Genomic DNA, 72,089 nt, shown 5'->3' on the forward strand with positions numbered 1-72,089 from the left:
TGCAGAGAGTACCACTCTGTATGTTTGAATAAACGTCATTCAGAGTTTGAGAGTCGGCTGCTCGCATGATATACACAAGATCGGAGAAAAGACGAGGTGTCTCAGGGCGAATATCCTCCTTTGTTTGGATGCAAATATTGACCAGTTGTCTTTCAATGTCTTTGCGAGTTTTCATGCTACTGGCAGCATCTGAGTAGTGCTCAAAGTTCATGTCAGTCTTCCTGCTCACAGATCCTGTCAAAATTGAAAAGAATTCAGTTAGGTTGAACATATTCACATTCATCACTGCTTTTCAAGCAACGTAGTGTACCAATATTGAACTTACTTGCTGATGATACTCCACTTTTCTCGGTCGTGTATTTCAGTGTCTGTCTGCTCTCTGTGATAGCGCCACTTGATTCTCGTGAAAACGGTCTAAACAGATGCTGTTCTGTACAGGAAGATCCTTTCAGGATTCCAGATTTGCTAATTTCCTGCTGGCAAGAGTGACTACTCTTCATGACAGGCAAGGACTGGATTTCCTAAAGAGAAGGAACCGAGTGTATGATAATTGCATCAGTGGAAGGAAATGACACTAAACAACAACTAAACCATAAACAGAACCCGATATCCTACCGATGGAACTCTGTATGGTGTTCCTTGCAAAGCTGTTTGGAATCCTTGGCGTTCTGTGCAGCCTAAAAGATTCTTGTGCTTCTTAATGGTCACGGTGTACCACCCATTCTCGGACACTGTGTAGTCAGCATCACATGTTCCTGTCACGTCAGCCTGGAATTAATGTACAGATATTCATATCGATTTTTCATGCTTATATCCGTGTCGCTTTCTCTTCATCACTTAGTTAAGATGAAAAAAAAAAACAATAGACTGTCTTTGATGCTTACCTCCTTGACTTTCTGGTCAACCTGTAGATCTTCCATTGTGTTTTGAATGAGGGAAAGGATACCTCGTTTGATGTTGAGAACCCAGGTCTTCTCACTCTCAGTTGGACACAGAGACTCAATGCGACCATCTTGGAAAGAGAATCTCAGTGAATTCTCCTCCAACTGTTTGCTGAATTCTCCGGACATGGCTGACAGGACAAAATTTTCTGGTGACTCGGGGTTTCGCTCGTGAAGCTGTACATTCTTGACCTTCAGAACAAGGTCACACTTTGACAGAACTTCCACTTGAACTTTGGTGGTCATTTTCATTCCCGATTTCCCTTCAGACGCCCCCTGAATGAGAGTGGTTGTGTCCACATCGTAGTCGTATTCATAAGTAGTTCCAGGTTGATATCCGAATTTTGTAGAGTCTGAAAAAGGAATGATTTATGCTCTAACTGTCATGTCCCGAATATTTTTCAGAAAATTCTACACAGCAATCGTAGGCATAATGACAACACAAAGTTCAATACGTACCTGTGCATGTTGTTGAGCATGTATCACCTGATGCTATATCATTTATAGGTCCTGTAGATTAGAAAGAAAAAGCATAGGTATGTATGAAAAAGTAAAATAGAAAAAGTAAAATTGAAGTAGTTATTGTTGAATTTTATAGATCGTCATTATCAAGTTCCAGGTTTAAAATGTTAGAATAAAATTACATGTATGTTATAAGAATCTTTACGTTGCTAGATATATAGTCAAGTTTATTTTAGATAACTACGAGATATATCGTGTTTAAATATTTTAACAGAGAGTACTATGTTGGAGTAGGTAGATGTTTAGTGTAATTATTAAAAAGTCTTTGTTCACGCACTAACCTCATCACAAGTTATCAAAATGTTATTGCCTTAGTGTGCATTACAGGGCAAGGTTCAAAGTCAACAAACATGTTCACTACTTTCCATATGAACAACTTAATCATTACACGACACAATGGTGATAAACATTCCTACACACGACTGGGAGTCAGTTGATGTACTTTACATATTGTTAACTAATTAATGAAATTCAAATAATTCAATATAAGATCATAATAATTCAACAGTAGTCAAAAGTACATGTGTTTATGATTGATTGACTGATTGATTGATTGATGTTTTCCGCCACACTCAACAATATGAGATATATATCTAAATACACGTGCCCACACACGATTAGGAGTAGCTATTGTTAAGTAATTAGTGTACCCTAAATAATACAATATTAAATATTTAAAAAATTCAACACTAGCCAAAAGTACATGTAATTATGTAATGTATTTCATCTTAATTAAAGAAAGACAGAAAACAATTATAGACCCAATAGTTATGTTTTAATTTTAAAATAATGATAGTACATTCTATTTGATTTCAATCGAATTATGTCTCTTAATGATATCATAATTTATATACTGAAAATAAAATTTAAGAACTTACCCGCCCAGATTCCTGCCGTTAAGGCTAGAAGTAAAAGTAACGTTCGCTCCATCGTGGGAGCTTGGCGGTTGCTTTTCTGTGATTTAGTATCTGGATTGTACAGTCGTGAATTTATACTAATCCAGTGAGAGTAAAGTACGATGATAAGAGTGATGACGAGGGGACACCAGTCCTGATACTAATTACGCACTTCACCGTACTAACCCGCCTATAACAGCAGAAATCGGAGTATCGGTACAAAGTGCAGAGTAGTCATATGATGTGGTCTCTAGATTTAACTCTGAGCGGTCATCGACTAATTATATCACATTTTATTTCTCGTAATATTGTGTGTTAAATAGTATCCATTGTTATAGGCAGACACAAAACATTATGCTAGGAAATTAAGAAATTGTTGGTTTTATTTTAACATTTTCACTTGAATTCGTATCTGTGATTTCTGTATTGGCATGGACATGTTTAAAATAAACGGCATCATTGATGGTTGTACTGGAAGATAACTCCCGGTATCTTATTTTTATCCATGCATTTTGAATTCTAATTATTTATCAATTTTATTCTGGTGCCCAAACAAATAAAATAATATACTGATAACTGTATCTCATGAATGTTACATGATTGATTTAAGATTAATCAAACAGTATAATCTCACATGGTGAAATTCGCATTTGATTTGATTTTTGTATGTATTGTCGGGAGATTTAATGGGCATCCATGGTTTTATACCCAATTAAAATTTTCCATAAAAATCAAAGATGAATTTAGAATTATTTTTCTTAGGTACATAGGCCTATGTCATATTTCAACGGCATGCAAAATGTGAAAAATTAAAGTGGACGTGTTAAGAATTAATATAACATCAAATGATCAATTAGACAAGTACAATAAAAAATATAAAGATATCGCTTTCCAATTGCTAAATACGTAATGGAAGCGCTTTCTTCCTTTATATAATCCTGTTTTAAAACATTGGCAGCACGAGGTTCAAGCATTTAATTATTTATTTCTCTGCACATTACAAAAAAATATTTTCTTTCTACCCATAAAATTCTTCTTTTTATGTGCACCTTGGGGTAGTTTATTGATAGTGGTTAAATGTGCAATATGTATATAACTATGCTATAGTGTTGTCCAATAGTCCGGTCCTCTTCCCACAATTCTGTACAATTCATAGTAGTGAGGAAGGGGTGGGGTGGGGGTGCGAACGGGATCGTTGTTAATGAAGAGGCGTCGTTCGAGTGTGATTACATTATCTAAGTGTAACTTTTAAAAGTACAAACTTAATGTCTCGTAACAGACATTTCTAAAGTAGAGAATTCAGAGTTAGTGTCGTACAATACTAGTGCTTGCAATACTATCATTGCATGTCGGAAGTAACAACTGAATTTCAATTCACCGATGACATTCACTGAATAGTGGTCGCTATACAAAGATATAAAAATCGGGGCCATACTTTGTAGCATCCTTTATTCGTCCATAAATTATAGTTCGTAATATGAAATATATATTCAACATTTGGCCAGATTCTCTCTCTCTCTCTCTCTCTCTCTCTCTCTCTCTCACACACACACACACACACAGTATGAAAATAGTTAACCTACTAAATGTCCATATAGATAAGATAAAACTTTAAATAAAATCCCCACTAATAATTGCAGATTATATGGAGCGAGGTTATCTCTTTCGTGTGTGCCGATTTTGTGTATTACAAGTATTCAATAATATATTTTATTACACTTTCAACAGTGAAATGCTATGATTTATCCATTAGATAAAGATGAAATTTTCAGTGTAAAATTGTGACTTCATGTTGTTTATTACTATTTTGAAATAAACTTGTTCTAAAACTAAAGATTTCAATATGTAATACACAGAAAATTCAATGCTTTGTAGTTGGATATGGAATTTATTTCACGAGTGAAAATATTGATGAGTTCCTGTCCCACTTGTGAAATAAATTCCATATCCAACTCTATATACCAGTCTTGCCCTTGAATTCATAGGCTAGAAGCCTTGATATTCTTATATTTTCGGGTAAAAGTTTATGCAAGTAGAAGGGAAGATTCTGGGACTTCCTCAGGTGTACTTGTGATGTAAATCTACAAATACATTAAAATGGTAGTCAAACTCATTCTACAAGGTCTTTAAGCCGCTAATGAAGAAAGAATACCAAATCATTTTTCAAAATCGTTATAGACTGCTGATGTTCATATGATAACTAAAATACAATGAAAAATAAATGGGTCTTGTTTATCTTAATTTAGATTAATAAATTCCGTTAGAAAGAAAACTCTTTTTAACGTTTTTGTAGAACGAACACCTAGAAGGAACGATACCTAGTTCAAAGCTACCACTAAAATGTCACAGTTTGTAACTAAGAGTATTTCAACTTTACTGGATTTTCTTTTTATATACATGTATTCTAGAGCGAAACAAAACTATTGACCCCCCCCCCCCCCCCCTTATGCGTAAAACATTGACACGATTTAAAAATTTCCTATCCCTTAATGAATGAGTATACACATGCCTATAGCTTATATGAACTTTTCAGATATTTTTGTCCGGAGGAGTTTCTTTGCTATAAAGAGGTTTCCTCCAGTCTTTATTTCGTGCGAGTTATAATTGAATACGTTCGTGAGGAAACTTTGCACTGTAAATGGTGGTGTTTATTTGGCATTGTATATTGTAAACAAGATACGGGGCTCGGGTCGGTGCAATAGATTTAGTCACAAGTACAAAGTGTCGTTAAAATAGGGCAATAAGCTGCGCAATGTCGCATAAAGACATGGTGTTTTATCAGGGTCCTTTATCCGTCCTGGATTTTTGTCTTTTCTTTTATATGATTGTTTAAATATTGTACATATATTTTCAAACTTTCCATTATTATCACAATTTCCTAGCTTCGGTAAGAAATCACACTACATGTATTTATGGCTGTGTACAGATGGAAGGTTCATTCTCTTTATTTCAGAGAAAAACATTCATCAACCTCTATTGAAAGCCAAGAGTAGCATGGTCTACTTCTGCCGTATACAAGTTATTTTTGTTTATAGATTCTGTGATATGAAACTTAATTCTGCTGACATGTAAGAAATTTTTTATCAGATATGTTTTAGTAAATTTTTCAGAATTATCTAGTATCGCTAATATGTAACACCCAACATGAGTCATGCAGCTTAATTAGGTCAACATGCAGCTTAATTAGGTCGACACGTAACTTAATTAGGTCGACATGCAACTTAATTATGTCGACATGCAATCAAATATGTTTAACATAATACATTGCATTTCAACATAGATAAATTGCATTTCATCATAAGTACATTGCACATCGGATGTCACACGTTGGCGATATTCAATTGTATTTTTCCCTGATATCCGATCACATTGTTCTCGTATGTCAACATCAGTTTTAAAAGTTACATGTTGTCATTTATTTATGTTGCGTATCAACATAACAATCTTGTTTGTTGATATAATCTACAGAAAAATAACTCGTTTTATGGCGGAAGGAGAATGCCACCATTCAAGAGGATCCGAGCTTTATTATTTAAAAACCTGTACATTGTTTTACGTTTCGTTTATCTATTCTACATTGTCAAAGGGAATAAACGTTAACGACTCTGGGGATTAAATTTCATAATAGAAACTTCAACATACACAAATAAACAGTTTCAACAACATTTTACATATCCTACAGTACTTTAAAACAAGTTGTTGTCTTTTGTTTGTTGAGATCCGCTATTTACGAAATTTAAGTTTTAGGGTATGCAGTTATAAAATTATCAAAATTGAAAAAAGTAAGAATGGTTGTGTATAATAAGCATGATAAACAACTAAAAAAAAATCAGTATCAGCTTAACTTATTACAAGTATACGTATGTATTTCAGATATTTGAAATCATATCCATCCTGTTGAAATATCTTATGAAGTTTCTGAAATCCTCATTTTGCTCGTCATCAACTCTTTATCAGCAGTGACCTTGATTATCGTGAATTTATCAGAGTTCACACACACATTTACACACGTGTTCTCGTTTGGGGTCAGTATAAGATAATGGAATATGCACCAACAGATAACAAGGTGCAACGGCACGTGCCTGCGTGAGGAGTGTTTCATACCTATAAATGTCATTATACAGATCGCCTATCACTGGTCGTTATCTTCACCTTTTCACATAGCATATTGCCAATCAGCATCAGTATCATTCTCCTGATATTTCACTAGCAATACCTATTTTACCTGTAGGTCATTTACCTTTGCAGGTACATTGATGTAAAATTGTATTAGCAGATTCCCCCCCAGAATCTTCTATTGAAGATTTTTTTTTTGGTCGTTTACTAAGTAATACTCAATCTCAAGTAATTACAATGTAAGTAATTTTCAATCTCAGTCATGTTCAGAAATCAGATGGCAGCAAAAAAAAAAAAACAAAACAAAAAAAAACCAAAAAAAAAAAACCAACAACAACAAAAAATAGTCGTGACACGAGACCTCCACCTTTAAGGTCATATCCGCCTACCGTGACACGAGATGTCCATTTTTAAGGTCATATCCGCCTACCGTGACACAATATCTCCATTATTGAGGCCATGTCCCACAAAACCCGTGTCTGTGACTTCTAATACCGGGCGCCAGACGAAAGAACAGTCACAACCTATTTTAAAAGTCTAAGGTGTGACGTGGCGCCACTAGGCGACCGGTCAGTTCAGAATCACACAAGAGTATGTTGTAGGAGACTATTGTAAGAAATGAATGGTAGTGGTGGTGATACTGCCCATCTGTGACGTGGCTTTGTTAGCTATAAATCCCGATTTTGATTTCAAAGAATGCATGACCCTGGACAATACTTGAGAATTGTTTAGATCTATAAACATAACCAATATCAGCTAATATGTTAGTTTTGTACAGCTTAAACTGTACAAGCTTGGGACTCAAACTTTCTCACACACTTTTGTTATAATTTCTATAGATATTTTACAGTGCACTACTTTTATTTATAATTTCTATATATCTTTTACTATGCATTACTTTTGATAGATTTCTACGCACTATGGTATTGGCGGTAATTTGGCCTTCACTTCTGATTGAAAAAGTGTAGATAACGATCAGTGATGAATCCCATAAAATCCTAGAAAGAAATTAAAATTGAAAGTAAGTTGAGTACGGAACCTGCATACTCCAGGGTGAGATCAGGTGCCCTGGAGGAAGGCAATTCATAAAACAATAACATCAAATCATGTTCATTTCTAATATTTACTTGAACATGTCCAATGTTTTTGCTTTTGATATCTTTATAAGATAGGCAATGAACGCGCTGCAGTTGTAAACAATGTGCGTATGAATAGGAATTACTTGATTGATAAGATATCGGTAGTACTATTTTAAAGGCTGGGAATTAGAACAGAAACAGAAATGATAGTATAATGTAGACATAACATTGATATCATTTTTGAAAATTCGGGTATGAACTGCAACGCTTCATGAAGTATGCTGGCGTGAAGGACGTAATTCAAGCAATCACATATTTTCAAAAATGAAACATGTTTCTTTTTTTTTTTTTTTATAAAGAAAGTACCTGGAGGGTCCAACTCATCTTGACCACACATTTATTGATAAAAAAAATAATTATTCCCGTAGCAGCCCAACCAATCTGTCATAAGTTATATTTTAATCAGAAGACTATCGTGAGCATAAGTAATACACTCGCAGTTTTTAAATATATTTTTTTATTCAGTTATTTCATTTTTTCAACAGAGTCCTTCAGAATAAAACAAAGATTATAGTGATCTGTCATTTCTTTGATGAGATATACCACGGATATCTCCATGCTTCGTTTCGTTGATGAGATTTACCGCGGATATCTCCATGCTTCGTTTCGTTGATGAGATATATCGCGGATATCTACATGTTTCGTTTCGTTGATGAGATATACCGCGGATATCTCCATGTTTCGTTTCGTTGATGAGATATACCGCGGATATCTCCATGCTTCGTTTCGTTGATGAGATATACCGCGGATATCTCCATGCTTCGTTTCGTTGATGAGATATATCGCGGATATCTACATGAGTCGTTTCTTTGATGAGATATATCACGGATATCTCCATGTTTCGTTTCATTGATGAGATATATCACGGATATCTCCATGCTTCGTTTCGTTGATGAGATATACCGCGGATATCTCCATGTTTCGTTTCGTTGATGAGATATACCGCGGATATCTCCATGCTTCGTTTCGTTGATGAGATATACCGCGGATATCTCCATGCTTCGTTTCGTTGATGAGATATACCGCGGATATCTACATGAGTCGTTTCTTTGATGAGATATATCACAGATATCTCCATGTTTCGTTTCGTTGATGAGATATATCACGGATATCTCCATGCTTCGTTTCGTTGATGAGATATACCGCGGATATCTCCATGTTTCGTTTCGTTGATGAGATATACCGCGGATATCTCCATGCTTCGTTTCGTTGATGAGATATACCGCGGATATCTCCATGCTTCGTTTCGTTGATGAGATATATCGCGGATATCTACATGAGTCGTTTCGTTGATGAGATATATCACGGATATCTCCATGTTTCGTTTCGTTGATGAGATATATCACGGATATCTCCATGCTTCGTTTCGTTGATGAGATATACCGCGGATATCTCCATGTTTGGTATTTATATCCACATCTAGTCGTAAATAGCTCTTTGGGGCAAATGTAATGTTATACCATGTCCGACCTTAAATAAAAAATATTTGATTTGATCTGATGTGATAATAATACACTAAATTGTAAATATTGACCTTCAATCTAATTCAGGCCTATGACATATTTTATCATGTCACCAATGTCATCACTAAATGTTTTATCTATTGAACATTGGTTTTTGATAATGTGTTATAGTTTAGTTATTTAGGACGGTGAGTAATGAGGCGAACGAGTCCTCTAAATATCGCTGTACTAGATAAACCACTGAGTCATGCGATCAAAGGTTGAGATGGAAAAGCTGAATGTTGTTACAGTTCTTCATACAAACTGTGATCGTTTTATTATATAGTATAATGAAACCCAGATTAATTAACTCAGCCAAAGTAACACAACTTTAATGTGTGCCCCTAATAACAGTACACGTAAGATAACAACAAAAATGATTTTACATAATCTTAGATATTCCATGAAGACGAAATGTGCTGCTCGCAGATCAAGTATTTATCAAGCAGATCCTTTGAATGTTCCCAGTGTTAAACACTGCAGAAAACATCCTCCATTAGAAGAATGTTCGCTGTAAGCTGTCAAGAGAGTTTAATCAAAGGCCTCAGAGTCGATTCGTCCACGATTTCCAACAAGGGGTGGGGGTATACAGTACCGCCTTATAAACTTTAATTCATTTATCGGTACTTGTATGTCAGATATCAAGAGCCTAGCGCAAAAGACAAAACAGTAACAGCCCCGACATAATTTGTAGCAGATATCGATAAAAATCATTCTCTTGAAGTCTTCGAATATCTTGATCGCCTCTTCCATGCAGTATTCCCGCAAAAATGTACATGTATCACGTGCGTATGTATATGATGTTAACTCGTTCGTTGTTTATTTATTAATCAATAATTAAACAAAGAAATATATAATTCGTTTATTCATTTCATATATATTTTCGTCAGAATTCTGTTAAAATAATGGATTTACATGTGGAATAACACTGCTAATGTGAGTGTATGGAACGATAACTCTGGGTAGAGATTGATCAATGTGCATAACGTATTCATGCATGACACCGGTACAATCTAATTAAAATTAGATCCTATGATCCGCTCATCTACTATCGCTACCCTAGTGTAGCGATAGTAGATGAGCGGATCATGGGCTCTAATTTTAATTAGATTGCACACCGGTATGAATTGAACATAGTCAATTGTAGTTACATATATTTAAAAGATTTTTTTTTCATGCGCGATTTTTCTCATTTCCTCTTCTTCTTTTCTTTTAATTTTTGTACCCCTGATTAGGAATTTTTGTGTAGTTTGTAGAAATAACCAAGTTTATACGAAGGAACTATTTCATGTTGGTAGCTGAGGCTACTTCATGAGGTGCACTCCAGCTGTTTATAAACATATGATAGGTTGTCTTGTATGCGGGTATTTTTATTTTTTTTTCAAATTGCCGCGTAGGGTGTTGTTTTAACATAGAATATTTCCGACTGCGTTATTCGGCATCAATTCTGCAAACTGACTTTTAATGATTTTTTTTTACCTCTATAGTAATATATACTGAAAATAATTACCGGTGTAATACCGTCATGCGCGTTCACGGTATCTCCAAAACCAAATGATGAAGAAAATATTGCATATAGGTAAGACTGTTTTTAAATGCAAGAAAACAATAACCAATACTTTGTTTAAACCTACCACTTTGATATGCACAATATTCCCCATATTTGTCCGAAATGTCAATGACCAGAGATTAAGAACTATTTGCATTATCTCGTGTATGCATCAAGAAAGGTTTGTACTCAAAATCCGAACTGTAGTGTCGGTGATAACAAAATTCTTCTCGCTATCGTGGGCCGACTCATAAATCCTGCATCTGGTGTCAGATTTCATGTCAGTTCTCAGTGTTGTTCGTCCCTGTTTTCCATGCTGTCTCCCGATCGGCTCAGACTGTGAAGTCCTTCCTCCCGACTCCCCCTACTGATCTACGAAATATCGATGTATTGTTTTCAATCATCGATCTGACATCCCACTCAGTGACTCATAACTTGTAAAGAGCTCCGATAAACGAGATATTCCCTCGTGTGTTAACTTTAAGATACCTTGTCCTATCATATCTAACACTGAAGACCATCTAGATGTGTAAGATAGCGTCCTTGTATTGAAGACCAATATGCCTACAGCTAAAGATCTATATTCGGATAACTCCGTTTACCTGATCAGGATACAGGGCTCACCGCGGGTGTGACCGGTCGACAGGGGGTGCTTACTGTTCCTAGGCACCTGATTCACCTTTGGTGTGTCCAGGGGTCCGTGTTTGTCCATCTATTTATTTTGTATTGTTTATAGGAGTTATGAGATTGATCACTGTTCGTTATTTTCACCTTTCATAAGAAAGACTACATTTCTGAAACTTGTTTTTAAATTTAGAATTTGTTTTAAGATTTCTCAGTGACAGTGACTTTTTTAAAGATATAACTTTCCTTAACAATTAACAGAAAATAAGATTTATATGCAAATTATGAGAAACTCTGACAAAATTTGGATAAGAAATTTAATGTTGTTCATAACAAATTTTAGAGACCCATCTCCACTGACTTAAAAGGTCTTGATACAGTGTACCACTCTGCAAGTCTAACATAATCTGGATGAAAATCTTAAATATACTCTTTACCACTTTTATATCTTATACATGTATATACGATTTACCCGTCTGTAAATCTAACAGAATTTTATATACTAGTACAAGAAATTTTGGGGTCCCTTCCGGTGACCTTGATCTTTTACAGTAACCTTGAAAAGCAACAGTAATCAAGGTCATTAACCGGTACATGGTTTCACTTTTGGTATGAGTCCTTGCACACGAACAAATGGTTGTGTCACTATGCCTCTCCTGAACCCTGTTGCGAAAGGATGATAATTTACACAAGATCCTTATCACGATTCATTTCCCATGCAATTTGATTCCTCCGCATCTTCCTCTGCCGGAGGCTTCCGCTTCCGGGCCTCTTCTTTACTCTCCATAAAAAGTATAACAAATGTCAGCTCCATCAGGACAAAGGAGAAGATAGTGAATATGAAGCCCGTGGACAAGTGGCGCTGGAAGGTCGTTCCAAGCAAGGTAACCCATGCCAAGAAGCTGCTCATCAGGCAAATACCTGCAACAAAAAAGTCAATTCGCACGCTGCATAAGTTTGGTGTGTACATTGCATACATAAATTGTCCATTCGTTCATACACATAATTCCAATCTAATAAGCATATTCAGTAATCAAACCTTCTGATTGGTTACATGTAATAAGCTAGCTGAGATTACACTTCGATATACTTTGTTTACCTCTGGTTCCCATGGGATATACCACTAAAAATACACTAAATATATATATATATATATATATATATATATATATTCCCAGACGATGTATTCCTGCGTGTTTGTGTGTATGTGTGTGTGGGTGTGTGCAGTTAATACCAAGGATACACCAATGGAAGTTCCAAAGCTTACTTCCAATAGGGTCCTTTGATGCACGGATGTTTGCGCTAGGGGGTTCATTTATGTGGGAAGAAACCGGAATACCCGGAGGAAACCCAAGTGTCGAAGCGGGGGCGACCGCCATACCCTCTCACATACAACCACTGCCGATCACGGGGATCGAACTCGAAACGCAACGATGAGAAGCGACGGCTACCACTGTGCTACCCGGACATCACAATTCAAAGAATTAACTAGATATAATGTGAGAACATAACATGAATTTACTGTTTGTTATCCAAGAACATATATTTTTAGTATATCAATTGTTTAGCTTAAATTATGAATTAGAATATGTTCATGTTAATGTTTACTTATTAAAACAAACGTCTCCACAACCACAGACGTTTTTCAGACGATGTATTCCTGTGTGTTTGTTCTAACGTTTGAAGTTTAAAAATGAAGAGCCCCCCCCCCCCCCCCCCCCCCCATCATAAGAAAAAATAATATTTACAACGAATTAGAATGAGAAAGATTTTTTTAAATTAAAGAAATTCATCGATGTGTAAACTCTTGACTTTTACTGAATAACTGAATGATAGTTAGTAAGTGATACATCTAGAGTTTACACATCGATAATTTTTTTAAAAAGAATGTTTAAACCTGTAATATTACACATGTGGTTGGGTTCGCTTCGTAACCTGTCATGGTCACGTGATTGTTCCTTCTCCAAAGCTTTGGTGTACAGGTATTTAACTGAGACGCATGGGTCTTTCGGATATGATCTTAAAAGCGGAGGTCCCGTGACGTGGTACTCACTGCTACGGCATAGTTGCTTTTTGTATATGATTTTAGATGCTGTATTACATCAATATCGGGGTTCTGTTACGATTATATATACATGTACCACGTGTTTCTGTTACGATTATATATGTACATGTACCACGTGGTTCTGTTACGATTATATATACATGTACCACGTGGTTCTGTTAAGATCATATATACATGTACTGCGTGGTTCTGTTACGATTATATGTACATGTACCACGTGGTTCTGTTAAGATCATTTAGAATATAACCTAGTTTGTCGACCAATCAGATTTCAAGAAGTTGTTCATTAAGTGGCTCACTTATTCATTAAGAATTCCCAACAGAGAGATATCACGTGACTGACTGTGATTGGCTATTTGAAAATAAATTTTATGACATTGTAAATGTTCCCAGCCAATGAAAAACTAGGTTACATTCTAAGCCAGTTAGAGTATATTAAGTGAAATCTTATTGGATAAGAAGGGGCTCGCTCACTAACGTTCGCTCCGCCCCTTCTTATCCATTAAGATTTCACTTAATATACTCTAACTTATACATATACATGTACCACGTGGTTCTGTTAAGATCATATATACCACGTGGTAACCGCCACGGTGGTCTAGACGTAGAGCATTCGCCCCGCAAGCGGAAGGTCGTGGTTCGAATCCAGACCCAGGTCGTTAAAACAGGTAGTGGCAGTTCCATCACCAAACGCTCGACATCAAATGTGAGTGTCACGGGTCCACGGATATGACCTTAAAACGGACATCCAGTGTCACAATAACTGTGGCACGCTAAAGAACCCTCACTGCTCAATGGCCGTAAGCGCCGAGCATAGGCTTAAATTTGAAGCCCTTCACCGGTCTTGGTTACGTCTCCATATGAGTGAAAAATTCCCTAGAGGTACCTTAAACAATATACAATCAATCAATATACCACGTGGATATAGATTATATATACCACGGGCACTGGAATACAAATTCCAAAATTCCCTGTGTTCTTATTTTGACATCACCTGCAGGAATGCTCTCTCTGCAGGGGGTTACTTAAAGGACACATATCGTGTTTTCAAAGTATACAAAATTATATGCATTTTGTCTTCCTTATGCTTATAGAAATTAATTGTAATAGTTCGTTCGCTGAAGTATTGCGATAATTAGCGTATGGACTTAAATCTAAGCCCCGATTTCAAAAAGCCTAGTTAATTAGATAGGTAGTCACGTGGTACAGTGACGTCATATGCGACCTTCGTCGATCAACTTGTTGTAAAAGTAGTGTTAGATATTTTTAAAACCTCGGGTTTTAGGGGCCTAATTTATTTACCATGGATAGCAGGCCGTAAATTACATGGAGGCGGAGGAGGCAGCTGCCTCCTCCAACTTTTGAGCCAACAAAAATTAAAATTTAAAGTTCATTAGAATTTATGTTGTTTCCAATAACTAAGAACATGATACCTCCCTTAAAAAGCATTCCAAATCTTTCTTTTAGAATGAGTTAGTCAAGTAACATCTTAGAAGGCCCTAGAATCAAGGATTTTGCACGAAACGTGTTCAGTGTGCACAAAATGTGCTCAGCGTCTGGGGGCCTGGGCGGCCCCCAGACCCCCGCCTAATTTCCTGCCTCCTCCAAATTGAAGGTTAATTTACGGCCCTGGGATAGCATTTATTTCGATGTTGACAAATTTACCGAGTCTTATATCTTTTAGCCACCAGTGCATACAAATAGCGACCCAAATGTAGCGAGGAAAGCGAGTATATGAAATCTGCGAGTAAATAATGTTTACATGGGAGCACTGTCTAAACACTATATGGTAATGTCATTTCTGTAAACAACTGTAATTAGCGTTGTTGCTCTTTGAAAATAAACAGTGCAATTACTATTAAATTTATTTTTGGAGAAGTTAGATAGACCTAAATTATGATACGGTTATGTATCATTGACAACTAGGCCTACTGTCACGGGTGCATTTCGAAAAAAAAAAAAAAAAATGATCAAACTTATGATGAAAATCCCAATACTTTTCAATTATTTTATTCAATCAATTTTATTAATCATTATTTTTTTGTTATCTACACGTTGTTACTTAGGAAGTGGGAGCGCGGCGTGCTGTTGTTGTAAAGACGTACACGCGTTCCTTAAAAAAAAATGAAAGCATTATAATTCAATTCAAAGTTGGGAAATATCATATTTTATTATTTATAATTGAAAGTTCAATTATCTTTTATCTTCAAATTTCTTTTTTAAAACTACCAGTTGGGAGACACTGCTAGCGAACGCGAAGTTCTGCCTATATGTTGTTACAAGGTGAAGGTCAGTTGGTGCGAGTGTGTATTGAATTTGAGAGCAGAACGGAAAGCATAAGCCGTAGGCCTATATGTAACAGTGGGTAGCTTCGATAGAACTATTTTCTCGCAGTTTATCTACGTCTTTGTTTAAAAAAGTACAGGGACAAATTCTACTGGGGTTTTTTATGGCAAAGTCGTTGTGCCGACAAAAAATATTCACCTCTTGTCCCTCATACCTTCCTTCGAAAATTGAAAAAAAAACCAGTCCAAAGCCTCTCTACTGACAGCAAATAACCCTTAAACGGCACAAAACACCCTAATGCACTGTTATTTACAAGCCGTTAATGGGATAATTGTTTGTTTGTCAATTAAATCTAATCTGTTTATGAAATGGCTAACAACTGTTTTCAAATCTTCTCGCTCGAGGTCGCATATGACGTCACAGATAATGGCGTGTAAAATATCGAAGAAAATATGCATATCGCAAGATTTGAATTTCATCACTTTCAAACTCGAAAACTACGCAAACTGTTTCATTTAAAACACATGTAAAGTAGTTTTAGGCATGAAATGAATTAATTTTGCTGAAAAAATTAAAAAGTTTAAAAACATGCGATGTGTCCTTTAAAACCAATTTTCAACGTGACCCCAGCTTTGTTCAGTATCATTGCTCATGGTATATATATTATATAAGAACGGGTGTGACAGACGGGCAAACAGACGACCGACAAATTATCAAGTTTTACAGGCGACAAAAATTAACCAAGAGATCAAATTTTCTCAACCACTTTAAGATCTGAATCTCATCAACATTAACACACCCGACTTTTTTTCTGTGTTTTAAGCGAGCTTTTGCCTATCAGATTTCATACTATACATTTCCGTTGAGAAAGTGACACACTTTTAAACCAGTTTTTACATAATTAGGAAAAGTACTGACATTTATACATACCAATAGCAAAGGCACAGACTGCGGATTCCAGAAGGCGGATTGGAATTTTATTTTGTCGCCACCATCGGACCACGCAGACCCAGTACGCAACAAACAGAATGAACGCGAGGCAGTGTGAGACCTGTGGTGCCACTATCCCGGGTATACCTAGATGTGGATGCAAATCGTTTGAAAGATAATTTTCCGAATATTCAATAAGACGTACAAAAATTAGATTATCTGAGTCTTCTAACCATTTCATATAAGATATTCATATCATGCCATGCATCAAATCACAGCGAAATTTAGACTCACAAATTTTGCAAACAAAATTCCTTTTTATTGTTCCGGGGGTATACATGGGAAACACCATGCAAACTTTGAGAGGTTGTATCTGTGGAAAAATCATCCTCTTATTTAACGAGCCATTAACTCTTTCTCTACCGTACTGGTCAATGTGTACGGAAAGGCAGTACTACGCAAAAGGAGTGCCTCTAAAATAATCTTTGAAACTACAGACAGAAGATATTTGATCTCTATATCATATTTTTATATTTTTGAAAATCATATATTCCCTGCTTTCAGTATGTATAAAAATTATATTTTATGCCTGGTAGTGTTATAAGAAAATAAAATTACAAGAAGCTTCAATAACACTTTGTAATATGAAACCAAATTAATTACCGAGTTCCAGTGGGTATTATGCAAAAATTTTAAATGTTTTCTGCAAAATTCATAAGATTTATTAACTATTCTCACGAAAATAATTTTTTATCTATTACACAGATACGTTTTTATAACTCTATTACCAAAGGGCGGTAAGTCAAGTTAACTTATGAAAATTTGATCCCCAATAAAGTTGAAGTTTACTAAACTGCATCAGGGACTAAATATTGCCAACAGACTGAAAATATATCAAGTAGCCTTACATGTATCAATAGTGATGAGACTGGTTCCATACCCGATAGACACAATGGTGAAAACAACACCTGTTTTGTTTAATTAAATGCAATACTCAGAAGATAACAAACCTGGTCCTCCTCTTTTATTTGACTTCGATAAACAATTTGATACTATCTGATGGAACTTCGTAGTAAAAATATTTCAAAACCATTTACTTATATAGACAATACCATATAACTTATTTTTCTTCCATGTGCAGAGATTTTAGCAATTTTGATCAGGAAAAAACGCCCAGCAGTATAAATGGAAATACAGTAAAAAAAAAAATGTGGGAAGATGTGTTATCACAAGTAGCAAATGGTACTTCAACTAGAGCCAAGCTCGTTGCAAAGCAACGAGAGGTCTTCCGTCGGAGCTGTGTGACATAAAAACCTTAAACTTGACCATATGTTCTTGGGTCAGGTCCTAATGCAGCCAATACAGGAACCGTACATGAGTATGTGTGTGTGGGATCTCACTTTCGCCTTCTTTCCCTCTTGATATGATATACGTAACATCACCCCGGGAAAAATTATTTGAAATAATTATCCAGTGATTTTACAAAAGACGAATACAAGTTAAGTTTTTAGAAAGAAAATAATCAACTGTACTGTGACAGGAAGATAAGTACTGTAACGATATAAGTAGTTTGGCTACGCTGGCGATTCTGACTTCTCGTATGTAATTATGAAATAGTTTGAGAATTTAATATACAAATGTATATCATTGAAATGAAGCTATAAAGGTGAACTATAATTTTTTATCGTTAGGTGTTTAATAAATTTATACAACTCAAGTACATGCGTGTATGATCTCATTCCACGAATCAGTCTTTTGAGGCACGCGTGTATGTGGGATTAAATTCTTTCAGCATTTAACTTTTTAGTCCCAATAATGAACAAAAAAATACTATTCAAATTTATGAAATTTATGGCTAAGGACATACAATAAAGGTATATAGCTGTTACCAATATTTTATCATATAACAAAATTATGATAGCATAATATTCAGACTGAAGAGAATAATTCATCGAGTTTGAATTATTTATACATACAAATCAAACAAATTGCTCTCAAATCTTGAATATTTTATTAAACTTTAATATCTATCTGCGTAAATACATGTAGGTATATTATGTACACAGTGCGCACAGAAGTCGCGTAGGAATTTCACGCCAGGGGCACGTGCCGAAGTAAGTTATACATGTACACATATTTTTCCCCCTTCACCTACCTAATGATACGGTTACCTGTTTGCGGGTCAAGCATTTTACTCATATATAACACAATACTCGAGCAAAATATTATGTTTATGAGACCAATAAGATGTTAAAGAACAACTTTTATAGCGAAAGCCATATCGAAATATTTACCGTTTTTGAGTTATAAAGCGAAAACTTTAAAGATACCCAGATCCCTAATTTAAGGGGCCAGCCCCTTTTAGGTACAATGTATATCAAAAGAAAGCTCTTAACATTTTGCACAACGTTTGTTCTACACGTCTTAACAAAATATTTTTAGTTTAAAAGATACAAAGGATTTAATATGTGTAATTTTTTGCTCCTTTAGGCGTCCTAATTTTTGAACCCTGTAAACCACCATTTCGAACGCTGTAATCAAAAAACAAAAAACGATGTGCACAACTACAATGCTCCTACTTTTCATTTTCAATGCATTATCTGCTCAAGCTTATACAGTCTCGGTGCCTTTGTCTGGAAACCAAAGCCCCTAAAATTTCATTCAAAGGGGAATAACTCGTGAACAGAAGGGAATTTCTGAAATGTAGTACATTATTTTAAAATCGTTCTGTAAAGTTTATAAACCCAGAAAATTTGAGCAAAATCCATGCAGAAATGAGCGAGATATGAAGCTTCAAAGTTAGCGTCTAGGAAAAAGAAGGAAAAAAAGAATAATAAGAATAATCTTAACCAGCACAATCAGTAGAAGGTCTTCCGTTGTACTTATCGTCACAGAGAAAAGGAAATTCTTTGGGAGTGAGACAAAGTTCCGCGTTCTTAACACGATCTGAATTAAAGAGACACTACAGCTCATTTTCCACATTTTAATAAAGTGTTTTTTAAAACATGTATTGATAAAATGATAAAATTCATATCGATACTGAAAATTTTGAACAATTGGGATGCATCAATTTACTCTCAACTGCGCTTTGAAGATCGTTCGGAATTCAAAGGTTTCTTCGTTCTGACTCGGACTTTTGAATGCTTATTTACATCACGTGGTTTTGAATGACAGCAAAGGTGTTGTGTAGGAAATTATTTTAATTCCCCTTCAAGGGGTGCACACTCACCTTTTAAGTATAAGAGTATTCCCTGCTCCTTAAAATAAGCAATTATATAAATCATTATTTCAACAGAAACCCTTCCATGTTCCCATTGACCGATATTTTTACAACTAACACGTGTCGTGCTCAGATAAAAATAGCACTTACTTTTAAAAGTAGTGTCTTCGCAGCTAGTCTCAATGGCAGATTTAGGGGGGGGGGGGGCAGGATCCCCCCTCCCTTTTTACGCCACAGATTGTGAATGAAAATCCAAATTTTGCACCAGAATGGCCGATTACTGTGGCTAATCTTTGACTTTCACACCCCCTTCGGAAATCCTAGATCCGCCACTGAGTTACATGGGTTTCTCCGAGCTCTTTGTTTTCCAACGGTCAAACTGATACCAAGGTAAATTATTTTTCACGTATGAGTTTTATCTCATTCTATTTTTACCTCTTTTCTCACAGAATCTGTCAAAACTCTAGATCTGTCAACTACACTTTCTCTCACTGGACGACATGCTGCACTGTTTACTGTCTATGCGCATGCGTCTGAAGACTGAAAGGAGGAGACTCGATATTTTTTGTATAGGCCATCAAAAAGTATTAATTTTTACGTTAAAACGATAATTTTTAACTTTAGATAAGTGTTATTTTCGCAAAGTTCATACTTTCAACAATGCAACAAAAATTGAGAAAGCACTAGGAAAATTGTCATTTCATGATTTTTGCGCAAAATGAGCTGTAGTGTCTCTTTAAGGAAGTATGCTACACCAGAAAAATTTGATGTAGATGAAAAGTGGAGGATATGTACAACAATATTTTGAAGTTGAACATTTTCAAATTTACTTTATTTTGTCAAAAAATACAGTTTTAGTGGTAGGTAATCTGAAAAAAAAAATTAAAACCCCTGCTGGATTCGAACCTGCGACCTACTGTTCAGCAGTCGGTATTCTTTTTTTTTCTCTTTTAGCAGTCGGTATTCTAAACTACTGAGCTACTCGGCTAGGTATTTAAATGAAAAAGGAAAAGTCAAATATTGCTGATATCGATTTTTTCATTCATGTTTTTAAAGGAAGTCAGTCATTATGACGATGCAGAGTAATACTTTAATTAAATCAAAAGACAAATTTACAAATAGCTTTACTGAAAATGATTTTATTGTGAAATGTATAATAATATGTAGCGACATAATAATTTACCGGAAAGGATCAAAGTTTTGATTTTAATCAGATTGACAAATTTTCTAATGTTATTTATGAAATATTATATTCATATTATATTTATACTGTAAGTTGTACATTATATATTGAAGTTGCAATAGTTGCAATAGTACATTAAAAACTCTTAAGAAACACAAAAGTAAATTTCGTATACGGATAGAAAAAAAGAACTTATGAAACCAGTGAACCCCCACCTATCTCTCTCTCTCTCTCTCTCTCTCTCTCTCTCTCTCTCTCGGTCGGAAGTACTTAGAATATATATCATAATTCTAGACTATGTTAGATGAGCAATTCTTTCATTAAGGTATTCAATGTATAATGACCATATTTCATATCTAATAAATGGATGGTGGAATATTTGTAATCATGGTATCATTTTGAAGGGTTCATCAAATAAAAATAATCCACCATAGGAATTTTCAAAATTTTGTTTCCTGCTTGATTTATTTCACCTAGAATTTAACATTGAAGTATATGGGAAAAGCATGTTTTATTACAATATTTTAAAAACAAATTATATTTTCATACTAATCTCTTGGTAAAAAGTTACATACACTTTCTTTTTATGAAAATATGAAATAAAATTAATCATTGACCTAACACATTTCTAGAAAATTAGATTTTTCTTATTTTTACAAAGGGCAGACAACTCTTCCAAAAAGTCTTAAGTGCAAAAAGGTCAGCTTCTAATCATTTACCAGTCATGTGAATTTCATCTGCTTTACTTTCATCATTATTTAACAATAAACTTTTATGTTGATCTAAATCCTTCAAAATTGTTCATTATTCTTTCATTATACATGGAATACCTTTAAAAGTTTGAATTTGCTTGCGCCATGTTTATTATAAATAGATTCAACTGATGTCCGGGGCAGTCTGGGTAATACCCCCTCTCCTCCCCTCCCCTCTCCATACAGTCAATAGTAGGGGGCTGGTATATTCAGGTGAAAGTAAGCTGCAATTAAAACTTAGTTTAGATGATGTGCATCATTTGAAAAAAATATTATCATTGCTTTCAACACCAGCATTTAACACCTCGATATCGTATACTGTCATACAGATTGTTTGTTTTGACAATCTCATACTGAGGGAATTTATCACAATGCATACTGCATGCCATTAAAACATTGATCGACAATTTCACATATGTTGTCCTCTGTCGTTTTCATTATATTTTATCTTATCAAACACAAATGTGTGCGTGTGTGTGTGTGTGGGGGGGGGGGGGGGGGGAGAGGGGGGGTGCGTATGTGTGCGTGTGTATGTGTGTGGAGAGAGATATTTATTGCCATAAAGTCCCATTAAGTTGCAGTTTAACCTTTTCGTGTATGGTTAAATAGATAAATAGCATGTTCAAGAAAAAACAAACAAGGTCGAATGCAGCACTATGCAGACGCTTCCCGTACCCCCCCCCCCCCCCCCCCCCCTTGCACACATACATACTATTTCAAACTTAAAAGGTTTGGGTCCGAAGGGAAAACATGTCCCTTCTCTTAATTTTACATCCCGTACCACAAGGGGTATTATCATTATCAAGATCTAGCTCTGTGAAGTGGTTAAAGTTAACAAATATGGCGCATACAAAAAGCGTACATGGATACCGTTCTCTGGGGACTCGTAGCACAAGGTGCACCATACAATCACAATATCAGGGGGAGATAACTGTGTATGGCGGAACTATGTACAGTGTATATTTTTGATAATGTTATTTTAATGAGATTATTGAAATGCGATTGAAAGACACATCCTCTATATTTTTATTCATTTCATAAACAAAAGCTGTATGTTATACAAATGTACAAGCGCGGATCCAGAGGCTTTGTTCACCCCTAAAATAATTTTTACATCTCTGTATGCAGTTGTAAGATACTTAATGTTAGACCCCTATTACTTAAGTACTTTGAATACTCTCTCTCTCTCTCTCTCTCTCTCTCTCTCTCTCTCTCTCTCTCCTGGATTTATTTATGCATGTGACGAGTCTCATAGAATCTTATCTACCTACCTGTATTCCAAACACAATCATAATCACCATACATCTTGCAGTTTTGCCATAAGCCAATCCTAGCTATCTGAATCGGTCCGAGACCATTCGGAACAAAATCCTCCCATTCAAAACTATTCCACTGCGGAATAACGAAAGACCCGAAGAAGAAGAAGAAGCCAAGGAGGGAGAAGACGAGCCCCACCAAAACCCGCCCAGTTCCCAGCGATTGATGTGTGTACACGGGGGTGTATTCATTCTCCATTTTTGTTGATCTCTCAGGTTCGGAGCGCGTCTTTCCTGCATGTTTTCCGGAGTATGAATACTTAAGGCCTGTTTCTAGTCATGTGCTTGTATCGTGTATACATCTTTGAACAGTCATTGCGCACTTGTGCAAAAGAGGAAAGAAACAGCAAATTATTATTTAGTTCAAAATAATATTTTTACAAAGGAGCGGATCTAGGAATCTTTTAATGGGGATTCTACCATTAATTTTGATTGTCAAAATTCCCTCAAAATGCATCAGTTTTACGTTATTTTTAGCAAATGTTTCTGACTAAAGGGTCGAATCCCCGAAGCCCCCCTCTGGATCCGCCCTGCTACCCAACTACGATTTTTGATATCATAAAATGTACATTGAAAGTTTGAAAAATGGGAGTTGATGGGAACAAGTGTATTTCTAAGTTACTGTTATGATAGTAGATTGGTGGCCTTATCGTTCCATTGTTCTTTTATTTACATGATGGAGAAGTATTCACACATACAAGGAAATGTCCATTACAGAAGCCTGCGGATTAAGACTACTTGTACATAACATTTACCCGTGTTGGATGAGGTCAATTTCAATCGAAAGGTTGTTTATTTCCGGTAGATGGGCCTATTGAGAATTCCATAACCAGCATTTCAATTAAGCATAAGTCATCATATTACATAAATTCCATATCGATGTTTTCACCGTGTTAGTTTCGAAATGAAATAAAAATCTTAGTTTGTTGTGCCCAGAGTCAGAGAAATGATTTGACTATTTACACAAGTATGTGATGTGTCTGAGGAGTCCGCATTGTTGATCATTGTGTGCTTCCTGCTGCACAGATGGTCAAATCAAAAACAAAACACGGGTGAAATGTATGATTATTTCCTATATAAATTTTAATGATGTAAATGTATGTATAAATCTATATAACACGCAAATAAAAAACAAAAATATAATTTCAGTGAAAACATGAAATGAGAATCACAATTCCAAACTTCTAGGTAGTTTTATCACAAATTCAATAGAATTACAAATTTCATTTATTTGTACATCATTTCATATCTAAATGAAATAATCAATTACGCCTGCCTAAGGTACTCTTGATATACATGTGTATGTACAAAGCGTGACAACTCTTACAAACATCGCGTATCCAGGCCCAATGAATTGTATAGAAAACAGCCCGGAGTGAATTCCTGTTGACCCTTTACCTTTACAGGTATCATAAAAAGTACCTTTTACTAACGAATGAAGTTGAAATTAATTTGTTAGAGAATTCAGGCAATTTTGACATGCATACATCATCACTGTTTGACGGGGGTATTTTGACTAGTCATTGATCAATATGCCTATAGCATTTACTGTGTCCAGTGGCGGATTTAGAGGGGGCGCAGCCGGTCCCCCCCCCCCCCCCCCTAAAATTTTCAAATTTAAGGTAACAAAACAAACAAAACACGGGTGCATGATACACGGATGTATGATTATTTCCTATATAAATTTTAATGATGTAAATGTCTGTATAAATCTATATAACACGCAAATAAAAAAAACAAAAATATATGGTTTTTTGTTTCGGAAAATGAACTAAACGATAAAAGAAGCAACAATTTCTTCCAATCCTGGAGAAATTAATGACAGAATGCTTTGATTTCTTGAATTACTTTATTGGGAGAACTTTAATTTTTTCCAACCCCCCCCCCCTTAAAATTTGGGTCATTGTATTAATTTCACCTTATAAGAATGATAGAAAATAGTACAAATGACTTTAATAGGAGAAATATTTCAAGCCCCATAAAATCTGTAAATTTCAGGAGCTTCCGGGGACTTTTCCCCCTAGACACCCACCACTGCCTCATAAAGTGGCACCCCCCGTAACCACAATTCCTGGATCCGCCCCTGGTGTCTGATCATAATCACCTGACATTTGGGTCCACACTCCATTTGATCCACCGCTTTAACGTACAAAGCAAAACTAATTAGAAATAATTCCCGAAAATTTACGGATTCTATTTCTATTGTACAACTATATCTATTTTCAATTCCTAATGGCATTTTGTTTGAACATACTGGATTGAGAGAAAAAAATTACAAGATGAAAAACAAATTCATGTCCACAATCAAGGGGTCCTCGCTTTGACCTGAATTTTCGAAGTAAGCGCACACTGGTTTATACATTTCCGGTTGACGGCAGATTGACGGGATGCAGGTTGATGGGTTTCTTCATTCATTTCCGTGTGTGACTTCGACAAACTATCGCGATCCTGTCGACTTGCTGTAGTTTTATTTTGTGTCGTGCATCTGCGCTCTTTCATATATAATACTTTTATTAATGTCAGAACAGAGTTCTTATGTTTGAAAACAAACTATCACAGAAAATAATCAGTAAAATAGTTTAATGAAAACCAACTTAACATAGAGACTTGGGCAAGTCTAGTAATTTTCCATTTTATCCGAACTTGCAAGCAAACAAGAGGACGAGGTGTATGAAAGTGTTTCCTACATCCATTTCAGTAAATCCATATAACGTGAAAAGAGTGTAATAAAAGCACAGATATCGAATACAGAAAATTTCAGGAAATAAATCTTAAAAATTGCATGTTTATGTTTCCCATCTGCATTAGTGCTGTGTATCTTACCCTTTCTTATCCCTGGTTTTTGTGTACGTATCTGTGTGCTTAGTTAGTCCCTGTATAGCTATGCATGTTTTATGTTTCTGTATCTGTAGTCGTGCTTTGCTTCTTACCTCTCTTTTACCCCTGATTCTTCTGTATATGTATGTGGTTTTGTTTTTATTTTTATTTTTTTTGTGGATATAGTATGTGTTTTTATTTAAAACTGTGTTTGTTTTATGACTGTGTATGTATATATACATGTACCATTTGTGATGTGTTTTATGCTGTACAAGTCGGTTAAAGAACTTGTTAGCTCATGTGACTTGTTTATTGTAAATAGTTCCGACTTTAAATAAGAATTACTTACTTCCTTGTTAGCTTGTTTTGCACATTGAAAGTGGGCAGTGAACCAAAGAGAGCGTGGGTCCCATGTTCAAAAGTAGGGCACCTGTCATCTGTTTAATCGTCAATACATGCTGTACATTACACTTGCTCAAGTCTCTATGTTTAATAACCAGTGCTCTCTTTAATACTTTTGATAACTGCGACATTATATGCATTCATATTAATTTCTAAACTTGACAAGGAAATGAATGAATTATTAACACAAAGCAACTGAAATATGGTTTAGTTATATAACAAAGGAGGTCTAATATTGGCACTCTATGTGTAAAATTCATTCACGTTAGATAATTTCTACACCCAACCTCACAAGTGTAAGCTCAAGAACCTTTTATTACAATCAATAAACTTTAATAAAGACAATGTTGAATTACTTTTCTATCCACTTTCATCCAACACGAACGTTTTCACGCTTCATGCAGAGCGTCTTTAGTAGTGTTTACTGTCAGTTGGTTCACGTGAAGAAGGAAACCTGCACTACTGCACACATTTCTAGAGCCATTGTCATAATCTTGGATAGGAAATTTAAACATTTCCAGAATGTTTACCTTTACAAGAGGATGGTGCTGATGAGAATACCTTGATCTTGTATATTCTTGGACATCTATAGCCAACAAACCAGGTGCATAGGCATATTGGGCGTGGCTGTGGATACCTTTACTATTCAAATGTTCAGTATATTATATATATATATATATATATATATATATATATATATTAGAAGTTGATTCGGCACAGTTGTAATTAAATATTGAAAATCAGAATGACACATTCCATAAAAAAAAAACCATTTACTGCTAGAACCCTAACCCTGTCTACATGGTTCATCAGGCAGTTCAAATATACCAGTGGAGTAACATTAAATGGTGTTTATATCCCTCAACTCATTCGATACGCAAGAACTTGTTCTGCGTATGATCGGTGTTTGAATCGAGGCAGGTTACTGACAAACAAGTTGAAGGTGCAGGCGTTTCAATAGCCTCGTTTAAAGTCAGTATTTCGCAAATTATATGGTCATTATAACAATCTAATTTGTCAATACAACCTATCATTGGGTCAACTACTGTCATCATGCCGAATGTTAAGCCATTCTTGGCACACTGATTTTGACTACGGATAACTCCATTTACCCGATCAATACACATGGCTCACGGTGGGTGTGGCCGGTCGATAGGGGTGCTTACTCCTCCTGGACACATGATCCTACCTCTGGTATATCCAGGGGTCCGTGTTTGTCCAACTCTCTATTTCGTATTGCTTATAGGAGTTATGAGATTGATCATTGTTCGTTATCTTCACCTTTCATGCCCATGCTTGGCATAAAATTCCTCATAAGGTTTAGAAACATTTTACTGGGCATTAACTTTGCTATCAAGAAATATTAAATAAATCTGCTTTATTTTTTCAACATGAAAATCACAATTCCATAAAATATTTTCATTTCTATTGGCACTCTACTATAAGTAGAATCAACGGTGACGTTTTGACAGTTAAGGGATTTGGTTCATGTTAACAATATGAAAGCCACTCGGTTGTGATTCATGATGCTCGTATTTCGGGTGTAAAGGAAGTGGACCCAGATCCCTCACGAATCGTTTCTTTTGAACATTCTTCTATCTTCTGCAGCACGTGAAATAACATTATGCCGCCAACAAGAGTTAATTGAGCACCAAGAATGGCAAAAACTAAACTATAGGACAAGTCCGTTCTGTCAGTGGTCAGTGTGGGTAGTCCAAGATAAAAAAGATCATCATTCGCTCCATAGTCTGGCGATGTACGTATCCACGACACAACAAACGTCACGCATCCCGAGACTTCCATTATCCCTGAAATATCAAATACAAAATTATCATCATAAACCACTCAAGATTAATCATAATTGATAAGTCAGACATTAATGCACGAGTTAATTCATCCTCCGATGATATATTGGTACTTTGAAATTTTGTTTAGTTCTTATGATAATTTAGCTCAAGATATTGAATTGAAAGTAACTTTTGATATTGAAAGTTACTTATAATTTAGTTATCTACATGTTAGTATGGTCACGATGGCTGCGAATCTAAGGAGTTTGTTGTTCCACTGAAACCGCTCTACATAGATACACACAGCAGTGAGAATGGTAGCACACAGTGTTCCTACCAATCCCAAACAGCCAGTGGTCTGCACATAACCCCACCAATCTGTAAAAAAAAAAAAATACCCACATGACTAGATATTACCTTTCATTTAACCTAAACATGTGTAGCTGAAAAGGTGAAGATAACGAATAGTGATAAAAATTAAAATTAAGAGTTGGGAAAACGTGGACCCCAGGATATACCAGAGGTGGGATCAGGTGCCTAGGAGGAGTAAGCATTCCCTGTTGAATCCGTCGTGAGTCCTCTACCTTGATCAGGTGAAGGAGTAATCCGTAGTCAAAATCGGTATGTCAAGAACAGCCTGACAATACGCAAGTTCCGAGTTACCCAAAAGTTATTTCCCTTTGTCGAACTCTTTCGCATTTTATGACGTATGGTGGGTACACAATGTATACATTATATCGTAGACTGGTATTGTACATAACGATTACGTACGATTAATGTAATAAAAGCGTAACTTTTATTTATATCAATCACTGGTATGCATATTCTGGCCATATCAAGCATAATCTGTTTGAATAAGATCATCAAATTGGCTATTGAATCATTATTCGTTTCCTCTTCTACATGAGTGACGCTTTTATCAAAGAAAGATGGCAATGAACAATATTTGTTTGAGCCATTTTGTTATCCAATACTCATGAACTCACTAAAGTTGCCTTTTCCCTGAGATAGGATGGTCTCAGAAACTCTGGATATCATCTTTTAAGAAACAATACAACGATAGTAATTAGCAACTGTACCCACTGTCATCATATCTTACGTCATAACAGAGTTCGACAAAGAGAAATAACTCTTGGGGAACTCGGAACTTCCGTATTGATATGAAACACATCAGACAGCATTCAACCTAACTGCAGGTTGTGTTTGCAAATAAGATCGTTATAACGACCATGAAATTTGCGAAATGCTGACCTCAAACGGGATTGTTGAAACTCCTGTAGCATCAACTTGTTTGTCAGTAGTCTCCCTAGATTAAAGAATTGAACGAGAACATGCTCTCGTTTATACATAAACGACGAATGGGAAACCTCGAAACACAACAAAAAATCTTCAAAAGCTTGAAACAACGCAAACTGGAAATTTCCTTATAATGTTTTCCAGCCCTGACTACTACTGTATCTTGTTATTAGAACTTCTTTGTTATTTCAAAAGGTAGAAAAAAATTCTTTAGCCATCACTTGTAGATGTTCAATATGGTTTTCAAATTCCAGAGTAAAAGCAAATAAATAAATAATAAAAATAAAATAAAAACAAAGATCAAATTTCGATGAACACTTGTACAAATTTGAATTCCTTGTAAAGTTAAACTTTGTTATAGACTGATTTGTGTTGGGTATTTGTACTCGCACCTCAGCAGTTATCTGAGATCAAATAAGATGTTTCACATGCTCTTGTTTTCTACTGTCCCAAACACGGCCTTCTTCAAACAATGTTTGATGTTAACCGACGGACCTCTTAGAAAGACCCGAAAGAACATATGAAAGGGATCCTGTAGGTCCTCAGTAACCCTTGCTTACAGTAAGAGGCGACTAAATGGGGCGGTCCTTCATGTGAGACCGCAAAAACTGAGGTCCTGTGTCACAGCAGGTGTTGCACGATAAAGATACCTCCCTGCTCAAAGACATAAGCGCCGAACATAGGCCTGAATTTTTGCAGCCCTTCACCGGCAATGGTGACGTCACCATACGAGTATTTTCTCGGATTTGAGCTGTAATTTTTGAAGTTTTATTTATTTTTCTATTTTTCTAGTTTTTAATGCCAAACTAAAGTATTTTTAATGATCAACCTAAATTTTAACATCAGTTTTTGAGTTACAAGTGAGATACAGGACTCACAATTCTTTGTTATGTAAACAAGACTCGTGCCATGTATTTCTTTGCAAATAGATTACTTAATAGAAAATAGCATGTTTTAAACAAAATGAGGTGTGTCAAACACTATAAACTATTTCATTGTATTTAGAATTAAGTTGTAAATTGAAAAAAAAAATCTGCTTTAATCAAAACCTTTCCTGTTATATTTAACATATACAAACAAAAACATGTCACGGGCCTTGTTTACATTTCAAAGAATTGTGAGCTCTATATCTCCCATATATATGTACCTCGACAACTGACATTGAAAGTTTTAAAAGGAATATCTTAGTTAACCAATCTAAACATTAAAAATGGAAAAATAAGATTTGAAAATTTTCATCTCAAATCATGTCCATGTCCCTTCAAATTATAATCCAAGTCTTTTTCAGTATATCTATTTTATTTTATTGGTGAAACAACATACTGTTACAATCAGGGGGGGGGGGTAGAAAATGGAAAAGCCAGGAAGTGGGGGTACCCACAGGCGTTTCCTTAATATTTGTCGAAATAATTTTTAAAAAAAATGTATTTGCATTAGAATGAGGTGTATGAAAGGTGGATTCCGAGGATGACTACCCGTTCTCTCTGTAATTTCTCTTTTCATAATAAGCCTTGCGATTTTTTCAAAATAACATCATTGCATACAATATTTTCCGTTCCGCGTTTTAGCAACACCCCATTCAATCAGACTTGCTTTAGATGCTACAATTAACCTATACTTTCTAAATGAGTGACCGAGGTGTATTGGGGTGGAGTGGGGGGGGGGGGGGGTCAGGTTCGATTCCTGTATAACAGTGTATGTTCTAGTACTTAGAAGTATATACTTTATATACAAAACATGGTTTAAGTCAGATGTTGCGATAAACCTACAATTTTCTGAAATCTTAAGACTCGCACAATACCTCGTCATTTCTAAATTCTACATCGATGATAAATTGCTATTAATAACTTTGAACGAACAGAAAGTACCTCTGACACATACTTACTTAATACTATCCCATCAAGGTTGTAACACCGCCGTTCACAAACTCGCCACAAACCAATGTGGAATTTACGACCTTTGTGAAGTAGTTCCAGCCAACCCGTGGTCGAAAATGCCACAGTAGTGAACAGAAATCCAATAATAAGAAAAAACAGAGCTATTGTCGTCAATTTTTCTTGTGTGGTGAGCATGGTGCTTTAAATCAACAATGACATCAATACTTTACATATGGAAGTTTCATGCTCTATTTCATACAAATCCTAATTATCCATACAGGACGTTATCCAACAAAGCGGAAAAAGTACATAATAGCCTGTCAAAAGGGAAATTAGATTTCTAAAGCAGAACTTTTGCAGTTTGCATTTCGCAATTCAATAGTGAACTACATTCTTGATGGTAGGTCGCAATTAAAATTTATATATGCATGAAAAAGAAATACAGACTGAAATTTTGAAGTTGCAGTATAGTGGTCAGCTACCCCCACTTTGAAATGAAATGGCGATGGTACCCTCTCCTGTTTTGAAGATTCGTCCCTCCATCTTTTACTCATTGCATACGTGTATTACGCCTGGTGAATAAACATCGGATTTGGAAATATCGAGGACACCTACCCCGTGAACTGAAAATTAGAAGGCGGGGTTCTATTGGTAAACTGGCTGCCATCAATGTGAAAAAAACGGTGATGGTACCCTTTTGTGGTTTGGCGATCCGCCCCTCCGATTTTTTCTCATCTAAGTGAATATAAACATCGGATTCGGAAGCATCTAAGATCCCTACCATGGGGACTGCAATTTTGAGGATGGGATTCTAGTGGTCAACTTTCACCACTATGAGATTTATCACTGTTAGTTATCTTCACCTTTCATAAGGAATGCAAAATTAAGAGTTGGGCAGACGCGGAACTCAGGATATACCAGAGGTGGGGTCAGGTACCTAGGATGAGTAAGCTTTCCCTGTCGACCGTTCACACCCGCCGTGAGCTCTATGTCTTGATTAGGTAGACAGAGTAATCTGTAGTGTGTAAAGACCACCTTAACAATTGATATGAAACACGCATATGAGACAGCATTTCAATCAATGACAGGTTGTATTGGCAAACATGATCGTTATAATGACAAATAGAATTTGCGAAATGTAGACTTTAAATGCTGACTTCAATCGATACTGTTCAAATCCTTATCACACCAACTTGTTTGTCAGTAGCCTGCCTAGATTTAAAACCTGATCATACGCACTACAAGCTCTTGTGTATTGAATCAGTTGAGAGACATAAACATCATATGCAGATGATAAAGGAATATTGCTACATAGATATGGGAAGTTGACGATTGGGAAATTGAAATCAACCCATTTGTTATAAAGTTGAGTTGTTAGTTTAGTCCAGTCATTCTACTCCAGATTGTGCTGAACCTAGAACTAATTGCAACAGAAATGTTTTTATGTTCTTTGGATAGCTTACAGTGTCCTTAATGCTATATTAAAAATCGCCATCAATTGAAATTTGCATTGTATAGATTTTTGGGGTAAAAATCACGGATTTTGAAGAAAAATCGCAAAAAACTGGAAATCATAGATACAAAGCTTTAGTCTGAAAAATAGGCCATTTTAGTTATTTGAAATGATTTGAAAACTAAATAATGCATCATAAGGAACAAAATTTTAATTTCTAGTACCATATATACGTATTTTATGGGACAAAAACGTCATTTTTGGTGAAAATTAGACAAAAATGTGATTTCCAACAGCTAAGATTGATAATTAACTCTCATAAACATGACAAAGGAAGTTCTATTTTGTAAGCCTCTTAGATAACGTTTAACAAAATTATCATAATGTTTTGATTCACAGCTATCTTTTACATTTCGTCTTTATTCCTATATCTTACTGTTTTTAATATTATGAATCATCGGAATCTTCATTTGGGCTAAAACCGTTCACGCAAGTTGTTCCTCGACACTCGGTACATGCTATTCAGCATCCTAGTCCATGTTTTCTGCAGTTACAACGTTTGGTATTACAACTGATTTTGCATCTACAATAAATAGTTTTTAAAAGTTCGTCAGGTGCAGGAAGCATGGTTGATCTTACAGGTAAGCACATATTCCCTTCAATGGTCCACCCAAAGTCCGTCAAATTAATGTTTTCGTCATTACCAGTCCGTTGTTTTACTTGATAGAATGCTCTAAGAGAATGATATTTTGTTGCATTTGACGTTGGTGGAAGAGTGTGCACTTCAACCGATGTTGTACATGTAATTCCTAGGGCTATTTATCCTTGAAATGTTACTTTAAATTGAATATACACTAAAATTTTCCCTCTCCGCCGCACTGATCTATAGGTTAGAGCGTTCGAATCCCGGGCGTGACAGAACTAAGTCGCTAAAATAGGTAGTGACAGTTCCATTGCCAAACGCTCGGCATCAGGTGTGGATGTCACGGGTACTCACAGTAGGTGTGGCACGCTAAACTACCCTCACTGCTCAATGGCCGTAATTACCGAGCAAAGGTCTAAAGTTGAAGCCCTTCACCGATCTTAAATTGGTGACGTCTCCATATGGGTGGAAAATTCTCCCGAGAGACGTTAAACAAGAAACGGTCAATCAAAATTCTCTCATATATATATCTCTCTCTCTGAAAAAGTTATTGTTATGCGGATTGCTACTCTAAAATTTTATTTAATGGCGCATTAAAGCATCTCGTATCATTATAAAGTATGATCTCTCGCCATTAAAACAGTGATACAATCTCTAAATTATCTTATATGATATTTTTGTTATGAAATTATATATCATATGAGATACTTTAACGAGCCAGATAAAATTTTAGTGTAGTAATCAACCTTAAGGTATTACCTGTAAAGCTAAATTCTCAACAAAGAGAAGCACCACAACATATATGATAATTTTTATTTATACATGTGTATCGTACACATACCTTTTGTTACAGAATATAAATTGTAATTTGCATTATGTCCTGCAATTCTTGTCGGATATCTACGGCTGATCTCGTCATTTACTCATCTGATGAGTAGAAGACGAGAGCAGCCGTGGGTATCCGACAATGTGAATGCAGGGGCGTAGCTAGAACGAAATGATGTGCGTGCCAAAGGAGGCAGGAAGTCTGGAGGGTCTCCTTAACCCCCCTGCCTCTCGTGGGCCCTGGACGAAACCATAGTAGGAGCACAGGTGTAAAGTTCCAGAAGCTATTGGGGTTTAGCATTTTCTGTTGTCAAAAAATATATATAAAGTGAACAACGCCCGAGTTTGGAATCGCTTAACAGAATTTCTAAGTTTTACTTTGTTATTAAACAAGCGTTCGGTAGATTTTCTCTCTAAAAATTGCAACAAATAATTTATTGAATATCAAACAAAATAATATATAAATGTTTTGACATTCATTAAGAAGTATTTTCTCGAATAAAATGGAAAAAACGTAAATAACGAAATTTCTCGGTACCTTATTGTTAAACACGCGTTCCATAGATTTATTTTTCGTCTGCATCCCCCTTCTGTCGGATTTCGAATTATTTTGGTACGGAATTATTTTGATTATGATCGTTGAAGTTAAACTAGAATATCCTTGACTAAATATCATTTGAAATACGCCTAATATTGATTAAAGACGGATAAATAACGGTTTTATATTACTTTAGTGCATTATGGGTAAGTAGCGTCTGTTATGTGTGGATTTCGTGTTTATTTTATGTAAATAAAAGTTTATCGGTGCTGAATTATGAGGTATTTCAACTAAGATATGAACTATTTGTACATTTGTATATAAAACTTACCAAAAAATTCATTTTCGACTGTTTTTAAACCATGATTTCCATTGTCTTGCTATCTCCGGGGAAAAATTATAAAATTCGGAACTGGTTATGGCGGCCCAATGGCGTTATTTTCATTTAACAAAATTAGCAACATTTAAAAATTGTTATAATTTTACTTAGACAAAATATTTATGTGGCGATTTTTGATGGGGTGTTCTAGGGATATAGTTCAAAGTTTTTACGCATTTATTTTTTCTGTTGCAATTTGTTCTGGGTCAATTAGTATTATGACTGGACTAGTTTGCCATTGACATCTATGTTCAATAAAATATTTTAGTACAAAGCAGATATAGAAAACTCTGTGAGGTTTTTTTTTATCTCGAGTTCACTGGGATACATACATATCGAATCGACATCCGATTTATTAGTAGTATAGTAGGCTGTATGGGGGGGGGGGGGGGGGGTAAACAATAGACCTATTGTTCTCAATTGACCTACTTAAGGACAATAGATGGATGACGTCATAGGCTAAAAATAGCTGGAAAAACCCATGTCTATTGTTCTCGAGAACAATAGAAAGGGAGTGGGATCGAAGATCAAAGGGACAGTATAAGGGGGGGGGGGTAAACAATAGACCTATTGTTCTCAAATAACAAAGGATCCGAGTCTGGAAATTCCGAGTGAATAAGGGTATACGAGTGGGATCGAAGATCAAAGGGATTGTCTAGGGGGGGGGGGGGGGGTAAACAATAAAGCCATTGCTCTCAAATAACAAAGGACCCGAGTCTGGAAATTCCGAGTGAATAAGGGATACGGAAAAACCTGACACGGTCTTTGTAAAATTCAATGAGGTGTTGTTAAATTATGTGAGTGGCGTATTTGCAATGGTAAACATATGGTAAAACGCTGAACGGAGTTACGATAGAGCTTTCAATCCTATAAAACGAATGCGCACAGTGACACCGAGAAAATAATTTTATTTCTCGTTAGATCATCGATGGAGCGGATCGTATCAGATAATCCAAGTGACTCCGAGTGAAGAAACTTGACACTTATTTTACTTTAATGCATCGATGGATATACCTGTATCTAACAGAGAATATTCTCATTCCGATGAACATAAGAAATTAAAAAAACAAGTACATTTTTTCACTAATTTTGTATTCAGGTTAAGATATAAAAAAAAATGTCCCATGTCTATTACACTCATGATCTGGATCTGAAAAGAAAGTTTTTTATTTTCAAAATAATATTCCTATGGAGTGACAAGTTTTTTTTTATTTGCATCTAATCAACGAAGAGATTCCATAATAATTAATTTTTACTATTACTTTACAATCATCAACATTCAAATTTGATACGAAATACACGAAAGAAAAAAAAATCAAAAATTACACCGTGTTTTAAGGTAGAGATTGATAGGTTGATGCTAAAAAAATTAACCATTGAATTTTTTTTATTTTGATATATGTTTATGATGAAGCTTCGATATAAAACATAATAAAAAATCAATGTAGGTAATCGACCTTGTTTTTGAGAAATATGGCGATTTTAACAACACCTTCTTTAGTCCTTGTAAAGCGTAAAAAGTGAAGAAAAATAAGTAGAGAGCAATATACAAATAGAGCTATAACATTTTTATTGTAAAAAGGATCATAACTTGTCATATATGGTTCCAAACAACCTTTCACATAATTGTATATTACACATCAATTTCAAGTTCAGCAATCATTATTAACATGCAACAACATTACTTCAACAGAGCTACATTGGCCAATTACCTTAAAACAGTGCACAATATTTGCACACAGGGTCATACCTTTGCTTAAGCTGCAAAAAAATTACCCATCAAATTTCTTATTTTATTTCATTATGTGGTCAGTCTATTAGTCAGTAAAATATATGAAAAAAATTATACACCATAATGGGGTTCAATATGGAACTAGTAAAAAATTCCTAACCCCACCCCCTTTTAACAAACTACACATTTTCGTAAGAAAATGGGTTATTAAAAGATGTTGTAAACAATCCATCAAAAACAGCTTGCTGAAATTCGAAGATTCTTTGTAATACCTTTTTTAAATTAATAAATATAATACAGAAAGTATGTATTTCAAATTGTAGCTTATATTTTGTTGTAGTTCTCGTTGTTGACCTTTGTGCACTTACACTCAGAATATAGATTTATCATACGTCATCATATTTGATGATTAATATCAAGAGTTTTCCCAAATAAAAATCCCCACAAAAAATTGAAATACAATTTATATTTGTTAAAACAAATGTCTCCATTACATCCCAACCCCTTTAATATACTGTATGGTATGGAGGAGAAAGAATGAGCAGGAACATAGACGTCATGAATTGCACTCGGTGCATTGAGAAGAAAGATTCAGCCAGCAGAGATAAACTACTGACCTTTTTATAACTTAGAATGTTTAAGCATTCCCAAATTACCTCTTTGAAAATTGAACATGACAATAAGAAGGTTTCTATAAGCTATTTCAGGGGCGGATCAGGAATTGAAGTTGGGAGGGGGGGGGGTGCAACTGTATGAGGCAGGGGTCTGGGGGCCGCCTTGAAGGGAGGGGGGCGATTCCCCAGAAACTCCTGGATTTTACAGATTTTTTAGGGCTTAAAATATGTCTCCTATGTAGTCATTTTTATTATTTTCTGTCATTTTTAATAAGGTGAAACTAATAAAATAACGCAAATTTTAAGGGTTTTTGGAAAAAGTAGCAGTTCTCCCACTAAAAGTAATTCAATAAATCAAAAGATTTTGTCAGACATTTATTTCTCTGAGAGTGGAGGAAATTATGGCTTCTTTTATCGTATATATTTCTCTAAACAAGAGACCACGATTTACTTTAAACTTGAAAATTTTAGGGGGGCTCGCGCCGGTTCGAACCCTGGCCTTCCGCATGCGGGGCGAACGCTCTAACCTCTAGACCACCACCGCGGCTCGACCCATTGATCTCAAGGCTCATATCAGCTATCTTGCTCTCACAAATATATATGTCTCTTCATAAGTTTATGAGTCCTACTTGTAGTCTCACACTGAAACAAAAACTCGCTTGGATAACTTAGAATGCATGCATATTGCATTCACAGTATATATGCACTGAGTGTGTGTAACGGGGGTGGGGTGGGAGGGGGGTTAGAAAATGAGAAATTCAAACACATTGATTAAAGTTATAAAATTGGTATTTTATTTTCATTTACAAATGTTTACTGATTTTGGTATATCAAAAACTTAGAATAATCAACAATGACACTTCCTCTATATTTATACAATATTATTGTCTTTAAAAAAGACATGTAATACATGAGTACATGTACTTGTTTTCCATTAAATTCACACTTTAGTATGTTGCACAATATATCTGGGCTCACAAATACATTATTGATTCTATCCGAGTCCCACATTGTGCAGAAGTTCTTGAATTTTCTCTGTAACCTGTAAAGTTGTGGGGTCCAGGGGATATGACATCATCAATGTAAATGAAGTACCTGTTATAAAAAATATATTCTGTATATTCAAATATTGAAAAAAAGATGAATATCTAATATACTAAGAATTGTCTTGATAAATGTCTGGTGTTAAAATGAAAAATTCTATCTTACTAAGATAGAAAATATTGTACCTTTCTTGCTGATTTTCATGGCAAATTGCTGTTGAAGTTGTTGGCTGGAAGCCCATTTCAGTAGTACATCTGCATGATTGTTATTTATTTCATATTGTTATAGTTACCTTCTATTTAAACTGTACATACCCTCCCACCCCTGGGTCCTTAATGAGGTGAATAAACATCCTAATTATCATATTACAATATGAGATGACAGATATGTTTTCATAAACTGCCAGTTCATTCTAATAATATCAAAACAAGTCAACTCTAGATTTATCAGACCTGTCTCCTTTACGGAGTGTGGGTCAAGAGAAGGACATACATATCTTATTTTCATACAATACATTTATTTGCCTATGAGGGGGGCTTGTGATTTTACAAATATTTTGAATAAAGTTTTGTAGACCTACATGCTTGCATGAAACATGAAACCTCAGATTTGAAATATCTCTTAGGTCAATGAAATTTCAAGATACTATAAGTACTATCATTTATACCAAATAGAATTTTAGTGCAACCCCCCCCCCCCTCAAACTTGTGAGAGCCCTATTTTTTTTTCAAATCTGGCATATACATGACATCCATTTACAATTACATGCACATGTAGGAGTTATATTTTGGGCACATATGGAATACATAAATGCACAAAAAATGAAACAGCTCCAAATTGTGCGTTTATATATGTTATTATAAAATCGCGTTGTGAAATAGCAGAGGAAAAGTGGGTTGAATACAAATTCAATTTGCCATTTTTTTTCACTTACCAAACGAAATTATGATTTCGTTGTCCACGTTGAATGCATCCATCGAATTCCTCTTCTCAGAAGAAACTTTGTTTAAACTCTCAATGACTACATAAACAGTATTGAAACTCGCAGCACTCGGACATCACGATCACGCTACATCAACAACTTTGTTTACGTAGCGCAGCTATGCATGGTGGTGAATTTCGTGAGGTAAAAAGTGCCATTCTGCACGGACGAAACATTTAGTCCACTATTATTACATTGACGTATTCCTAATCTAAACTATGGCCAAATTTCTATATCTTTCGTCGAGACGACCCTCTCAATCATCGATTCAGTCACAGCAACAACTTGTACTTTCGGAACCCCTTTTTGTTTTTCAACTACTCTATGGCGATGTACGGAATTCCAAAAAATAATTTCACGTGAAAATACACGATTTTTACTGATCACGTGGTTGCTATCGGTCTCTACCTTAATTTGACACGTAAAAAACTCTAGCCACATGAGATTTTCGACATTGAAATCGTATTCATGTAACGAAGCATCTACCTTGAGTGTTTTCTTTTCAATCAAAGTAAAACCACATAGATATGGGTCACGAACTGATACATCTGTCGTTTACGGTATGTCAAAAGTTTTCAATTCTGATATTTGATACGAATTAAACACAAATGCGAGTAGTGTCCCCGAGAGAGGCATCTTGAGGTGACATTTTAAATGAACTTCACGTGGCAATCAATTCACCTTGTGTATTTGACAGAGAGATTATCCAGTCAATAAACGAAAACAAAACAAGTAGTCATTATTATCTATGTCTGTGAATTTTAATGATTGATTTAAAAACTAACAAAATGAAAATCTGTAAACTCGATCTGAAAAACAAAAACAAAACAATTTTAATCATGACATTACCACCTAAGTAATAAAACTGATTTATATTCCGATCTAATAAACGAAGAGGTTGTATGAAATTAATAAGATTTGAAATTTGGTAAAAAAAAAAAAAATACATGAGACAAATATTAAAGAAGTTAATGAATAGTTTAAAGTCTACATTTTGTATCTATATTGGTGATATAATACTTATTTCCTGGCCTTTCTCCCACCGCTCCATGTCTTATAGGGCTGTTTCAACTCAGTGTCCTGTTTAAATGATAAAGAATATTGAATAAGACTTAATGACACATGATTATGTTACATATGGCGGTACACATAACATAATAGAGAGTGAGATTAACATTGATTTCTTAAAGGTATTCTGTTATAATCTGAAATTAATATTTACCTCGATACCTCCAGACTCTTCGTCCGGCGGAGTCCTCTGACGATCTGCCCTCCGGACTGGGGTGCAACACTCCCCACCCATACATTCCAACTTTCAAAAAATACCCATGGGAGATTTTGCGTGCGACGACCTTTATTCAAAACTCAAAATACACGACATTTCACCATGAAAATAGATATTTGTCTTTTTAAAAAAAAATAGCAATCTAATCATTGTACATGTATCATATATTAACAGAACATCAAATGTGTTTGACCATTAACTTTAACAAAATTATTTTAAAGAAAAAAACACTTTGAAAGATATACATAAATATTTTATTAAAATCATCTATTCAGCAAAAAATCCTCTCCAACAACAAGTCACATACATATTATCATATAATACTTAAAGTTGCATCCTTTTACACCATATAAACATTGGCTGGTCTATATATTAAAATTTGAATTAAAGCACATGCATTTAGGTATGACTACAAGGCGATCTTGCTTGTCTGTAAACATGGGCTTGCAGAGTATGGTGGAACAATCTGCATTGCAACCAGAAAAGGAGTGATCTGCCCTGCTATGAAGTTTGCGAACAAAACCTTTGCACCCATGACATCTGAAATAATTACCAGGAAAAAAACCCAATCAAGATATACGTTTTTACTAGTACATTAAGGCTACTTGGTAATATAAAATTCAGTACAGCCTTGTGCGAAATACGCATCACAAAGTCTATTGAATACTGCACTATATAGACTATATAATACATCGCTATAGAGAGATAGATTCGGATAGCCTATATTATCATAGTTGGAAAAAATATATATTTGACGTACCTTATTGCATATTGGATGCTGTCCGCGAGAGGCAAAAATCGGTAATGTCCGATTGTTTGGTGATGACACTATCATCGTTGTGATTCACGTTTGTGTAAAGGATATGTCAATTTGAAATCCGTCTTCCCGATTAATTACTATCAAAACATGCTTCACACTGTCCAATAAGCACCCCGACACAGGCAGACCAGGTAAATTACACCACCCCAAAACCATGCGACACAGGTAAACAACCATGGCTGACTATTGTTCCGATTTCTGATTGGCCAGTTCAGAAATGACGCGGGATTTCAAATTCCGGTTGGAAATGGGGGTTTGTTGTCGTAAAATGGGGGATATGTTTAGAAAATCGGGATTTCGGGGTGTGTTTGCCATCCCGATCGGGATATCGGGATTTCCCTTTTCAACTGCTTCAAATCGGGAGAATCCCGCACAAATCGGGAAAGTTGGCATGCATGCCCACCCAAACGATGAATGAGGTACCGCAACACCCATACCATATGCATCGGTTACTAAAGAAATAGAAAGTAATTATGAATGAAAAGCTTTAAATTTCATCAAAAAAGTATTCTTGATATGAAGGACACGCAATACTGTAACCCCCCTCCCCACTCAATTATGAATGAATGTCAGATACTTAATATTAAAAATATACCTTAAATTATTCATCATTGATATGTTCTCTATTTTTATCCTTCATCATCAATGAGATTCCCTCTTTCATTACAAGTGTATAGAACACACATTTACTCACATGAACATGAAATAATGCAACAGCATCTCATGCATATACAGCTTTTATAAAGAAAAAAAAATACAGATTATGAAGACAAATAAATAAAATAAATTTTAAGTAAATAAAAACCATGCGATATGATTGATAAGATCTGAGTTGAATGGAAACATCAGAATTTCTCTCACGTCAGGAGCCAAATAATGAAGCTCTTCATTTTATTATTATTATCATTTCAATTACGTTGAATATCACATATATTTTAGAAAAGAATTAATATAATTAAAGTTGTTATAAACAATAGATGAAGAAAAAATGTTATGCATAAATCTCCGCTACGGAATTATTCATGTGAAACCTATTCAAGCTGATGTCATCTAACATTTCTCTAACTTTTTTTCTATTTTCCAAGACTTTCTTTTTATAAAAACATATGCATGTTAAAATAAATAGAGGAATAGCCAACAAGCTTAAGAAATAAAAACCGAACTGTGTACTTTTATCACTGTTTATGTGGGGAATGGTGGTCCTGTCACTTTCGTTGACCGGGGTGGCTCGGATCGATGAGGATGGGTTTTCGCTGGTGATGATGTTGGTCACGATTGGTCTATCAGTGATATTGTTGTTGGTTAGCGATGTAGCGTTAATGATGTTACTAAATTTTTTGGTAATATTTATAGACTGTCTAGTGGTGTAAGATCTATCAGAAGTCCTAGTATAGTTTTATATTGTGTCTGTTGTTATGGCGTGTATTGTACTGGGGTCAGTAACATGTGGTGTTTGTAATGTAGTAGTGTCTGTAGTTACAGCATGTAATGTTGTAGTCTCCATAGTATAGACATCTGTATAGGGGGGATAAGCAAAAGAATGATGACGTCATCCATTGTTTTCGGTGACCTACTTTACGGGTCTATTGTTTACCTGGGTTTTTTCATCTATTTTTAGATATTCTATTGTTCTCGAGAACAATAGAAAGGGTCATATTGCATCCTTGACCTACTTAAAAGATCGATGGATCGAAGATCAAAGGGGTCATATAGGGGGGCTAAACAATAGAGCTATTGTTTGCAAATAATAAAGGACCCGAGTCTGGAAATTCCGAGTGAATAAGGGTATACGAATGGGATCGAAGATCAAAGGGATTGTATAGGGGAGGGGGGATAAACAATAGAGATATTATTTTCAAATAACAAAGGACCCGAGTCGGGAAATTCCGAGTGAATAAGGGTATACGGAAACACTTGACACGGTCTTTATAAAATTACGGTAAATTTACTATTTAAAATTTTGGTTAAGTGGGAGAACAGTTACGTTTCAACTGCATCAGTACAGGTACAATAAAAAGATGATTGAATATCTCGCATATGTATTACTTGACTGAAAGAGTCAAAATTCACGGTGCATGGATATATTTAAATACCCGTGTTCATTTTTTAAAGACGTGTTTGAACTTGTTTTTGTTTGATTATTTACTGGGTCGAGCAGAATTTAAAGGTCTGTTTTCGCATGTCGTTCATTGTATTTTAGGTTTACTCATTCGAATCTTGCAAGTCTTTACTTGTACAATTAAATGACATTTATCAATGGCATGTTCTATGGAGCACCAAAACAAAATCATGTTTTCCCTCGGATGCAATTTTTTAGGCTAAATAAAATCGTCTTTTGCTTTAAGAAAATTTATTTTAAAAAATTATCACATCACAATAGTCTTTGAGACTTTGACAAGTATGTAAAATACCTAAGTGATGGATTTAAAAATAACCTGTGAACTTTTATGTAAATGTTTTTATTCTTAAATTGTTTTTCAATTTCAGTAAATATTTCGAAACATATTTCCTATTCTAGTAGTCTGAGCAGTGGAAATCTCTTTTACCGAAATCACTTCTATATTATTGTTTGAAATTATACGAATGGATTTTCTTTAATTACTCAAAAAGTATAATTTACTATATATGATAAAACATTTGTAAAGTGGGAGTACTGATACAGTTATTTACAATTTCGAAAATAAGTTTGTAATTTAAAAATGAGACCATTGCGTCATATTCTATCAGGTGCCTTTGAAAGGTCACCGAATATCATACCATGCTTTTTGTTCTTCGTCAATACCGTGTACGATAGTACGACTCGCATGATACGTTTCTAATAATTCATAAACGGTAAAATATCCTGGTCGGAATTCGGCTTCATATCGATGAAATAAATCATTACTATGAAAATAATTATGTAATTTTTTTGAAAACGATTATCACCATGATTTTACTAATGCATGACAACAGCAAGACATGCCTCTATAATTAGATACTATCGATGGGTCTTCCATTACAAAAAGAGCAATGACATGTGCCATATTCCTAAAAGATAAGAACATATCTTCTGACAATGACCTATTGAATAGCATGGAAGGAACGGTGCATTCAGTTGATTTCAACATCTCGTGACTATTACAATCTGGGTCAATAGCTTTTTTGACTACAAGTATTGTGATGATATCTACTACTTCTTGTTCATCAATAAAAATGTTACTTAGAGAGCCACTACTTAAACTGTACGTATTTGATGTGAAGCACGCATTCAAAGCTTCCATTTTGTCAATATCAGAATACATTGTTATCATCAATTTGCATTGGATATATTTCATTTGATAATTTCTTATCAAATCAGTTTTTCATCACCCTTCAATATAACTCACTGTTGCCTTCCTTTGCTTGAATTCGTCTAAGTAGGTTTCAATGCTATCGTAATAATTGAATATCGCATGATATTTCCATATTATTAAGCGAAATGCGAAATTTTCTATAAGCGGACCAATCAGAGTCGTCTTTCGTTTATAATGAAAAGGTGAAGATAACGAACAGTGATCAATTTCATAATTTCCATAAGGAATACAAAATTAAGAGCTGGGTACGCACGCACGACCCCCACCCCCTGGACACACCAGTGGATGGGATCAGGTGCCGAGGAGGAGTAAATATCTCTCTTCAACCGGTTACGGCCCACCGTGAACTCTATATCTTGATCAGGTAAATAGAGTAACCCGTAATCAAAATCAGTAATAATGCTTTGTTGCAAAGTCGATTTCTCATTCTGATGAGTTTTTTCACATGTATCATCGAGTCATGCCATGGATTTTCTCGCGGACAAACTATTATGGCTTGTTTAGGTATACATTCACGAACACAAGAAAGATTTTCGGATCTGAAATTTTCTGTTGCCAATTCTAAAGTATCTGCTCCGTTGGTGATACTCACCCAGTTACAATTTTCGATTGATAAAGTCATTGATTTTCATAAACACATACTGTACGAGTGTATGCGCGATTGTAATTTATATTCGAAATAAGCGAGATGATCGCTAATCGAGGATTCTATTCTCAACCGCTTCACACGATTGAATGTCTGTAGAGTTCAGTATTGGGTCAAGCAGTACTCGATTCCGTGTAGCGTCAGTTATATTGTTTACTAAATTGTGTATGGAAACAATTTCACGGACATTGTGTGATAGTGGAGCATTAAGGAAATGTACATCTAAATCGTCTTCTATGTTTATTTTGTCAGATTATATGTAAACTTTATCTAAACTCCATGAGAGTTTGGTCCAAAAAGGGCTGTCGAAATGCGGAGGTCTCTAGACACAGCAAAAATCATAATTACAGGTGCAGTTTTCTATTTCAATCCATATACATTCAAGATCGGTGGACTCAAATTATGGGCGTCTTATAGCGCGTATTTCATTTGACATATACATCAAGACATAGGGCTCACGGTGGGTGTGACCGGTCGACAGGGGATGCTTACTCCTAGACACCTGATCACACCACTGGTATGTCCAGGGGTCCGTGTTTGCCCGACTCTTTATTATGTATTCCTTGCGGGAGTTACGATTTCCATCACTGATCGTTATCTTTGCCTATCATAACACCGCCTACAAAACAATTTCTGTATTTACGGATTATATCATTAAATTCATCAATAAGTAAGCCATCGTTGCTCACGGAATTATCTAGATGGGTTTCAGTAAAACATAAACTATCGAAGTCATGAACAAGAAAATTTAAATGACCTGATTGGTGATTGATGCTTACGATATTCATATGCAAAATGTCAAGGACATTTTCAATAGTAGGACCCGGATTCATTTCTATATCGCTGCCAACTAACAAAAGGAAATGTGAAACAAAAAATGAAAGTAAGACTTGATAAACACAGATCTAAGCTTAATGCATTTCAGACAGTGAGTGAGTAGTTCTAAAATATGTGCGAGGAAATGCACAAGACATGTAAATGGCAACACAAACGATGCTGGTTTTTCGTAAATACCCCGCCTGATGAGTAGAAAAAACCGATTGAATCCCAGTATTGTCCACTTGAGTCACCCATTATTTAGTTTGTGGTACACATATAATTTGAAAATAAATGGCTGCAGACATTAAAAATGTCTACTGCTAAGGGTTTAACTACTAGTACATGCATTTCTAAAGATTTGAAATATATTAATTTGGTCGCATGACAAAATGCACATGAGGTTTGAATATAAGTATTAAGCGAAAGGGTATGGAAGAAAAGAGAGAGACAAAAACACAAATAGTACAAGAGATCAAATGAGTACGTCCTGTACTACCATGGTAGTAATACAATTTAAGAATTTAAGATTATAAAGTAACTGAATACATGCAAATAACTGGAAAACAATTGCAAATAGTCATATAATAACGCAAGTGAGTATGCACACAACACTTAAAGAAATAATATTTGAATGATGCAAGTAAATTTGAACGGAGGATAATTGTTCCTCAAATAGATAAAGGGGAGTAGGACAGTGCGTACAAGGGAGTTGAGTTTCCTCATTCATTAAATGATTTCAGCTTCTCCGTCGTCAACTTCCCATATTTGTGTAGCAATATTCCATTATCACCTACATATGGTGTTTTATATATCTCAACTGATTCGATATGCAAGAGCTTGTTCTGGGTATAGTCAGTTTTTAAATCGAGGTAAGCTACTGACAAACAAGTTGATGGTACAGGGATTTCAACAGTCTCGATTGAAGTCAGCATTTCTCAAAGTCTATGGTCGTTATAACGATCTAGTTCGTCAATACAACTTCGCATTGGGTCAAATGCTGTCTGACGTGTTTCATACCGATTGTTAAGCCGTTCTTGGCACACTGATTTTGACTGCGGATAACTCCGTTTACCTGATCAGGATATAGGGCTCACGGCGGGTGTGACCGGTCAACAGGGGATGCTTACTCCTCCTAGGCACCTGATCCCACCTCTGGTGTGTCCAGGGATCCGTGTTTCCCCAACTATCTATTTTGTATTGCTTGTAGGAGTTATGAGATTGATCACTGTTCGTTATCTTCACCTTGCATTGAGGAAAAGATATGCATGGTGATGAAAAGAAAAAGAAGCATATATACAGAATAAAGAATGCATGCATGTAAATGATTGTATACAGGCGGTTGAAGTGAACAAGAAACTGCATGTGGGATATAATCAAATAATAAAAAAAATGACATAATAAACTTCAAAGTAAGTAGTGTTCAGAACAGTTTAAATGATGGAAATTAAGGAATATTTCCAAAAAATGGCAGATAACATGCACTTTGTCAGATTTGTCACGTACACGGATTTTATCGTTAGTTGATCAGGTGGGAATGTTTAGTAAGGTCCTCGTTAAAGAAGACAGTCCTCGTTTCGCGATTGTTTTTCAACTTGTGGTAACTTTTCACCAAGCGGAAATTTTACGTCGACACTTTGAAGCCTGGTTATGAACTGGCGTAGACCTGCATTACGCTTGTTCGGATTATCGACTTTGTGTGAGTTTATGATTTCGTCTGAGTGCGACTCTTCTTTCCTGTTATGTCCAGGATAAGTGAGGCAGTATCCTCGCCCTGCTTTTCAGCTACTACCGTGGCGCAAACTCCGACCACACTGTTCCATCTCGTCAATTTGTTGGAACAGTTTATAGTTTTCCGTTTCTAAATGTTGATGAAACTTCTCCTTCAAGGGTTGAAACACCAAAGTTTACTTCGATCGACACAAGTGTCGTCGTGCAGCGACTGCTTTACAGATGTCGCTATTCTAAAGACGTCCTCATCCGATATAACTACCTGGCGAGAAGTAAATATGTATTTAGTGTTGCTTGCTGGCCAAAGGTTGGGTTTTCATACGGTATACTCGCGAAACGGCATAGATTCATCAACAGGAATGATAGGGAGTTGCACGACAACGTTATCATCATTTTTATCCATTGTTGGACAGTGTGGGCTTGATTTGTTTTCTCTGTGTTCTGTAGGGGTCCGTACAACGTCTGAGAATGATGGCAATAAATCACTCAAAATCCTTTTGTTTTTGTTGTTATCACCCATGATGTTAGTACATGTTGAAGTTAGATTAAAATCTTTCTTCAAGTTTACAAATATTTTAGGTACTTCTACTGGAGAATCGAAGGACCTGTATCTGTCAGCATCGTTTCATCTCCTGAGCCCCACGATAAAAATGAATAAATGTATGGACAAGACAAAGAAATTGTGTTTTCATGGATACCCGGTTCATCGAAGGACCCCGGAGGGCCCCTGCGGAGTCTAAAGGTTTCCGGAACCCCTGCCATCTGGAGTCTAAATGTTTCCGGATCCCTGACATCCGGTGTTCGAAGGTTTCCGGTGACCTTTGATTCCGGAGTCGGAAGGTTCCGGAAACTTCATAGAGCCGATCGATTGGTTTTAAAAAAAAAATCAGGTATTTTTGATAAACATGCATTGGGAAAACATTTTGAAAGATTGCGTGTGGGTTTTGTTCGTAGAGAAAAAAATACTGGGAAAATCCAATGAAGTCATTAGAAAATCTATATTGTGGGTCAACTTCATCCGGAGCGTTGTTCATCCAAGTCTTTCACGTGTGGAAGCAGAGAAAGTTTTACCATTTTATCAGATTCCCTTTGTTCTTCCAATTTTGGCAATTAAATTATAACTCTACAATAAAATGGAAGGTCGTCCTTTTAGGAATTTTGTTTTTTCTCCAAGTGTAATAATTTAATCCTTGTAAAAGCAAACATCCAAAATTGCATGTATATGTTGCAACTATGTTGTCATTATGAGAATAAATCTCTTTTTTTCAACTTTTTATTCTTCATATTTCCATCCCTTCAACAAAAGAGAATCAAGACCGTGAAAAACAACTATCACCTTGTCGATTGATACGGGCTAGGGTAATCCAGAACAAATAAAAATGATGATAACAAAACAGCATTTCACCCAACGAACAATGACATTATTATATTGTTTTTATTCAAAATTGTGTCATGTTCATAGGAATATTGAAAACACCAAAACTGCTTCAAAATGAATCATGACATTATTTCTTATACCTAAATATTTGGGGAATTTCTACACGTTGAAAACTCTGTGAACAAGAAAATGTGATAATTACAGAAGTTACTTTTCTGTGTGATTTTTTTTTCTTCAACTCACACGTATTTCAATTATGAATTATTCTTTATAAAGTCATACCTAATACCTGGTACGACTGTGAAAACATTTAAGTTGGTAGAGAAATGAGAAGGATAATATGAGGGATGTGATCCTGTGTATCAAATTCACATTTACTTACGCATGATCAAACCCAGTGTCATATTTCAACTAGATATTAAACTACATATGAAACTTTACACGAGACCATGAAATTTTGCACAAGCCATTATGATGAAAGTAATGCGTATTTCAAAATTTCAAATTTTAGTTTATTTCCATAACAAATACATTTTAGTGGGTTTTTTTGTAGACTCACATTTATCTCATTGACGAATTATTCATTATAAAGTCAGATTTAATATCTGCTAGGACTGTTAATCAAATACACATTCAGATAGTAAAGTGATGAGAGGGGTTGATATGTGATTCATGGTATTGCCATGAAAATTCCGGAACCTTCCGACTCCGGAATCAAAGGTCACCGGAAACCTTCCAACACCGGATGTCAGGGATCCGGAAACATTTAGACTCCAGATGACAGGGGTTCCGGAAACCTTTAGACTCCGCGGGGGCCCTCCGGGGTCCTTCGATGAACCGGGTATCCATGAAAACACAATTTCTTTGTCTTGTCCATACATTTATTCATTTTTATCGTGGGGCTCAGGAGATGAAACGATGCTGACAGATACAGGTCCTTCGATTCTCCAGTAGAAGTACCTAAAATATTTGTAAACTTGAAGAAAGATTTTAATCTAACTTCAACATGTACTAACATCATGGGTGATAACAACAAAAACAAAAGGATTTTGAGTGATTTATTGCCATCATTCTCAGACGTTGTACGGACCCCTACAGAACACAGAGAAAACAAATCAAGCCCACACTGTCCAACAATGGATAAAAATGATGATAACGTTGTCGTGCAACTCCCTATCATTCCTGTTGATGAATCTATGCCGTTTCGCGAGTATACCGTATGAAAACCCAACCTTTGGCCAGCAAGCAACACTAAATACATATTTACTTCTCGCCAGGTAGTTATATCGGATGAGGACGTCTTTAGAATAGCGACATCTGTAAAGCAGTCGCTGCACGACGACACTTGTGTCGATCGAAGTAAACTTTGGTGTTTCAACCCTTGAAGGAGAAGTTTCATCAACATTTAGAAACGGAAAACTATAAACTGTTCCAACAAATTGACGAGATGGAACAGTGTGGTCGGAGTTTGCGCCACGGTAGTAGCTGAAAAGCAGGGCGAGGATACTGCCTCACTTATCCTGGACATAACAGGAAAGAAGAGTCGCACTCAGACGAAATCATAAACTCACACAAAGTCGATAATCCGAACAAGCGTAATGCAGGTCTACGCCAGTTCATAACCAGGCTTCAAAGTGTCGACGTAAAATTTCCGCTTGGTGAAAAGTTACCACAAGTTGAAAAACAATCGCGAAACGAGGACTGTCTTCTTTAACGAGGACCTTACTAAACATTCCCACCTGATCAACTAACGATAAAATCCGTGTACGTGACAAATCTGACAAAGTGCATGTTATCTGCCATTTTTTGGAAATATTCCTTAATTTCCATCATTTAAACTGTTCTGAACACTACTTACTTTGAAGTTTATTATGTCATTTTTTTTATTATTTGATTATATCCCACATGCAGTTTCTTGTTCACTTCAACCGCCTGTATACAATCATTTACATGCATGCATTCTTTATTCTGTATATATGCTTCTTTTTCTTTTCATCACCATGCATATCTTTTCCTCAATGCAAGGTGAAGATAACGAACAGTGATCAATCTCATAACTCCTACAAGCAATACAAAATAGATAGTTGGGGAAACACGGATCCCTGGACACACCAGAGGTGGGATCAGGTGCCTAGGAGGAGTAAGCATCCCCTGTTGACCGGTCACACCCGCCGTGAGCCCTATATCCTGATCAGGTAAACGGAGTTATCCGCAGTCAAAATCAGTGTGCCAAGAACGGCTTAACAATCGGTATGAAACACGTCAGACAGCATTTGACCCAATGCGAAGTTGTATTGACGAACTAGATCGTTATAACGACCATAGACTTTGAGAAATGCTGACTTCAATCGAGACTGTTGAAATCCCTGTACCATCAACTTGTTTGTTAGTAGCTTACCTCGATTTAAAAACTGACTATACCCAGAACAAGCTCTTGCATATCGAATCAGTTGAGATATATAAAACACCATATGTAGGTGATAATGGAATATTGCTACACAAATATGGGAAGTTGACGACGGAGAAGCTGAAATCATTTAATGAATGAGGAAACTCAACTCCCTTGTACGCACTGTCCTACTCCCCTTTATCTATTTGAGGAACAATTATCCTCCGTTCAAATTTACTTGCATCATTCAAATATTATTTCTTTAAGTGTTGTGTGCATACTCACTTGCGTTATTATATGACTATTTGCAATTGTTTTCCAGTTATTTGCATGTATTCAGTTACTTTATAATCTTAAATTCTTAAATTGTATTACTACCATGGTAGTACAGGACGTACTCATTTGATCTCTTGTACTATTTGTGTTTTTGTCTCTCTCTTTTCTTCCATACCCTTTCGCTTAATACTTATATTCAAACCTCATGTGCATTTTGTCATGCGACCAAATTAATATATTTCAAATCTTTAGAAATGCATGTACTAGTAGTTAAACCCTTAGCAGTAGACATTTTTAATGTCTGCAGCCATTTATTTTCAAATTATATGTGTACCACAAACTAAATAATGGGTGACTCAAGTGGACAATACTGGGATTCAATCGGTTTTTTCTACTCATCAGGCGGGGTATTTACGAAAAACCAGCATCGTTTGTGTTGCCATTTACATGTCTTGTGCATTTCCTCGCACATATTTTAGAACTACTCACTCACTGTCTGAAATGCATTAAGCTTAGATCTGTGTTTATCAAGTCTTACTTTCATTTTTTGTTTCACATTTCCTTTTGTTAGTTGGCAGCGATATAGAAATGAATCCGGGTCCTACTATTGAAAATGTCCTTGACATTTTGCATATGAATATCGTAAGCATCAATCACCAATCAGGTCATTTAAATTTTCTTGTTCATGACTTCGATAGTTTATGTTTTACTGAAACCCATCTAGATAATTCCGTGAGCAACGATGGCTTACTTATTGATGAATTTAATGATATAATCCGTAAATACAGAAATTGTTTTGTAGGCGGTGTTATGATAGGCAAAGATAACGATCAGTGATGGAAATCGTAACTCCCGCAAGGAATACATAATAAAGAGTCGGGCAAACACGGACCCCTGGACATACCAGTGGTGTGATCAGGTGTCTAGGAGTAAGCATCCCCTGTCGACCGGTCACACCCACCGTGAGCCCTATGTCTTGATGTATATGTCAAATGAAATACGCGCTATAAGACGCCCATAATTTGAGTCCACCGATCTTGAATGTATATGGATTGAAATAGAAAACTGCACCTGTAATTATGATTTTTGCTGTGTCTAGAGACCTCCGCATTTCGACAGCCCTTTTTGGACCAAACTCTCATGGAGTTTAGATAAAGTTTACATATAATCTGACAAAATAAACATAGAAGACGATTTAGATGTACATTTCCTTAATGCTCCACTATCACACAATGTCCGTGAAATTGTTTCCATACACAATTTAGTAAACAATATAACTGACGCTACACGGAATCGAGTACTGCTTGACCCAATACTGAACTCTACAGACATTCAATCGTGTGAAGCGGTTGAGAATAGAATCCTCGATTAGCGATCATCTCGCTTATTTCGAATATAAATTACAATCGCGCATACACTCGTACAGTATGTGTTTATGAAAATCAATGACTTTATCAATCGAAAATTGTAACTGGGTGAGTATCACCAACGGAGCAGATACTTTAGAATTGGCAACAGAAAATTTCAGATCCGAAAATCTTTCTTGTGTTCGTGAATGTATACCTAAACAAGCCATAATAGTTTGTCCGCGAGAAAATCCATGGCATGACTCGATGATACATGTGAAAAAACTCATCAGAATGAGAAATCGACTTTGCAACAAAGCATTATTACTGATTTTGATTACGGGTTACTCTATTTACCTGATCAAGATATAGAGTTCACGGTGGGCCGTAACCGGTTGAAGAGAGATATTTACTCCTCCTCGGCACCTGATCCCATCCACTGGTGTGTCCAGGGGGTGGGGGTCGTGCGTGCGTACCCAGCTCTTAATTTTGTATTCCTTATGGAAATTATGAAATTGATCACTGTTCGTTATCTTCACCTTTTCATTATAAACGAAAGACGACTCTGATTGGTCCGCTTATAGAAAATTTCGCATAATAATATGGAAATATCATGCGATATTCAATTATTACGATAGCATTGAAACCTACTTAGACGAATTCAAGCAAAGGAAGGCAACAGTGAGTTATATTGAAGGGTGATGAAAAACTGATTTGATAAGAAATTATCAAATGAAATATATCCAATGCAAATTGATGATAACAATGTATTCTGATATTGACAAAATGGAAGCTTTGAATGCGTGCTTCACATCAAATACGTACAGTTTAAGTAGTGGCTCTCTAAGTAACATTTTTATTGATGAACAAGAAGTAGTAGATATCATCACAATACTTGTAGTCAAAAAAGCTATTGACCCAGATTGTAATAGTCACGAGATGTTGAAATCAACTGAATGCACCGTTCCTTCCATGCTATTCAATAGGTCATTGTCAGAAGATATGTTCTTATCTTTTAGGAATATGGCACATGTCATTGCTCTTTTTGTAATGGAAGACCCATCGATAGTATCTAATTATAGAGGCATGTCTTGCTGTTGTCATGCATTAGTAAAATCATGGTGATAATCGTTTTCAAAAAAATTACATAATTATTTTCATAGTAATGATTTATTTCATCGATATGAAGCCGAATTCCGACCAGGATATTTTACCGTTTATGAATTATTAGAAACGTATCATGCGAGTCGTACTATCGTACACGGTATTGACGAAGAACAAAAAGCATGGTATGATATTCGGTGACCTTTCAAAGGCACCTGATAGAATATGACGCAATGGTCTCATTTTTAAATTACAAACTTATTTTCGAAATTGTAAATAACTGTATCAGTACTCCCACTTTACAAATGTTTTATCATATATAGTAAATTATACTTTTTGAGTAATTAAAGAAAATCCATTCGTATAATTCCAAACAATAATATAGAAGTGATTTCGGTAAAAGAGATTTCCACTGCTCAGACTACTAGAATAGGAAATATGTTTCGAAATATTTACTGAAATTGAAAAACAATTTAAGAATAAAAACATTTACATAAAAGTTCACAGGTTATTTTTAAATCCATCACTTAGGTATTTTACATACTTGTCAAAGTCTCAAAGACTATTGTGATGTGATAATTTTTTAAAATAAATTTTCTTAAAGCAAAAGACGATTTTATTTAGCCTAAAAAATTGCATCCGAGGGAAAACATGATTTTGTTTTGGTGCTCCATAGAACATGCCATTGATAAATGTCATTTAATTGTACAAGTAAAGACTTGCAAGATTCGAATGAGTAAACCTAAAATACAATGAACGACATGCGAAAACAGACCTTTAAATTCTGCTCGACCCAGTAAATAATCAAACAAAAACAAGTTCAAACACGTCTTTAAAAAATGAACACGGGTATTTAAATATATCCATGCACCGTGAATTTTGACTCTTTCAGTCAAGTAATACATATGCGAGATATTCAATCATCTTTTTATTGTACCTGTACTGATGCAGTTGAAACGTAACTGTTCTCCCACTTAACCAAAATTTTAAATAGTAAATTTACCGTAATTTTATAAAGACCGTGTCAAGTGTTTCCGTATACCCTTATTCACTCGGAATTTCCCGACTCGGGTCCTTTGTTATTTGAAAATAATATCTCTATTGTTTATCCCCCCTCCCCTATACAATCCCTTTGATCTTCGATCCCATTCGTATACCCTTATTCACTCGGAATTTCCAGACTCGGGTCCTTTATTATTTGCAAACAATAGCTCTATTGTTTAGCCCCCCTATATGACCCCTTTGATCTTCGATCCATCGATCTTTTAAGTAGGTCAAGGATGCAATATGACCCTTTCTATTGTTCTCGAGAACAATAGAATATCTAAAAATAGATGAAAAAACCCAGGTAAACAATAGACCCGTAAAGTAGGTCACCGAAAACAATGGATGACGTCATCATTCTTTTGCTTATCCCCCCTATACAGATGTCTATACTATGGAGACTACAACATTACATGCTGTAACTACAGACACTACTACATTACAAACACCACATGTTACTGACCCCAGTACAATACACGCCATAACAACAGACACAATATAAAACTATACTAGGACTTCTGATAGATCTTACACCACTAGACAGTCTATAAATATTACCAAAAAATTTAGTAACATCATTAACGCTACATCGCTAACCAACAACAATATCACTGATAGACCAATCGTGACCAACATCATCACCAGCGAAAACCCATCCTCATCGATCCGAGCCACCCCGGTCAACGAAAGTGACAGGACCACCATTTCCCACATAAACAGTGATAAAAGTACACAGTTCGGTTTTTATTTCTTAAGCTTGTTGGCTATTCCTCTATTTATTTTAACATGCATATGTTTTTATAAAAAGAAAGTCTTGGAAAATAGAAAAAAAGTTAGAGAAATGTTAGATGACATCAGCTTGAATAGGTTTCACATGAATAATTCCGTAGCGGAGATTTATGCATAACATTTTTTCTTCATCTATTGTTTATAACAACTTTAATTATATTAATTCTTTTCTAAAATATATGTGATATTCAACGTAATTGAAATGATAATAATAATAAAATGAAGAGCTTCATTATTTGGCTCCTGACGTGAGAGAAATTCTGATGTTTCCATTCAACTCAGATCTTATCAATCATATCGCATGGTTTTTATTTACTTAAAATTTATTTTATTTATTTGTCTTCATAATCTGTATTTTCTTTTCTTTATAAAAGCTGTATATGCATGAGATGCTGTTGCATTATTTCATGTTCATGTGAGTAAATGTGTGTTCTATACACTTGTAATGAAAGAGGGAATCTCATTGATGATGAAGGATAAAAATAGAGAACATATCAATGATGAATAATTTAAGGTATATTTTTAATATTAAGTATCTGACATTCATTCATAATTGAGTAGGGAGGGGGGTTACAGTATTGCGTGTCCTTCATATCAAGAATACTTTTTTGATGAAATTTAAAGCTTTTCATTCATAATTACTTTCTATTTCTTTAGTAACCGATGCATATGGTATGGGTGTTGCGGTACCTCATTCATCGTTTGGGTGGGCATGCATGCCAACTTTCCCGATTTGTGCGGGATTCTCCCGATTTGAAGCAGTTGAAAAGGGAAATCCCGATATCCCGATCGGGATGGCAAACACACCCCGAAATCCCGATTTTCTAAACATATCCCCCATTTTACGACAACAAACCCCCATTTCCAACCGGAATTTGAAATCCCGCGTCATTTCTGAACTGGCCAATCAGAAATCGGAACAATAGTCAGCCATGGTTGTTTACCTGTGTCGCATGGTTTTGGGGTGGTGTAATTTACCTGGTCTGCCTGTGTCGGGGTGCTTATTGGACAGTGTGAAGCATGTTTTGATAGTAATTAATCGGGAAGACGGATTTCAAATTGACATATCCTTTACACAAACGTGAATCACAACGATGATAGTGTCATCACCAAACAATCGGACATTACCGATTTTTGCCTCTCGCGGACAGCATCCAATATGCAATAAGGTACGTCAAATATATATTTTTTCCAACTATGATAATATAGGCTATCCGAATCTATCTCTCTATAGCGATGTATTATATAGTCTATATAGTGCAGTATTCAATAGACTTTGTGATGCGTATTTCGCACAAGGCTGTACTGAATTTTATATTACCAAGTAGCCTTAATGTACTAGTAAAACCGTATATCTTAATTGGGTTTTTTTCCTGGTAATTATTTCAGATGTCATGGGTGCAAAGGTTTTGTTCGCAAACTTCATAGCAGGGCAGATCACTCCTTTTCTGGTTGCAATGCAGATTGTTCCACCATACTCTGCAAGCCCATGTTTACAGACAAGCAAGATCGCCTTGTAGTCATACCTAAATGCATGTGCTTTAATTCAAATTTTAATATATAGACCAGCCAATGTTTATATGGTGTAAAAGGATGCAACTTTAAGTATTATATGATAATATGTATGTGACTTGTTGTTGAAGAGGATTTTTTGCTGAATAGATGATTTTAATAAAATATTTATGTATATCTTTCAAAGTGTTTTTTCTTTAAAATAATTTTGTTAAAGTTAATGGTCAAACACACTTGATGTTCTGTTAATATATGATACATGTACAATGATTAGATTGCTAATTTTTTTTTTTTTTTTTTTTTTTTTTGAAAAGACAAATATCTATTTTCATGGTGAAATGTCGTGTATTTTGAGCTTTGAATAAAGGTCGTCGCACGCAAAATCTCCCATGGGTAAATTTTGAAAGTTGGAATGTATGGGTGGGGAGTGTTGCACCCCAGTCCGGAGGGTAGATCGTCAGAGGACTCCGCCGGACGAAGAGTCTGGAGTTATCGAGGTAAATATTAATTTCAGATTATAACAGAATACCTTTAAGAAATCAATGTTAATCTCACTCTCTATTATGTTATGTGTACCGCCATATGTAACATAATCATGTGTCATTAAGCCTTATTCAATATTCTTTATCATTTAAACAGGACACTGAGTTGAAACAGGCCTATAAGACATGGAGCGGTGGGAGAAAGACCAGGAAATAAGTATTATATTACCAATATAGATACAAAATGTAGACTTTAAACTGTTCATTAACTTCTTTAATATTTGTCTCATGTATTATTTTTTTTTACCAAATTTCAAATTTGTTTTTTTTTTATTATGTTCATTAGATAGAGAAAACTCTGATAGATACAGGTATATCCACCTAGGCGTTAAGACATCTCCTTTAACCTGAGACGTTTGGATTATCTGAAACGACCTGCTTCATTGATATTGTGATGAGAAGTAACATTTTTCTCTCAGCGTCACTGCACACATTCCTTTTACGGGACGGAAAGCTTTTGACGTACTTGTTTTTTTTATTATGTTCATTGGATAGAGAAAACTCTCTGACAGATACAGGGTACAGGTGTACGACCCGCTTCATTGATATTCTGATGAGAAGTAAAATTGTTCTCTCGGCGTCACTGCACATTTATTGTGTTCATTGGAAAGTAAAATTGTTCTCTCGGCGTCACTGCACATTTATTATGTTCATTGGAAAGAGAAAACTCTCTGACAGATACAGGGTACATATGTACGATCCGCTTGGAAACTTTTGACATTCAGTGCTTTCACCGTAACATTTCACTCTCGCGTGTATTCCCTTTGTTCTATTGTTAAAGTACGGATGTATTTCCTTTGTTCTATTGTTAAAATTGTGTCCTTTGATCTATTGTTAAAAGTCGGTCATGACCGTGACTGTGACTGATTCTTTTGATGTCATACATGACTGAATTGTGTCCTTTGATCTATTGTTAAAAGTAGGTCATGACCGTGACCGTGACTGATTCTTTTGTTGTCATACATGACTGATTCTTTTGTTTATACATACTATACAGACGCCTATACTACTGATGGTGCTGATGAGAATACCTTGATCTTGTATATTCTTGGGTATTTATAGCCAACAGACCAGGTGCATAGGCATATTGGTCGTGGATGTGGATACCTTTACTATTTAAATGTTCAGTATATTATATATATATATATATATATATATATATATACATATATATATATATATATATATATATATATACATATACATATATATATATATATATATATTAGAAGTTGATTCGGCACAGTTGTAATTAAATATTGAAAATCAGAATGACACATTCCATAACAAAAAAACCCATTTACTGCTAGAACCCTAACCCTGTCTACATGGTTCATCAGGCAGTTCAAATATACCAGTGGAGTAACATTAAATGGTGTTTATATCCCTCAACTCATTCGATACGCAAGAACTTGTTCTGCGTATGATCGGTGTTTGAATCGAGGCAGGTTACTGACAAACAAGTTGATGGTGCAGGCGTTTTAATAGCCTCGTTTAAAGTCAGTATTTCGCAAATTATATGGTCATTATAACAATCTAATTTGTCAATACAACCTATCATTGGGTCAACTGCTGTCATCATGCCGAATGTTAAGCCATTCTTGGCACACTGATTTTGACTACGGATAACTCCATTTACCCGATCAATACACATGGTTCACGGTGGGTGTGGCCGGTCGATAGGGGGTGCTTACTCCTCCTGGACACATGGTCCTACCTCTGGTATATCCAGGGGTCCGTGTTTGTCCAACTCTCTATTTCGTATTGCTTATAGGAGTTATGAGATTGATCATTGTTCGTTATCTTCACCTTTCATGCCCATGCTTGGCATAAAATTCCTCATAAGGTTTAGAAACATTTTACTGGGCATTAACTTTGCTATCAAGAAATATTAAATAAATCTGCTTTATTTTTTCAATATGAAAATCACAATTCCATAAAATATTTTCATTTCTATTGGCACTCTACTATAAGTAGGCTCAACGGCGACGTTTTGACAGTTAAGGGATTTGGTTCATGTTAACAATATGAAAGCCACTCGGTTGTGATTCATGATGCTCGTATTTCGGGTGTAAAGGAAGTGGACCCAGATCCCTTACGAATCGTTTCTTTTGAACATTCTTCTATCTTCTGCAGCACGTGAAATAACATTATGCCGCCAACAAGAGTTAATTGAGCACCAAGAATGGCAAAAACTAGACTATAGGACAAGTCCGTTCTGTCAGTGGTCAGTGTGGGTAGTCCAAGATAAAAAAGATCATCATTCGCTCCATAGTCTGGCGATGTACGTATCCACGACACAACAAACGTCACGCATCCCGAGACTTCCATTATCCCTGAAATATCAAATACAAAATTATCATCATAAACCACTCAAGATTAATCATAATTGATAAGTCAGACATTAATGCACGAGTTAATTCATCCTCCGATGATATATTGGTACTTTGAAATTTTGTTTAGTTCTTATGATAATTTAGCTCAAAATATTGAATTGAAAGTAACTTTTGATATTGAAAGTTACTTATAATTTAGTTATCTACATGTTAGTATGGTCACGATGGCTGCAAATCTAAGGAGTTTGTTGTTCCACTGAAACCGCTCTACATAGATACACACAGCAGTGAGAATGGTAGCACACAGTGTTCCTACCAATCCCACACAGCCAGTGGTCTGCACATAACCCCACCAATCTGTAAAAAAAAAAAAATACCCACATGACTAGATATTACCTTTCATTTAACCTAAACATGTGTAGCTGAAAAGGTGAAGATAACGAATAGTGATAAAAATTAAAATTAAGAGTTAGGAAAACGTGGACCCCAGGATATACCAGAGGTGGGATCAGGTGCCTAGGAGGAGTAAGCATTCCCTGTTGAATCCGTCGTGAGTCCTCTACCTTGATCAGGTGAACGGAGTAATCCGTAGTCAAAATCGGTATGTCAAGAACAGCCTGACAATTGATATGAAATACATCAGACAGCATTCAACCTAACTGCAGGTTGTGTTTGCAAATAAGATCGTTATAACGACCATGAAATTTGCGAAATGCTGACCTCAAACGGGATTGTTGAAACACCTGTAACATCAACTTGTTTGTCAGTAGTCTCCCTAGATTAAAGAATTGAACGAGAACATGCTCTCGTTTATACATAAACGATGAATGGGAAACCTCGAAACACAACAAAAAATCTTCAAAAGCTTGAAACAACGCAAACTGGAAATGTCCTTATAATGTTTTCCAGCCCTGACTCTTTGTTATTTCAAAAGGTAGAACAAAATCCTTTAGCCATCACTTGTAGATGTTCAATATGGTTTTCAAATTCCAGAGTAAAAGCAAATAAATAAATAATTAAAATAAAATAAAAACAAAGATCAAATTTCAATGAACACTTGTATAAATTTGAATTCCTTGTAAAGTTAAACTTTGTTATAGACTGATTCGTGTTGGGTATTTGTACTCGCACCTCAGCAGTTATCTGAGATCAAATAAGATGTTTCGCATGCTCTTGTTTTCTACTGTCCCAAACACGGCCTTCTTCAAACAATGTTTGATGTTAAAACTGACGGACCTCTTAGAAAGACCCGAAAGACCATATGAAAGGGATCCTGTAGGTCCTCAGTAACCCTTGCTTGCAGTAAGAGGCGACTAAATGGGGCGGTCCTTCAGATGAGACCGGAAAAACTGAGGCTATGTGTCACAGCAGGTGTTGCACGATAAAGATACCTCCCTGCTCAAAGACATAAGTGCCGAGCATAGGCCTGAGTGTTGCAGCCCTTCACCGGCAATGGTGACGTCACCATACGAGTATTTTCTCGAATTTAAGCTGTAATTTTTCAAGTTTTATTTTTCTATTTTTCTAGTTTTTAATGCTAAACTAAAGTATTTTTAATGATCAACCTAAATTTTAACATCAGTTTTTGAGTTACAAGTGAGATACAGGACTCACAATTCTTTGTTATGTAAACAAGACTCGTGCCATGTATTTCTTTGCAAATAGATTACTTAATAGAAAATAGCATGTTTTAAACAAAATGAGATGTGTCAAACACAATAAACTATTTAATTCTATTTAGAATTAAGTTGTAAATTGAAAAAAACTTTGCTTTAATCAAAACCTTTCCTGTTATATTTAACATATACAAACAAAAACATGGCACGGGCCTTGTTTACATTTCAAAGAATTGTGAGCTCTATGTCTCCCATATACCTCGACAACTGACATTAAAAGTTTTGCTGACCATTAGGAATATCTTAGTTAACCAATCTAAACATTAAAAATGGAAAAATAAGATTTGAAAATTTTCATCTCAAATCATGTCCATGTCCCTTCAAATTATAATCCAAGTCTTTTTCAGTATATCTATTTTATTTTATTGGTGAAACAACATACTGTTACAATCAGGGTGGGGGGAAGAAAATGGAAAAGTCAGGAAGTGGGGGTACCCACAGGCGTTTGCTTTATATTTGTCGAAATAATTTTATAAAAAAGGTATTTGCATTAGAATGAGGTGTATGAAAGGTGGATTCCGAGGATGACTACCCGTTCTCTCTGTAATTTCTCTTCATAATAAGCCTAGCGATTTTTTCAAAATAACATCATTGCATACAATGTTTTCCGTTCCGCGTTTTAGCAACACCCCATTCAATCAGACTTGCTTTAGATGCTACAATTAACCTATACTTTTTAAATGAGTGACCGAGGTGTATTGGGGGGAGGGGGTCAGGTTCGATTCCTGTATAACAGTGTATGTTTTAGTACTTAGAAGTATATACTTTATATACAAAACATGGTTTAAGTCAGATGTTGCGATAAACCTACAATTTTCTGAAATCTTAAGATTCGCACAATACCTCGTCATTTCTAAATTCTACATCGATGATAACATGTTATTAATAACTTTGAACAAACAGAAAGTACCTCTGACACATACTTACTTAATACTATCCCATCAAGGTTGTAACACCGCCGTTCACAAACTCGCCACAAGCCAATGTGGAATTTACGACCTTTGTGAAGTATTTCCAGCCAACCCGTGGTCGAAAATGCCACAGTAGTGAACAGAAATCCAATAATAAGAAAAAACAGAGCTATTGTCGTCAATTTTTCTTGTGTGGTGAGCATGGTGCTTTAAATCAACAATGATATCGATACTTTACATACGGAAGTTTCATGCTCTATTTCATACAAATCCTAATTATCCATACAGGACGTTATCCAACAAAGCGGAAAAAGTACATAATAGCCTGTCAAAAGGGAAATTAGATTTCTAAAGCAGAACTTTTGCAGTTTGCATTTCGCAATTCAATAGTGAACTACATTCTAGATGGTAGGTCGCAATTAAAATTTATATATGCATGAAATAGAAATACAGGCTGAAGTTCTAGTGGTCAACTACCCCCACTTTGAAATGAAATGGCGATGGTACCCTCTCCTGTTTTGGAAATTCGTCCCTCCAACTTTTACTCATTGCATACGTGTATTACGCCTGGTGAATAAACATCGGATTTAGAAACATCGAGGACACCTACCCCGTGAACTGAAAATTAGAAGGCAGGGTTCTATTGGTAAACTGGCTGCCATCAATGAGAAAAAACAGTGATGGTACTCTTTTGTGGGTTGGCGATCCGCCCCTCCGATTTTTACTCATCTAAGTGAATATAAACATCCGATTCGATTCTAGTGGTCAACTTTCACCACTATGAGATTGATCACTGTTAGTTATCTTCACCTTTCATAAGAAATGCAAAATTAAGAGTTGGGCAAACGCGGAACTCAGGATATACCAGAGGTGGGGTCAGGTACCTAGGATGAGTCAGCTTTCCCTGTCGACCGTTCACACCCGCCGTGAGCTCTATGTCTTGATTAGGTAGACGGAGTAATCTGTAGTGTGTAAAAACCACCTTAACAATTGATATGAAACACGCATATGAGACAGCATTTCAATCAATGACAGGTTGTATTGGCAAACATGATCGTTATAATGACAAATAGAATTTGCGAAATGTAGACTTTAAATGCTGACTTCAATCGATACTGTTCAAACCCTTATCACACCAACTTGTTTGTCAGTAGCCTGCCTAGATTTAAAACCTGATCATACGCACTACAAGCTCTTGTGTATTGAATCAATTGAGAGACATAAACACCATATGCAGATGATAATGGAATATTGCTACATAGATATGGGAAGTTGACGATTGAGAAATTGAAATCAACCCATTTGTTATAAAGTTGAGTTGTTAGTTTGTCATTGACATCTATGTTCAATAAAATATTTTAGTACAAAGCAGATATAGAAAACTCTGTGAGGTTTTTTTTTATCTCGAGTTCACTGGGATACATGCATATCGAATCGACATCCGATTTATTGCCGAATGACTCCGTGATCCGACAAGACCGCTTCCACCACGTAGAAAAATCGTTGACAGGAGTATAGGTTACATATATCGACTTTGAAATACGCGAATGTAGATTAGATTGAAGCATGTAACCTATGATTTCTATTTGATTAACTGACTGAAATGTTGATGGTTTGTAATATTTACATTTCTATTTTCTTAACAAATTGTAATGATATCTATATATCTATTCATGAAAGCGATGCAGTTGTGAGCAGTACTTGTAAGAATCTTGGTAAATGAGGTACATCCATTTTAACAGAGAGGGATTCCGTCAAAAATCAAATTAAAATGTAAATTCAAAAATTTAATTTCATTTTCAAAATGCTTGAGAGTATAAACTGCGACGACTAACCTCAATATACTTCTCATGACGCGTTTTAATGAGGCGCTTTATGATGATGCACATGTATATTGGCGTAAAGCGTTTTAATGAGGCGCTTTATGATGATGCACATGTATATTGGCGTAAAGCGTTTTAATGAGGCGCTTTATGATGATGTACATGTATATGCGTAAAGCGTTTTAATGAGGCGCTTTATGATGATGTACATGTATATTGGCGTAAAGCGTTTTAATGAGGCACTTTATGATGATGTACATGTATATTGGCGTAACCCCCTTCATGTTTTACCTCTGGTATATCCAGGGGTCCGTGTTTGCCCAAGTATCTATTTTGCATTGCTTATAGGGGTTATGAGATTGATCATTGTTCATTATCTTCACCTTTCATATACGCAAACTCGCAAACAATCACGACCACTCTGACGTCATATTCCATTTAGATTCTCAATATGTCAACGTGGAACTTACTGAATATTTGGAGCAATCAAATGTCCATATGTTATGTCAAGGAATGACGTTTCTAGTGCCTATTCATTCGATAAAAATAATGTCCTTTAGAAATGTCATTTCTTGTAGGAAATGAAACGTAAAATTTATAACACGGCATTTGTTTACAAATTAGTGTATGCAAGTAGAGAACAAAATGTCATAAAGTTACAAGAGTTTATTCTAAGCAAATGTGTTAAGGCACTAGTATAAGGGAGGTCACGTACTAAATAAAGTTCTAGATCGTATAATGTGGAATCTGAATCTGGAATCTTAATCTGTCCAGCGTGCACGAGTCGCCGAATATCCGGGCCATAGACACTGTTCGTTACCAACAATACCTGGTCAACTCTCGTTGGTCAGTTCTCTGGTCAAGATATCTAGTATCTATTCCGCAATGTTCGCTATGTGATGTCCATTGTAGCCTCACCTGGTCAACCCTCGTTGGCCTGAAAACAATGTCCATTGTAGCATTCAACGCGTCAGAACGAGCTAACTTAGGAAACATAACATCACCTGAACTTCAAAGTATATATATATATATATATATATATATATATATATATATATATAATGTCAAAATATGAATGAAGAAATCGGCACAGTTGTTAAATAATTTCAAAGAATAAAATCCAAAATGATCAACGATTAGTTCCTGCTAGTACTGTCGCCTTACGGCTCTTTAGGCAGTTTGTCAAAATCATCACATAATAATCAACGATCAGTCCCTGCTAGTACGTTCGCCTTCAGGCAGTTTGTCGTGAATGTTTCCGTTTCATGAAACGTATTATTAGTTACACAGTTAGTTAGTGACCTGATACGGAAAAATACATGTTGTGAAAAGAAAACCCGTATCGGGCGAGGCGAAGGAAATATTATAAAGTGAACACCTATTTTGTCCATTATCTCCTCTCAAAGTTTTCAAGCTAACTAGTCTTTCATAAATAACTTGAAACTGGAGATGGGCATATTGCAAGTATTTTGATTCCAAATTACATGGTAATTCTTTATATTTGAAAACTTTAGAGATAGCTGAACTTCATCATGTATGTTTGGTAAATACTTGACACACAGAGGTCTTGATTTGTTTATTTACCTCCTGTCACAATTTTTAAGCTGGGATTCATACGATACGAGAAGAAAGTATGTCTTGGCTTAGTGATAGCTGACCCTAACTCCAACCCATGTCATTTTTGTCATGTTTGCTAATGCATTTTATAGAAAACAAACTCTTTATGAAAAACACCCTACATAAGCTTATGAAAAGTGTATAATCCAGCATGTGCATTTGTACCTAATCATTACGTTGTATTTTTCCCCCTGTTTTCTCTCATTTGTTTTCACAGGATTAATTATCCATTGATCACAAAGACTTATCTGGTGTATGTACATATTCTAATATGTTATGAGATTGATCACTGTTCGTTATCTTCACCTTTCAACCATTACTTTGATGATTTTGCTACTAGTAATTCGTATAATATGTTTTGATCCATAAGGCAATGTTGTGATGTATTCGCCTGATCTGTGTAGGACGTTCATCTTCAAACCTGGTTCACCCTGTTGCTACGGGATCTTCCTGACAAAAGTTGTATACCCTGACGTCAGCGATGGTGGACAATATTCACAGGTCTGATTTACCTCATCAACAGACAAAGTAATACTAGTGTAACCGTAGTAAAGATATCAGACAATTTTTCGGGTATCTCAGGATTTCAATTTACTAGTTCACAATCGTATTATAAAACCTGAAATTAAAGATTAACAAATATACGATTTTACACATTGTATCAATGAGACATAGACATGCAAACTAAACACATGAAATATATTCTTAACGGATCATAAGTTCTGAAGATATTACATAAGTTGCTTTATGTAATAAGGCTCTGTCCTATCCAAGGGACTAGCAGAGAGTGTTCAATCGGTAAAGTAGTGTTGGGAATGTGACGTTGATTTAGAACCAGTCATGCATATAATGGTCAGTCAGTCTGTCTATGACCATGGGTACGCAACGCACGCATACAATAAACTAATTTAGCGCAAGGAAGTTTATTAATCACTAAGAAGAACTAAGGCGTAGCCCAAAAGTTCTATTATTTGACCTTTACATAAAAGGTCAAAGGCTTATTTCAAAAGACATAGGTTATAGACTTTGTATGGGAAAATATGACGACCGAGTTTTTTGGCGCGTAGACGGACCGAGCTTGCGAGGTCCGTTCGCGACAAAAAACGAGGTCGTCATATTTCCCATACAAAGTCTATAACCTTTTTATTATATACTTTCAATTTCATTTAGAAACTAACAATAATTTTATTTTTAACAATAACTTTATCGGTTTAACTGAGTTAAAGATGAAAAACACGAAAAATTTCAAAATTAACGGTGTAGAAATTTGATTGTGACGTAATGTTTGCGGGCCGGAATGTTTCCGGGCATATATCGTGTGATATATGCCCGCAAACTTTTAAAGAAAAAAGAAGAGATGAAATTGAAAGTATATAATAATAAAAAGTTATGGCACGGACAAACTTTGTATGAGAAGCGGAAGAAGAAAAAGAATTCACACTAAAACAATATATCCCCCTTCTGGGAAAGGGAGACACAATACATGTAATCAAATATAAAAACATCTAACTCTAGTTACACTATGGTGCTGTCTTCGCCTCTCGCACAGGTTCAACATCAGGAGATTGATTTAAACTGATAGAAATGAAAACTCATGTACCCAATTTAAAAATTGTCATGTTCCTTTCAGAGATATTTTAATAATTCCTTTTCAGATCTCATGTGCTCGGTCTCAAATTGTTCTGTAAAATGTTGTAAAACTTGTAGAAATTAATTTAGTAGTAATCTCACCGTATCACCGTTTTCTGTACCAAACATTTGATAATTTGACTTGTAAATCTTCTAACGTTGCCTATGTTATTGAGTGAAACCTATGTGGCTTAATATATGTAAGAGAAACTAAGGGTTCACTTTATAAAAGAATATCGGGAAACATATTTCAAATAAATACTGGTGGTAACCAACATCTCTATAAACACTTCAATTCCCCAGACCACTTCATCTTGTCCCGAGGGTAAGGATTTTAGACATTGGATCAGGACTCTAGGTACGGCATTTCCATTTGTAGGAAATTTGACTAGTCTACAAGGAAATAACGTGAATGTGACGGATCTCTTTCCAAATACTCAAAGACAGAAATCCAATCATGGGCACAATTTATATAAAAGACCAAATATAAATGATGTCACGTTTGATTCACTTTTACCTTACGTCAACAGACAATTAGGTGCACATCATATTCGTACAAAACTTTACTCTGTTCCATTAAGAGTTTTAAATATGTTATTTGAAGAAGCATCAGAATATAAACTGAACTCTATGATTATGTACGTTGCCGATCGCAGACTCTTTAAACTATCGCGGGTCATGGATGATATTCTTTCCGAACCATGCCGGAACAATTCGTTCTCAATAACATACTCTGGATCCTGTAAATAATCGCAAAAGATAATGTAAAGTACAAAATAATAACCTTCTCTGAGCCACAGTTTCCCCTCGTTCAAAGCACTATCCTCGCATTCAATATGAATGTTGGAAAAATGCTGGCCTAGAGAGCACCATTTTAACTGCTTCCCATCCCATCATCCCCAAAAGATGCTACAGTCCGATAGCAGTGGTCCACGGTACTCTTAATCCATAGCCTCATATTCTGACAGTCTCTTTTCTTAGACGAGGCTGAGTTTTGATTTAGGAAATTCATTTTTGAATAAAAAATTGATTTCATTGATTAATTTGTATGCTTGCATGTACTGTGTGTCTCCCTAAAATATACAGTATGCAAAGTATATTTGATAAATTTATATACATGATATGTAAAGTATATTTGATATGTTTATCACCTTTAGCTACAAGCCACACATCAAAGTAGTGATTGATTTCTGAGTGATCGTCTCTCATAATTTTTGACCATCCTATGTCTGTCAGTTACAAGGTTCTCAATAATAATGTCGAAATCATTCAAATGCTGGAAAAAAAAACTCCAGTCCCTCGAGCTCCAGGTGGGTGGATGATATCACTTCATTGTTCTAAAACCGCAGTAGAGAATTTATAATAACATAACATTTATATGCGTAATTTATGTCATAGGTTATTGTAATTTCTTAATTTTATATTTATAAATGAAATTATAATTACCGTACAATACATGTTTATACAAACGTACTACAAATCATTACTACGTAAATGTAATTGTAAATTTAGTCAAAATTCATAATATTATACCTGAACTATCTGGAAGTCCTAAATCTTTCCTGTTTCTAACTCCATCAGAGTGTAGGAACCGAACTTTGCATCTCCTCCTTAACTGAGAAGTGTTCACTGGAATTCATTGCTGATGAAAATCCCAAATGAAAACTACTAATCTGTACGTTTAAATGTTCGAACAGCCTTAGTGTCTTTGAGTCATTACACCCACTAAACATTATAGTACCAGTTATAACAAGAATAGATATGGGTTACCCCATATCCAAGATATTCGACTTTTAATTTACTTGAATTTTCACTATGCTCAGCTGATCTCTAAGAAAAGACTGCACTTGTTATGAAACTGGTGTATAGTACTTCATGTCCGTAGCAAATATACCGTCACCAGTCTTTTTTTTAAATAGCAAACAGTGCATACACCGGTGCTTGCAAGACATATGAAAAAATGGATAGATGGCACAAATACGGTACAAAGATATTTATGCTTTTTTGTCGAATGATAAAGAAGGAAATCAAGGAAGTTGGGGATTAGCAAATTTATTAAAATACAGCAGAAAAGTATAGCTTTAAAAATACTACATGAGAATGCGTATACCTATTCATTCAGCTTATTGGGGCATATACTTTGCCAGGCTTAATTTTTGCTAAAAATGATAATTTTTATCACAAAATTTCCCTATCAAACCAGTCTTATTTCATCATTCTTCCCAAATTTTTCCTTTTATATCTGTATGGAAATTCAAAGCAAAGACATGAAAAAATTGAAATCTCTCGGAATAAAATTGTACTCTAATTTTTACCATGTAACAAATTAATGTGAATATAGGTCATTCTTCGACAAAAACAAGAAGGATTGATGTAATCTACACTTTCTCCAAATTTTGTGTATGGTATAACCTTAACAGCAAAGAAACCCTTAAAAAAATAAATAGACATGCATATGCCATACTGAATACATTGCAAATATCTTCAGACTGGTGACCATCACCTTTTAATTGTGGTGTTGTATACGCATTCCGTCATTAAACAACGGGAAAACCCCCACATAAATTACTGATTAACAGTCTCTCTCAGAAGAAATTGTATGATAATTAACGAACATTATTCATCAAAGTAATATAATTGTTGCAATAGTATAATCAATCGTGAAAAGATTTTCAATCGAAGAATGACCTATATATTTTCGTGCAATACACCGAGGAGGCAGCTAGCGTAGGAATATGAACACTTCTTATATACATTTCTGGGGGAAAGTGATTTTTCTTAAAAACATTTGACTTTAATTTTGTTTTCTCCCACGTATTACATACACATCGATATTCTATACATTTGTTGTAATCCTGTATCTGCTGATCATGAATGGAACTATATTTTTTCAGAGCAATTGTGTGAAGAGTACCTGAATCCAGTAATATATCTTAAATAGATAGTATGCACTGATCGAATATATTAAAAAGGTTGGTCAATGCCATACTGTTGTGTGATTAGTGGCTTTCCAAATGGTTCACATAACTGTTCGAGCTTTCTGGTGTAAACAGTCCTTACACGTTTGTAAAAGTTTGGTCAGCTGTCCCTTGGATACTAAACATTGTCGTTCTTTCTCGGGTGGGAAGTGCATAATCTCCTACCAACTCAGAACCATCACTATCACTCACGCTGTCTGTCTCATCATCTTATCATCAGAATCTGATTCACACTGCAGTGAACACGGTTGCTAGGTAATAACCACAAGGCCAGCAGCCACACAAAGTGAAATACCATCATTCAAGCTTGAACACTGAACACCTTTAGACTCGGTCTTTATATGTTCCTTGTCGAGTGATACTTGAATTCTTCTGGTCCTCTGTGAAATCTGAAGACTGGCCTGGCATTGCTTGGTAGCCGTACTTTTGTTGACAGTAGTGACGGACTCAGCAGACTACTCTGCTGTCTCGTGATCTAACAGTACCTCTGTGGCTTTCCTGTGGCTGCTGTTTGACTCCCAGCTGTTTATGATTCAGGAATAGAGTCAATGTCTGGCTCGAATTTGTGAAGAGCCTTATGTAGAACCTATTCAAATTAATATCTATTTTAATGCCTCGTTCACACGGATGCGCATTAAATTTTACTTCGCATCAAATTTGATGCGAAGTAAAATAATGC

General features: G+C 35.5%; 4 protein-coding genes and 2 long non-coding RNA genes across 6 annotated transcripts in view; all 6 read right to left on the minus strand.

Annotated features, from left to right (window-relative positions):
- LOC130054827 (uncharacterized) overlaps positions 1-2,454 on the minus strand; it is a 20,197-nt gene extending 17,743 nt beyond the window's left edge. Inside the window, exons 1-6 of the mRNA XM_056165737.1 lie at positions 2,342-2,454; positions 1,401-1,451; positions 885-1,294; positions 616-768; positions 326-521; positions 1-234 (exon numbers count right to left, since the gene is read on the minus strand). The exon at positions 1-234 is cut by the window's left edge and continues 22 nt beyond it. Of these exons, the coding sequence (XP_056021712.1) occupies positions 1-234; positions 326-521; positions 616-768; positions 885-1,294; positions 1,401-1,451; positions 2,342-2,393 (1,096 nt within the window). The 5' untranslated portion in view covers positions 2,394-2,454. The remainder of the gene's footprint in view (positions 235-325; positions 522-615; positions 769-884; positions 1,295-1,400; positions 1,452-2,341) is intronic.
- Positions 2,455-11,589: 9,135 nt separating this feature from the next.
- LOC130054828 (uncharacterized) lies at positions 11,590-23,330 on the minus strand. Its single transcript, XM_056165738.1, has 3 exons — positions 22,997-23,330; positions 16,571-16,717; positions 11,590-12,210 (listed from the first exon to the last, which is right to left on the minus strand). The coding sequence occupies exons 1-3, from the start codon at positions 23,238-23,240 to the stop codon at positions 11,990-11,992; spliced, it is 612 nt and encodes a 203-aa protein (XP_056021713.1). The 5' UTR covers positions 23,241-23,330; the 3' UTR covers positions 11,590-11,989.
- A 4,293-nt stretch (positions 23,331-27,623) lies between these two features.
- Positions 27,624-31,481, minus strand: LOC130054829 (uncharacterized). The gene is made up of 3 exons (XM_056165739.1): positions 31,229-31,481; positions 28,276-28,425; positions 27,624-28,068 (listed from the first exon to the last, which is right to left on the minus strand). Exons 1-3 carry the CDS (start codon positions 31,413-31,415, stop codon positions 27,782-27,784), a joined length of 624 nt encoding a protein of 207 aa, XP_056021714.1. The 5' UTR covers positions 31,416-31,481; the 3' UTR covers positions 27,624-27,781.
- A 5,124-nt stretch (positions 31,482-36,605) lies between these two features.
- LOC130054830 (uncharacterized) lies at positions 36,606-38,693 on the minus strand. The gene is made up of 2 exons (XR_008803159.1): positions 38,634-38,693; positions 36,606-38,499 (listed from the first exon to the last, which is right to left on the minus strand). It is a non-coding gene; the product is annotated as an uncharacterized LOC130054830 (long non-coding RNA).
- A 2,253-nt stretch (positions 38,694-40,946) lies between these two features.
- Positions 40,947-41,823, minus strand: LOC130054831 (uncharacterized). The gene is made up of 2 exons (XR_008803160.1): positions 41,476-41,823; positions 40,947-41,255 (listed from the first exon to the last, which is right to left on the minus strand). It is a non-coding gene; the product is annotated as an uncharacterized LOC130054831 (long non-coding RNA).
- An 18,508-nt stretch (positions 41,824-60,331) lies between these two features.
- LOC125649923 (uncharacterized) lies at positions 60,332-63,655 on the minus strand. The gene is made up of 3 exons (XM_048877787.2): positions 63,380-63,655; positions 60,984-61,133; positions 60,332-60,776 (listed from the first exon to the last, which is right to left on the minus strand). Exons 1-3 carry the CDS (start codon positions 63,564-63,566, stop codon positions 60,490-60,492), a joined length of 624 nt encoding a protein of 207 aa, XP_048733744.2. The 5' UTR covers positions 63,567-63,655; the 3' UTR covers positions 60,332-60,489.
- Positions 63,656-72,089: the final 8,434 nt, after the last annotated feature.

Source organism: Ostrea edulis, chromosome 5, assembly GCF_947568905.1.
Source record: "Ostrea edulis chromosome 5, xbOstEdul1.1, whole genome shotgun sequence".
Taxonomy (NCBI): Eukaryota; Metazoa; Mollusca; class Bivalvia; order Ostreida; family Ostreidae; genus Ostrea; species Ostrea edulis.

Coding starts and splice junctions, on each gene's coding strand:
- LOC130054828 (XM_056165738.1), bottom strand. CDS start 23,240: ATGGAGAATGAATACACCCCCGTGTACACACATCAATCGCTGGGAACT. Junction 16,718..22,996: donor TGATTGTGTTTGGAATACAG/GTAGGTAGATAA, acceptor ATCCACATCTAG/GTATACCCGGGATAGTGGCA. Junction 12,211..16,570: donor AGTCTGTGCCTTTGCTATTG/GTATGTATAAAT, acceptor TTTTTGTTGCAG/GTATTTGCCTGATGAGCAGC.
- LOC130054829 (XM_056165739.1), bottom strand. CDS start 31,415: ATGCTCACCACACAAGAAAAATTGACGACAATAGCTCTGTTTTTTCTT. Junction 28,426..31,228: donor CCTTGATGGGATAGTATTAA/GTAAGTATGTGT, acceptor TTTTTTTTACAG/ATTGGTGGGGTTATGTGCAG. Junction 28,069..28,275: donor CATCGTGACCATACTAACAT/GTAGATAACTAA, acceptor TTGATATTTCAG/GGATAATGGAAGTCTCGGGA.
- LOC125649923 (XM_048877787.2), bottom strand. CDS start 63,566: ATGCTCACCACACAAGAAAAATTGACGACAATAGCTCTGTTTTTTCTT. Junction 61,134..63,379: donor CCTTGATGGGATAGTATTAA/GTAAGTATGTGT, acceptor TTTTTTTTACAG/ATTGGTGGGGTTATGTGCAG. Junction 60,777..60,983: donor CATCGTGACCATACTAACAT/GTAGATAACTAA, acceptor TTGATATTTCAG/GGATAATGGAAGTCTCGGGA.